The following is a 72,089-nucleotide window of genomic DNA, read 5'->3' as shown; positions in this document are numbered from 1 at the left end:
TAACATTTTGAGAAATGCCACTAAGCCAAAAACTTTCTAAGCTTATAATGACATTTTTGAAAAAAAATAAAAAATGCCAATATATTTTCTAAATTTTTAAAATGCAATAAATGATTAAAAATAAATGAATTAAACTCAATATACACTACAGGAAAAAGCATATTTGGCGACTAAATTTACTGACCAAAAAAATTTAGTCGTTGAAAGTATAGCTTTCAGCGACCAAAACAGTATTAGTTGCCAAAAGTAAAGCTTTTTGGCAACTAAATAATTTTAGTAGCTAAAAGTTTACAATTGGTGACTAAAACTAAGTCTGGTCGCTGATTATATGGGTTTTAGTGACTAAAAAAATTTAGTAGCCAAAAGTCTACAATTGGCAATTGAAAATAAGTTTGGTCGCTGATTATACGGGTTGTACCGACTAAAAAAATTTTAGTAGCCAAAAATAAAGCTTTTTGGTGCCAAAAAAAAATTTTAGTAGCCAAAAGTCTACAATTGGCGACTAAAAGTGGTCATTTTTAGCTCAGGAGAACTAAAATCCTAAGGCGGGAATAAAATTTTTCGGTGACCAAAATTTTGGTAACTGAAAGTGCATCTTCGGCGACCAAATTCGATTTTGGTCGACTAGAGTTAAATTTTTTAGCAACTAAAAAATAATTAGTAGCCAAAAGTATAGAATTTAGTCGTCAAAAGTGATCTTTTTTTTTTATTTTGGTAATAAATAGTTTATTTTATATAAATTATGTTCAATAAAATAATTATGTTTATGCATATACTTTTATATTAATATGAATGTATGTACTATATAAATAATATATGTTGCAAATATAATCATGTGGTGCTATAGAGGTGTAGTGGGAAGAGTGTGGTGTATAAGGTTTATGGTGCGGAAGGTTGGCGGTTCGAGTCTCCGCAAGAGCGGATCAAATTGTTCTACAACGAATTATCGTCATGAATGACACTTAATAGTGTCACAAATAGTGCCTACCATAACATTAAAGTGTCACTGAAAGGTTTTAGTCTTGATGGTGTAATGACACTTATAGTGCCTACCATAACATTAAAGTGTCACTGAAAGGTTTTAGTCTTGATGGTGTAATGACACTTACAAGTATCACTAACTCTTTTTTTAATGGCGCTTGATAGTGCCACAAATAATATCTACCATGACATTAAAATGTCATTGAAAGTTTTCAGCCATGATAGTGCAGTGGCACTTGAAAATGGTTTTATATAGGCATAATTTTGAGCCCATTTTGGGTGGGCCCCCAACGTCTTTTGGGGTGGGTCCGAAGAGGTGACGTGTTCCTTGCCGCGTGGCAAGTCACACGGTGAAGACGGTACGTCAAAATCATTTATGAGTGAATGGGAAGTTGACGTCGTTTTCGGGTTTAACATTAATTTTTTAGATAAAATTCATTTGAATTTTTTCAATAAAAATTATTGTGGGAATTTAATTTAATTCTAAATTCAAATTGTGATTTTTTAAAAAATGATTAAACTATTCAAAATAGTTTAATAATTGTTTTCCATTAGTTTTATATATATATATATATATATTTCTAATTGTTATTAAATTAAGTTCCAAAGCTGTTCGTGCACGCGTTTGACCAAACGGACACTTTTTTAAAATTTTGGTACAAACCGTCAGATTTATTTGAACCTCTTGTGCACCTGTTCTTTAGTTATTTGCATCTGTTCATTTAAATTGGTTGCACCGTTTAGGGACTTTGTTTGCCTATATATACAAACCTTTTTTCAACAGTCCAGGCATCCGAAGAAAATTAGTCTGGATATCTGATTTTACAGTCCGAAAAAATAGTTTGTTATTTTGTCTTATTGTTGTCCTATTTTTCTCTGTTACATTTATTCTTCATATCTAGTTTTAGAATAAATTAAGGAGAGTATAGATCACAGGTTTGGTTTGCCGAACAAATTTATTTGAAGTGCTTCTATAAATTTGTGAAGATCATTGTATCCTGAGAGATAGACGCCACTCAACCGTAAGCACCATAGCGGGGCGAATCTGTTTTAAGGACAGAGTGTCACACACTCGACTTGGTCTTTTAATTTTTGTTTGGTTCAACAAAATATTTTCTGTAAGTTTTATTTTATTTTGTTTGAATTTATTTCAGTTTATTTTATTTACACAGAAGATTGTTCCAACAATCTTAAGACAGATTCGAATTATTCTGTTTACAGAATTTTTCATTTGTTTCCCTTTTTCATTCTTCGTAAATAATTTCGGAAGAAAATTATTTTCTGTGGATTTACAAAATAATATTCTGGTTGGAAAAATAAATAGTGATTATATGCTATTTGACAGATAATAGTAATATACTGTCTCTTTTCTTTGACAACAACTAGTAGTACGATACTGGTGTCATTAACAATTCAGAATATATTTTTGTGGAATTTTGTTAGAAAACTAATTTTGGTTTTTAGAAATTATTTTCTGAGTTTTCTTTAATTAAAATTCTGTTTCAGTATTTTAATTATTGAAGTGTTACAGAAATTTAATTTTCTTGTGTGGAATTAATTTGGTTAAATAAAATTTTATTTTATTTCCAAATTAATTGAAAAATAAAAGTTATAGTTTTTATTTCTTTTATTTTACAGAATTTAATTCTGTGAATTTGGTTTAATTTTCTGTGTGGAATTAATTTGTTTAAATAAAATTTTATTTTATTTTCAAATTAATTGGAAAATAAAAGTTACATTCTTGTTTCTTTTATTTTTACAGAATTTAATTCTGTGAATTTGGTTTAATTTTCTGTGTAGTGTAAATTCTAATTATAATTTTGCTTTATATATTAGAATTGATGGCTACTGAAACAAATGCCCAAACAAGTACTACTGTGGTGGCTGCAATGACGCCAACCCCCTCTCCTGTTGTAACAGTATCGGTAAATCACGGTGAAAAGCCAGAGAAGTACTTAGGAACTGACTTTAAAAGATGGCAACAGAAAATGTCGTTTTATCTTACAACTCTGAACCTGGCTCGTTTTCTCCGTGAAGATACTCCTATCCTGAAAGAGGATGAAACTGACCGGCAAGTGGTTGCTGCGGTTGATGCTTGGAAACATGCCAATTTCCTTTGCCGAAATTATGTCTTGAACGGACTTGACAACACATTATACAACGTCTACAGTCCAATCAAGACAGCAAAGGAACTTTGAGAATTGTTGGAGAAAAAGTACAAAACGGAAGATGCCGGCTCAAAGAAATTTGTAATGGTTGATTCAAAAACTGTGTTCAGCCAAGCTCAAGATTTCCAACTCATCCTGCATGACATTCACGCAGAATGTATGTCTCTCAGTGAATCCTTTGAAGTTACAGCCTTAATTGAAAAATTACCAAAAGGCTGGAAGGAATTCAAGAACTATCTCAAACATAAGCGCAAAGAAATTTCTATGGACGAGTTAATTGTGCGTTTGAGGATTGAGGAGGATAACCACAATTCTGAAAAGCGGGCTGGTAAAGCTTCCTATGGAGTCTAAGGCAAATGTGGTGGAACATGCTTCAAAAACCAAGAAACGAAAGTCTTCTGGAGAAAGTTCATCACAAGGCTCTAAAGGAGGGGAAAATAAAAAGTACAAGTTTAATGGCAAATGTTACATCTGTGATAAAGAGGGACATCGGGCCAAAGATTGTCGTAGCAAAGGGAAAAACAAAAGAAGAACAAGCAAGAAGCCTGCTCAAGCCCACATGACTGAAGTGGACAATATTTTCAATGGTGTCGATGACATCAATCTTTCTGCAGTTGTTTCCGAGGTAAATCTTGTCGGAAATCCTAAAGAATGGTGGGTGGACACTGGTGCTACTCGCCATATCTGTGCCGACAAAAAGATGTTCATATCTTATTCTACAGTGGATAATGGTGAACAACTCTTTATGGGCAACTCCTCAACTTCCAAAGTTGAAGGACAAGGAAAGATTGTACTCAAGATGACATCTGGAAAGGAACTCACTCTCAACAATGTGCTGCATGTACCGGACATTCGCAAGAATCTTGTTTCCGGATCTTTGTTGAGTAAGAAGGGGTTTAGGCTAGTATTTGAGAGTGATAAATTTGTACTTACTAAGAATGTGATGTATGTAGGAAAAGGTTACATGTCTGATGGCCTTTTCAAGTTAAATGTAATGACCGTTGTACCCTCAGTTATTAATAATACTACATCTTCTTCTTACTTGCTTGAGTCTTCAAATTTATGGCATGGTAGACTAGGACATGTTAATTATGGACCTTTGCGTAGATTAATTAATATGAAATGTTTACCTAAATTTAACATTGATTCAAATCATAAATGTGAAATTTGCGTTGAGGCAAAATTATCTAAAACTCCTTTTCATTCAATTGAAAGAAGTACGGAACCACTTGAATTAATTCATAGTGACATTTGTGATTTTAAATCAATTCAAACCAGAGGTGGAAAAAAGTATGTAATCACTTTTATAGATGACTATACTAGATATAGTTATGTCTATTTAATTCGAACCAAGGATGAAGCTTTGGAAACTTTCATTCAATATAAGAATGAAGTTGAAAATCAACTTGGTAAGAAAATCAAGAAACTTAGAAGTGATAGAGGTGGTGAATATGAATCACCTTTTGGTGAATTTTGTAAAGAGCATGGAATAATTCATCAAACCACCGCTCCTTACTCACCTCAGCAAAATGGAATTGCTGAAAGGAAAAATAGGACTTTAAAAGAAATGATGAATGCCATGTTAATAAGTTCTGGATTACCTCAGAACTTGTGGGGGGAAGCAATACTTTCTGCTAATTATATTTTAAATAAAGTATCCCGGAAAAAAGTGAATCAAACACCTTATGAATTGTGGCATGAAAGAGTACCATCATGCAAATACTTAAAAGTGTGGGGGTGTTTGGCTAAAGTGGCTATTCCTAGTCCTAAAAAGACTAAGATAGGTTCTAAGACCATTGATTGCATTTTCATTGGTTATGCCAAGAATAGTAGTGTATATCGGTTTTTGATTCATAAATCAGAACATTCCGAAATGCACGTAAATACTATTATTGAATCTCGGAATGCATCTTTCTTTGAACATGTATTTCCAAATAAGACTGGACAAGAGACTAGTACTAATAAAAGATCTTTTGATACTATTACTAGTCAGGATCAAGAACATGATCAAGAATAAGAGTTAGATCAAAATGAAGAAAAGGAACTTAGGCGTAGTAAACGTACTAGAACCTCAAAATCTTTTGGTCCAGATTTTCTAACATATTTGTTAGAAAATAAGCCTTTAACTTTTAAAGAGGCTATGTCCAGTCCTGAAGCTCCTTTATGGAAAGAAGCTGTCAACAGTGAAGTTGAATCCATCTTGAAAAATCACACTTGGGAATTAGTGGACTTGCCACCAAGTTGTAAACCTCTTGGGTACAAGTGGATTTTCAAAAGAAAATTGAAAGCGGATGGATCAATAGATAAATACAAGGCAAGACTTGTAGTCAAAGGTTTTAGACAGAAAGAAGGTCTAGATTACTTTGACACATAGTCACCGGTTACTAAAATCACATCCATTAGAATGCTAATTGCCATTGCATCTTTATACAATCTAGAAATTCATCAAATGGATGTTAAAACCGCTTTCTTAAATGGTGAGTTAAATGAAGAAATTTACATGGAACAACCAGAAGGGTTTTCTGTTCCAGGAAAAGAAAAGAAAGTGTGTAAATTGGTTAAATCATTATATGGTTTAAAACAAGCGCCAAAGCAATGACATGAGAAATTTGACAAGGCAATGATGTCAAATGGATTTAAAATTAATGAGTGTGACAAATGTGTTTATATTAAAAACACAGATAAAGGTTATGTCATTGTATGTCTTTATGTAGATGATATGCTCATCATAGGTAGTAATAATGATATGATTAAAACTACCAAGAAAATGTTGAATAAACATTTTGACATGAAGGACATGGGCATTGCTGATATAATTCTTGTTATGAAAATTACCAAAACATCAGAAGGATATGCTTTGTCACAATCTCATTACATTGAGAAAATACTTCACAAATTCAGCAAAGATGATGATCATCTTGCTAGAACTCCTGTAGATGTTAATTTGTATCTTTCTAAAAATGTACAGGAAAGTATTTCTCAATTAGAGTATACCCAAATTATTGGAAGCTTAATGTACTTGATGAACTGCACTCGCCCAGATATAGCTTATGCAGTAAGTAAATTAAGTAGATATACGAGTAATCCGGGAGTAGAACACTGGATATCAATGATAAGGGTTCTAAGATATCTTCAATTTACTCGTAACATTGGGTTTAACTATACTAGATATCCAGCAGTACTTGAAGGATACTGTGATGCAAATTGGATATCGGATACTAGAGACTCGAAGTCCACCAGTGGGTATGTCTTTACTCTTGGTGGGGCGGCTGTATCTTGGAAATCTTCCAAATAGACTTGTATTGCTAGGTCTACTATGGAATCTGAATTCATAGCTTTAGACAAAGCTGGGGAAGAGGCAGAATGGCTTCGCCACTTCCTTGAAGATCAATTTGGCCAAAACCGGTGCCTGCTATATGCATACATTGTGATAGTCAATCAGCAATTGGTAGAGCACAGAGTCATATGTATAACGGTAAGTCACGACACATTCGTCGTCGACATAACACCGTACGACAACTACTCTCTAATGGAATTATTTCCATAGAATATGTTAAGTCTAAAGACCACATAGCAGATCCACTAACCAAAGGGTTAGCAAGAAAGTTAGTTGAGAATTCATCGAGGGGAATGGGACTAAAGCCTATTAAATAAGAGTTACCACAACGGCAACCCAACCTAGTTGACTGGAGATCCCAAGATCTAGGTTCAAAGGGACAACCGAGTTGTGATTGACTCAGAAGGATCACTATGGAGTCCAACTCCTACCCATTTCTATGATAAAATAAGTGATGTCTACAGCGTTTGAGGTTAAGTAAAATTTTAATGATTCTTATATCTAGGTAAACCTAGTGGAGTATGGCATGATACTTTTCATAAGAATCACCTATGTGAGTGTGAACTGGGTCGGTTCTATAAGATTTATGAAGGGCTACAAGTCTTTAGAGCACTCATGAAGACCAGGTTGTTCAGGGCCAAAATGAACACAATAGTGAGAACTAAACTGTGTCTGGGGATAATCTGTGTGAGTTCTATTGTCTTGGTTTACACAAACGGCTGAACAGTTCAAGACATCATGTTCACTGGTTAGCTAGTAAATCCGATAGTGTCTCACAAGGGAAGGTTCAAAGCCAAAAGTTACCTATCCTTTGCAGAATATTTTCAATTTCTGTACTCTCTGTAATTAGATCATGTTGTTGCATTTTCTCTCCGTCAAATTCCTTTCATGTGGGGGATTGTTGGAAAATGGTTTTATATAGACATAATTTTGAGCCCATTTTGGGTGGGCCCCAAACGTCTTTTGGGGTGGGTCCGAAGAGGTGACGTGTTCCTTGCCGCGTGGCAAGTCACACGGTGAAGACGGTACGTCAAAACCATTTATGAGTGAATGGGAAGTTGACGTCGTTTTCGGGTTTAACATTAATTTTTTAGATAAAATTCATTTGAATTTTTTCAATAAAAATTATTGTGGGAATTTAATTTAATTCTAAATTCAAATTGTGATTTTTTAAAAAATGATTAAACTATTCAAAATAGTTTAATAATTGTTTTCCATTAGTTTTATATATATATATATATATTTCTAATTGTTATTAAATTAAGTTCCAAAGCTGTTCGTGCACGCGTTTGACCAAACGGACACTTTTTTAAAATTTTGGTACAAACCGTCAGATTTATTTGAACCTCTTGTGCACCTGTTCTTTAGTTATTTGCATCCGTTCATTTAAATTGGTTGCACCGTTTAGGGACTTTGTTTGCCTATATATACAAACCTTTTTTCAGCAGTCCAGGCATCCGAAGGAAATCAGTCTGGATATCTGATTTTACAGTCCGAAAAAATAGTTTGTTATTTTGTCTTATTGTTGTCCTATTTTTCTCTGGTACATTTATTCTTCATATCTGGTTTTAGAATAAATTAAAGAGAGTATAGATCACAGGTTTGGTTCGCCGAACAAATTTATTTGAAGTGCTTCTATAAATTTGTGAAGATCATTGTATCCTGGGAGATAGACGCCACTCAACCGTAAGCACCATAGCAGGGCGAATCTGTCTTAAGGACATAGTGTCACACACTTGACTTGGTCTTTTAATTTTTGTTTGGTTCAACAAAATATTTTCTGTAAGTTTTATTTTATTTTGTTTGAATTTATTTCAGTTTATTTTATTTACACAGAAGATTGTTCCAACATATCTACCATGACATTAAAATGTCATTGAAAGTTTTCAGCCATGATAGTGCAGTGGCACTTGCAAGTATCTACCGTGGCACTCGTATCTACCGTGGCACCGATAGAAGTGGCACTTGTTCAAAATGCCACAAGACCAAAAAATGTCATTAGAAGAATAATTTTGTGACACTTTCAAATGTCACAAAACTAAAAAAATGTTGTAGTGCAAGTGATGCAGATTATTTTAAAGGTCATGAGAATCTTTAAATTTAGGGTCTCAATCATTGTTGCTTATTATTATATGATTTTTCTATTTTTTAATATATTTTTAAATTTTTTTATAAAAATATATTAAATAAATAAATTCCAAACAATTCCTAATTTTAATTATTTTTTTAGATGGGGATTTTTAATTTGATTAGGATTGTTTTTTCTCTTCATATATCTCTATCATAATATAAAATATAACTACGGCTTAAAAAAATATTTATAGAAACATTTTTGTTGATAATATTATTCTTATCCCATTTTGTATATTCATGTATATGTAAGGTCTTTTAGACTCACTCTAAGAATGTAAATTTAAAAATCAAATTATATTTCTTAATCACATGATCCAGGTAGGTACATGGAGAGCAAACTCATTGACTAATTATATATATTTTTATTTTTATTTTATTAGACTAAAAATTTAATTTTTTCTTTTTAGTTCTTTTATGGATTCGTTTGGGAAGTAAGTTGTCTTTTTGACTTTTTAATTTTTTGACTATTTTAGTTTAAAGCTAAAAAGTCTCGTTTGAGAAGGTTTTTTTTAATTGTTTTGACTTTTTGTGAGAAAAAGAATATAATAATTATAGGTTAGATGTGATATTTTATCTTATTGAATTAAAAAATTTATTTTATCATTTTATGATTAAAATAATCCTAACCTAACCCAACCTTTCTTTCCAAAGGAAGCATGAATGAATGGGTGGGTAGGTTGGCAAAGAATTATACATTTTTGACTAATGTGTAGACTTCAACCTTCATTCTCCCGCACTAGTTTTGTGTATAAGAGCATGAATGGTATCCGATATTTTCCTCATTATAGCTCATGTTTGTCGGATATAATCACTAAAGTTGCAAAGAGGAATGGTACCTAATCACAATTCAATGAGAAGTTGCTTACAAATAAAGCATTTTTTATTGCTTTGTTCTTGGAATTCATGTAAATAGTGGGATTAGATATGTTAAAAAAGGGGGAAAAAAATTAACCTAGGAACAAAGTATTGGATTAATGCAAATAGTGAACTCCATAAATTTACAATTACAAACATGAAATCTTAAAATTTTAATAATTGTTAACATGGGATGGGACCACCATTAATTGTAAATCAAACATTCTTTGTTGAATTTCATATGATACCTACCACTTCACTCAAATGATGAAGATTTTCATTTCATTATAAAAAATCGTAAAAATTTACATCAATAAATTTTGTTTAAATCTAAAATCAGTTAAGGAAAGATAAATTTTATGATCATTCTCAATTCATTTCTCCAACTCATTGCAGCATCACATATTTTTTGTTTAAAAATACTAATTTACAAACATAATTTTCACATATTAAAAACTCATTTCGAACGATGTAACAATAATATTTTTATAATTAAGAGTCTCAATTATCAAGTTTTGAATTAAAATGACAAGTCAAAGAAACATAACATTATTCTATACAAATTTTTTGTACAAAAATTAATTTTATATAACATTATTTATTTATTTATATTTTTAAAGATAAATTACATCGGTAGTCTCTCTATTTTAGTCATTGTGTCATTTTGGTCTATGTAATTTAAATTAGTTTCATTTTAACTTTAAATTTATAATTTTGTTTCAATTTGGTACAATAAATTACAGTTGTTACACTACAACATTTTCTTAGTTTAATGACATTTGAAAGTGCCACAAAACTATTCTTCTAATGACATTTTTTGGTCTTGTGGCATTTTGAACAAGTGCCACTTCTATCGGTGCCACGGTAGATACTTGCAAGTGCCACTGCACCATCATGGCTGAAAACTTTCAATGACATTTTAATGTCATGGTAGATATTATTTGTGGCACTATCAAGCGCCATTAAAAAAAGAGTTAGTGACACTTGTAAGTGTTATTACACCATCAAGACTAAAACCTTTCAGTGACACTTTAATGTCATGGTAGGCACTATTCGCGACGCTATCAGGTGCCATTCATGACGATAATTCATTGTAGAACAATTTGATCCGCTCTTGCGGAGACTCGAACCGCTAACCTTCCGCACCATAACCTTATACACCACACTCTTCCCACTACACCTCTATACCACCACATAATTATATATGCAATATATATTATTTATATAGTACATACATCCATATTAATATAAAAATATATGTATAAACATAATTATTTTATTGAACATAATTTATGTAAAATAAACTATTTACTACCAAAATAAAAAAAAGACCACTTGTGGCGACTAAAAAATAACTAAAATTGTTTTTTAGTTGCTAAAAAACTTAACTTTTGTTGACCAAAATCGGATTTGGTCGCCGAAAATGCACTTTCAGCTACCAAAATTTTGGTCACCCAAAAATTTTATTCCCGCCTTAGGATTTTAGTTCTCCCGCGCTAAAAATGACAACTTTTGGCGACTAAACTTATTTTTTAGTCGCCAATTGTAGACTTTTGGCTACTAAAATTTTTTTTGGCACCAAAAAGCTTTACTTTTGGCTACTAAAATTCTTTTAGTCGGTAAAACCCATATAATCAGCGACCAAACTTATTTTTAGTCGCCAATTGTAGACTTTTGGCTACTAAATTTTTTTAGTCACCAAAAAGTTTTACTTTGGGCTACTAAAAATTTTTTAGTCACTAAAACCCATATAATCAGCGACCAAACTTAGTTTTAGTCGCCAATTGTAGACTTTTGGCTACTAAAATTGTTTAGTCGCCAAAAAGCTTTACTTTTGGCAACTAATGCTGTTTTGGTCGCTGAAAGCTATACTTTCAGCGACCAAATTTTTTTGGTCAGGAAATTTAGTCGCCGAATATGCTTTTTCCTGTAGTGTATATTGAGTTTAATTCATTTATTTTTAATCATTTACTGCATTTTAAAAATTTAGAAAATATATTGGCATTTTTTGTTTTTTCAAAAATGTCATTATAAGCTTGGAAAGTTTTTGGCTTAGTGGCATTTCTCAAAATGCTATAAAATATTTGTTTATGACACTTTTTACCTAAGTGCCATAAAAAGTAATTTGCACCTACCTAGTGTCTTGACATTTTTTAAAAAATGCCATTGCAACTAAAGTTTAGTGGCATCTGTTGGTAAATGTCACGAACATAATTTTTTGTGTCATTATTTTATAAAATGTCATAAAATTGATGTGACATTTCTTTATTAAAATGTCACTAGAGCCTTATATGTTTTGTGGTTCTATGGCATTTTTCTAAAACATTTAATGCCAATTTTTATTTTTGTGGCATTTTCTAAAAACATGCTACTAGTGTAGTGTCACTAAAGTGTAAATTTGTTGTAGTGACATTTTTGTTGTAGTGAAGTGACACTTTTTTTAATTGAAATGCCACTAGAGCCTTGTATGTTTGTGGCTCTATGACATTTTTCTAAAAAATGCCACCAAATATTCTTTTTGTGACATTTTTTAAGAACATGCCACTAGTATGGTGTCACTAAAATATGTTTTTGTTGTAGTGTTGTGACACTTGTTCATTGAAATGTCACTAAAGCCTTTTATGTTTGTCGTTTTGTGGCATTTTTCAAAAACGTGCCACTAAATATCATTTTTGTGGCATTTTCTAAAAATATGCCACTAGTGTAGTGTCACTAAAGTATGTTTTTGTTGTAATTTTGTGACACTTATTCATTAAAATGTCACTAGAGCCTTTTATGTTTGTTGTTTTGTGGCATTTTTCAAAAACGTGCCACTAAATATCATTTTTTGTGACATTTTCTAAAAATATGCCACTAGTGCAGTGCCACTAAAGTATGTTTTTATTGTAATGTTAGTTTTTTTTTTTTTTATAGAAACTACGCATATAAGTAGTATGTGTTATATTTTTATAAGTAAAATTTTAAATTTATTCAATTCAATAAAATAAAATAATTTCAGTTAATTCAATGATTATTTTTATTCAAAAACACTAATTGACGTTAGCTAATTAAAATTATAAATATTAAAATGACGCAATTGAAAAAATAATAATAAAAATACAAAGATTATTTATCCTGTTTTTAATACATTCAACCAATGCCACCCATTGATTGGACTTTTTAATGTCGTTCATCCTTTGCTATGATTGGACGACCATGAAGCCACCAAGTTTGAAAAAGCAGCAAGAGACGACCCACCACCACCACCACCAACCATCCAAGCCTCAGATGCGATCACTCTCATCTCTTCACTCCTTTTCCTCACCTCTTCTCCCTTTCTAGACCCCATCAATTCTCTCAAACACCTCTCAATCTCATCTCCTCTCACCCAACCATCATCATCTATGGCTATGGCAATACCCACTTTCATTTCCTCTACCAAAACCACACTATTCAAGCGTTGCTCGGCATACAATGGCCAAGCCACCATTGGCACACCAGCACTCACCGCCTCCACCACCGAATTCCACCCGCAGTGCGTCACGAACCCGCCTACTGACTGATGTCTCAGAACCGCCGCTTGCGGTGCCCATGACTTCACCACCAAACCCATCTCTTTTGTTCTTTCCAAGAACCCATTTGGTAGTAGTAACTCCAAATTAGGCTCCTCCAAAGTATTTGGAGGCGGGTTCTTCACAACCCACAAGAATCTTTGATTACTTCTCTCTAACCCAATAGCGATTTCTCTCAACTGTGATGTTGAGTGTGCTCCTTTGCTTCCAAAGCACAAGAACACTACGCTTTTACTGGGTTGAGTGTTCAGCCATGTCAAACAATCTAATGAATTAGATGAATTACCAATTCTATCCTCAGCATCGGCTATCACTGGTCCAACGCAGTAAATTGGCGGGGTTAGAATTGGACTAGTACAATCACCATCGGTGATAGCTTTGATTGCTCTAGGCTCGAGGGATTCAAAGGTATTAACTATGATCCCATTTGATTTGGGTAAGCAAGCGCCAAAGTTAAGGAAGTCATGGTAGGCCTGGTGGTCCCTATCAAGAATGGGTTCGGGCAAATGAGAGGCGGTGATGGGTGGCAAACCAGGGATGTGGAAGATAGTGGAGGGAAGGTCTTTGAAGCTTTTGGTTGTTTGGGTGTGGAGAATAGGTAAGTAGAGAAAAGTAGCAAGAGTTGAAGCACAAGAGGTGAAATAGTAGTAAGTTGGGATGTTGGGATCATATGAGTCTTGGACTGATGAGGTGATGAGAGATGGTATTGTGGAGGTGAGAGAGATGGTTTTGAGGGCATGGAGGACATTGGGGATGTTGCTGCGCATGAATTCAAATGCGTTGCCTACTCGGGTTTGGGTCTTGGAGTTGGGAGAAATTGAGAGATTGGGAGTGGGGAGGTGGTGGAAGTGGAAGGAGAGTGAAAGTTTGATCTTGTTGATGTACGAGGAAATGGTGGTTCCATCTTCCCAAGGTGTGGTAGGGATGAGGATTGTGATGGAGTAGTGAGAATGATGTTGGAGGATTAGCTTTCCAAGTTCTACCATAGACACCAGGTGGCCAAGTGCGGGAGCTGGGTATAATACTATGGTTTCTTTCATTGTTTGTGAGAAGAGAGGAAAGGAGAGTTACAAGAAAAGGGAAAGTCTTCTTGATGACTCTCAGTTAACAGGTTTTATAAATTTTCAAGAACACATTGAGAGAAACTTAAGGTTGGGTGCGGTAGAAGTTTAGAATTATGATTTGAGAATAGAGTTGTATTTTGAATTTATAAGTTTTAGAATTATAATTTGAGTGTAAAAACTTTGTTTGATTATGAGTTTTAAAAAAAGTTTTGAATTGAGGGATGTAACATATGTTATTTGATTTAAAAATTTATAACTCATAACCAAATACACAATCTAAAATTCTATTCAAATCTCACAAATTTTTTTTAAAAAGTTCTCAAAATATTTTTTATTTAAAATATAAAAATAACAAGTGTCAAAAAAAAAAAAAACACAAATACTGTTCCGGTCAACCGGCCGAACGCCTGGAAGACGTCTGAGAGAATAACCGAGTAGACCTGTTTTGAAAAATGAGCGAGGAGTCAATTTTTAAAAATTAAAAACAAACAGAGCACTCAAATCATATTGTGAAATCATATATTTCACTAAACATGGTCTTAATTTTTATAATATAATCATTGGGTATATGTTAAAAAAATGAGCTTACATGTATTCAGAAAATAATTGAGACAAAATTTTAACCCGTCAACTCTGCATATGCCGGATGCAACTGTTAACATTAAAATAAACAAGTAATTATCTTGTTTTTTAATAAATTTATTTTAATAGTGTGTTCAATTAATAATAAAAGGATTAAATGAATTTATAGTCTTAACAACAAAGAAATGATAAATAATTTATAACATATCATTGACTGAAAGTCTTTTTGATTTACTAACTAATTTTTGATATTGAAATATTCCTAATACCTGTTGAAAATATATGCATTTATCTAATATGGGTTTTATTATAAAAATAAAATAAGCTGATAATGTTATCATGAAACATTAGTGGTTGGTTTAGGTCAGCCGGTGGGACTTAATGAGATAAAGACAACCCTAACCCCACAAAGTATAAAGTCCACCAAAACTCGAGTATGTAGTGATGTGAATCTCCAACTAGGCAGCTCCGTAGTGGGCCAAGCCCAGCCCATTGGAGGTTTATATGTCTAAGCATAAATTATAAATACATCCTGAGATTGGTTTAAAATATAATTTATTTTTTATAATTTTAAAAATTATATTTTGTCTCTTAAAGTTTTAATTATATAAAAAATTGTTCATTTTATTAATAAAACAGTAAGTTAATTAATAATTTTTAATGATATTAGAAATTTATTTTAATTAATAATTTAAATAATTTTATCATTGTATAGATAACAGTTAAATTTTTTATTTTTTTGATTAATTTTATTAAATAAAAAATTATGATAATGGGATATTTATAATTTTTTAAATCATATAGGTAAATAATTTGTATTTTAAGCAAATCTTAAAAGGTGTGTTTATAATTTACCTTATCTCTAATTCAGATCATAATATACTCTTTTTTGATCAAAAAACACCAATCACATAGAATTGAAAAGCCTTTCAACAAGTGCCATAGAGGGAGAAGAAACCCAATCCAACAACAAAACCTCATCTAAGCAAGCTTAGGCAGTCCAATGAAGGCCCTATTAGTTACTCTAGGGCATTAATTAAAGGACACTCTATCTCGATTGGTAAGTGAGCGAATGTCCTTAGATCATAATGTAGTCTTTGTAATATAATTTGAAGTGTTTGAATGACAATAGATCATGTTAAAAAATATATATATACATATATATATATATATATATATAATTGAATTATGTGCAGTGCACTCTATGTAATACAATCTATATTGTATCTTAAGTAACAACGCATCAAGTTAAAAAATAATAAATAAATATATAATTAAAAAAAAAAAAAGAATTCATTCCACACAGCTCAACATAACTTCTCTCATCAAGCCATGATTGACTTCTAAGTTTTGGTCATGTCACTACAACAAAAATCACCTTTGGCGACTAAATTTTTAGTCGCCAAAAGTCCCTCTTTAGTCGCCAAAAGTGGATTTTTCAGATTCAGCGACTAAATTTTTTAGTCGCCCATTTTGTCGCCAGTACTTAGTCGGCAGAGGTATTGGCGATTAAACAAGTTTTAGTTAGCAAAAACAGGTGTTTCAGCGACGAAAGTGATGGTCGCCAATAGTGAATTACACTTTCGGAAATTATACATTCAGCGACTAATATTTTAGTCGCTGATAGCCATCAATCGCCGACCAAAGTGATTAGTCGCCCAAAGCAACACTTTTGGCGACGACTAATTTTAGTCGCCAAAGGTATTCCGTGAAAAAAAAAAAAAAACCTTATTTCTTTGCATTTTCTGAGTTTCGAACCACCGACCCTTTCACATTCTAAACCTTTAACCAAACACTCCCTCCACTATGCCACTATAACATCACATGAATGTATATGCAATATATATTATTTATATAGTATATTAATTGGTATTAATACAAAACTAATTATATAAATATAATTATTTTTATTCAATATAAATTATGTAAAAAATAAATTATTTATTAAAAAAAATTTAGGCCACTTTTGGCGACTAAAACCATTATTTAGTCGCCAATTCTATTATTTTGGGCTACTAATGATTTTTTTGTCGCTAAAAAAATTAGTTCCAATTAAAAATATGCAGTTTTGGCGACTAAACCTGTTTTTAGTCGCCAAAAATGTCACCTTTTGGCTACTAAACTGAATTTTAGTCGCCAATACTCAGTTTTTAGCTACTAATTTTTTTTTGGTAGCCAAAAAGCTTCACTTTCAGCGACCAATATGTTTTTAGTCGGCAAAACACCTACAATCGGCGACCAATCTGTTTTTTAGTCGCCAAAACCATCACTTTTGGCGACTAAATTATTTTAGTAGCCAAAAACTGTCACATTCGGCGACTAAACTACCTTTAGTCGCTAAAACCCCATATTCGGCGACTAAAGTGCCTTTTAGTCGCTAAAAACCTTGTATTCGGCGACTAAACTGTTTTAGTCGGCAAAAGTGACCAATTTTGGCGACTAATTCCATTTTAGTCGCCAATTCTACTACTTTCAGAGACGAAAAAAGAAACTTTAGTCGCCAATTCTACTATTTGTTGTAGTGTGCATAGATAATATAAGAACAAACTAGTCACTAATAACGAAACTTTTTTCTTTTTTTTTAATTTTAAATTCTATTAAATATCAGAGTTCACTTGGGGAATTATTCTTGAAATCTTAGAAAGCACCAGGAGGGATATTCCCACATGGTGGTGGAGCTAGAGGCACAATTTTTCTATCCTCACATATTTGAAATCAAAATTTAGGAGATTGTTAAGGTTCAGTTTGGATGAATGGATTTAGAGTGAATTTTATAAAACACATGAGATTAAGTTATATAGGTAAAATGAGAAATTGAAAAGAAAACAAATTAAAAATATAATATAAATATTTTATCAGGATACTTGTAAACTATAATACTTAGCATAAATAACTCCTTCCTTTAAAAATAAATAAATAAATAACTCCTAAATTTACCTCTACAAGGTGAAGCGTTGAATTGTTAGATTTATTTTTCTAGTGTGGCCCAATAGCCTACATATTTTCTACATGTTTTTAATTTATTTGAACTCCACAAATAGATAAAGCTAATATTTGAGATCAAGTTCAGTAATTAGAATTTTAATATAATCACTCTTCTAAGATAAGAAGGAAACCTTGATGGATTAGAAATTCTTCTGATAGAGTTTATCTGGACCTCTTCTCTCCTCTTTATAAGGATGGGTGACTCCCCTTCTTTTGATATTATTCCATCACTCTAAGTTTTATAGTCATCCTAATAAAGTGAGAGACATAGAGAAGAAGGTGAGCCAAGAATTAAAGGTTCAACTATTAGGGGTATTTTCTCAACTTCTCTAATTCAATGGCTGACAAAGGTATGTTCGTTTTATTCTTGAGTTGTATTGAATTCAAGATCCTGTAAAGTTTAATTCCGCATTATTATTATGGTTACATGTATTATTAAATCTTACATGTGGTATCAGAGCTTTAGTTTGTGAATCAATACACCTTGGAATAATAATATATTTATGAATATTGTTATTATAGTTATAATTATTCATAGCAACATATTTTTTGTTCATAAGGTTTGAACTCTCGGCATGTGTTGGTTATCTTGAATATACGCTGTATGTTCAACCTTGTAAGCTGCATGCCATATTTATTAGGCAGTGTCTGAATGATACATCTAATCTCTTTCATATTCATTATGCATCAAAGAAACTCTTTTTGTGTTGTTAAAAGTCAAAAGTTGTGTAAAAGAAGATTTCATTCTTGATTTCTAAATCGTAACTAAGTATGCACATCATGGACTCTCTCACTCACTTTGTTTTGTGATATGTTAGGTGCAAACTTTTATGTAATTCTATATGCTGTTCATATGCATGTTTTGATTTATTATCAATTTTAGTGATAATAATTTTTATAATTATCATAATATGTTATTGAATTGAGTGTATTGCTTGCCGTTATGATAAAGTGCATAGATTAAAAGCAATTTTAGAATTTTGCTGAATTGTTCGGACTATTAAATAAATATATTTATTTGATTGTATCACATTAGAGGATTATGTTTTTGCTTTGTTTAAATATGCACACTTATTGTCTATTATTGTTAAATATTTATATATTTTCATGATTTAAAATTGATATCATGATATAATTTTATGACATTGAATATTAAATATTAAAGTGGTTAATTCATATTAGGTGTAATTCTTATTAACCATTATTTTAGATATTCATGATTGTTATAATGCATATATAAATATTTCTGTTCATCCAGAGTTATTATTATTATATTGGTAATAGCAATCACATAAAAGAAATTTTAGAAATCATAAAAATAGTGATCTCATTAAAATTGTGATTGAATTAATGATAATTAAATAACTCAAAATTAATGAATAGAGAATATTGTTGGTTAGTTCCGTATTCATAGGGTTTACTAATTTAGTAGCTGCCAAAGTGGCCTAGATTTGTGAAACCTATGAATATAAAACTACATAAAAGAATTGTTAAAAAGGGTAACATTAAGGTCGATAATATTCTCAATTGCAGTTATAATTAGGAGATTGAGACTAGCCCAAAGGAGAGTCACTTTCAAATAATTATAAACTGGGTAGGATAATATAACTTATGTAATTTGACAGATTAGAATTGAATACTCAAAGGTAACATGACTAGCTGAAAAATTGCATAAATTACTTTAGACCTACATAAGTGATTTTTGACGAGTGGACAATAGATATCCCTAAGTTTTTCCCAAAGGAAAGACTTATGTGATATCAATAGTTCATCGTAATTCTCAAAGCTTTAATATGTATATTGTTTATGCCTTTTTCCATGTTACTTATGAGATCTTGTGTTAATACCTCTTAAGATCTGTCAAAAAGATAGCTTGCTATCTAAGGTGGTTGGACTTAGAAGGGAGGCTATATTGACTCCTCCGACCTTCCTGGGATCTTACTTGGTTATTGACCAAAGGACTCTTTAGTGACGTTATTCTAACGCTTAAAGTAAAATTTGGTTAAAGGCTGTTGAAGATCGATAAGCCACTTGCTAGCACTATTATGGCTGAATTAACAACAATGAAATACAATGGCCACCGAGGAGTTTAGGATCACATCCTCAATATGGCGACAAAGCTGCAAAGCTTAAAACTTTAGGAATGCAAGTTGATGAAACTTTCCTCGTGCAGTTTATTCTCAACTCACTTCTATCACAATACAACGCATTCAAAATTCACTATAACACCAATAAAGATAAGTGGAATTTGAATGAGCTGACTAATATGTGTGTTCAGAAGGAAGTGAGGTTGAGGGAGGAAGGACGTCAAACTGCATTGGCTGTAACTCATGGAGCTATAAAGAAAAAGAAGGGTAAGTTTGTAAAATCAAAGAAAAATCCACCAAAGAAAAAGAATGAACCTGGGGAAGAAAATCAGGCTAAGAATGGTTTCACTGTCAAGTGCTACTTTTGTGGCAAGAAGGGACATGTGAAGAAAGACTGCAGCAAGCGAAAGGCTTGGTTCGAAAAGAAAGGTAAGAAATTTTCTTTTATTTGTTATGAATCAAATCTTGCTGAAGTACCTTTTAATACGTGGTGGATTGACTCTGGGGCCACAACCCACATTACAAATGACATGCAGGGATACCTCTCAACCAGGAAACCGAAGGAAAGTGAAAGATTTGTCTATATGGGGAACCGTCTCAAAGCTGAAGTCGTAGCTGTAGGAACCTATCGACTGATCTTAGAGACGGGTCATCAGATGGATCTAGAAGACACTTTTTATGTTCTTTCAATTTCTAGGAATTTAGTTTCGTTATCCAAATTGGATCGTGTTGGATATTCAGTTTTATTTAACTGTGAAAAACTCAATTTAATGTTTAATTCAAAAGTGATTGGTTCTGGTAATTTATGTGATGGTTTATATAAAATTACCTTAAATCATGAGTTTGCACAATCATTAGTAACTCTGCATTCGAATATTGGTTTAAAACGTGGTCTAATTAATGAAAAATCATCGATCTTGTGGCATAGACGGTTGGGGCATATCTCCAGAAATAGAATTGAAAAATTGGTGAAGAATGGGATTTTGGAAAACCTAGACTTCACTGATTTTCAGATATGTGTGGATTGCATTAAAGGAAAGCAAACCAAACACACCAAGAAAGGTGCCACAAGAAGTAATGAGCTTCTTGAAATAATTCATATAGATATTTGCGGGCCACTCAGCATCCCATGTCTTAGTGGTGAAAAATATTTTATCACATTTATAGATGAATTCTCACGTTATGGATATGTGTATCTAATTCATGAAAAGTCTCAGGCTGTTGACATCCTTGAGGTGTACATAACTGAAGTCGAGAGACAATTAGATAGAAAGGTTAAAATAGTGAGATCAGACAGGGGTGGTGAATATTATGGTAAATATGATGAGTCAGGCCAAAATCCTGGCCCATTTGCCAAATTCTTAGAAAAGAAAGGCATTTGTGCTCAATATACAATGCCTGGTACACCACAGCAGAATGGAGTTGCTGAAAGGCGTAATCGTACACTTAAAGATATGGTTAGGAGTATGTTAAGTTACTCAATTGTACCTATTTCAATGTGGGGTGAAGCTTTAAAAAACTGCAATGTATATCTTAAATAGGGTTCCTAGTAAGGCGGTCCCAACAACTCCTTTTGAGTTGTGGACTGGTAGGAAACCTAGTTTGAGACACTTACATATTTGGGGTTGTCCAGCAGAGGCAAGAATCTTCAACCCACAAGAGAAAAAGTTGGACTCAAGAACAATATCTGGATATTTCATTGGTTATCCAGACAAGTCTAAAGGGTACAAATTTTATTGTCCTAATCACAGTACGAGGATAGTGGAGACTGGTAATGCTAGATTCCTAGAGAATGGTGAAATCAGTGGGAGTGAGAAAACACGAGTGGTGAATTTCGAGAAAATTAGGGTAGATGTGCCAACATTTGACCCTTATCGAAAAGTTGTTGTTCCTCAGACTATTCCACAGGCTGAGGAAAACGAACAACATGATGAAAATCCTTCACCACCTCATGTTTCACCACTTTATGAAGATACCACCATTGAAAATATTGTGGAACCACCACAACCGGCAGTTCTGAGAAGATCTCAGAGGGAAAGAAAGCCTGCCATTCCAGATGATTACATGGTGTATCTACAGGAATCTGATTTTGATATTGGGATTAATGAAGATCCAGTCTCATTTTCACAAGCCACAAATAGTGATGATTCTTCTAAATGGGTCAATGCTATAAATGAAGAGTTAAAATCCATGGAACAGAATAGTGTTTGGGATCTCGTCGAATTGCCTAATAACTGCAAAAAGGTCGGGTGTAAATGGGTCTTCAAGACCAAGCGTGACGCAAAAGGCAATATCGAACGATTTAAAGCCAGACTTGTTGCTAAAGGTTTTACTCAAAAAGAAGGCATAGACTATACAGAGACCTTCTCTCCAGTATCTAAGAAGGACTCGCTTAGAATCATCCTAGCATTGGTAGCTCATTATGACTTAGAGTTGCATCAAATGGATGTGAAAACTGTTTTTCTAAATGGGAATTTGGATGAAGAAATTTATATGGAGCAGCCAGAAGGATTTGCAAAGAAAGGTAAAGAACATTTAGCTTGCAAATTAAAGAAATCCATATACGGCCTTAAACAAGCTTCCAAGCAATGGTATTTAAGGTTTAATGATACCATTATCTCTTTCGGATTAAAGGAAAATGCAGTTGATCAGTGTATATATCTGAAGGTTAGTGGGAGCAAGTTCATTATTTTGGTGCTATATGTGGATGATATTTTGTTAGCTAGTAATGACCTTGGCTTATTACATGAAACCAAGGAATATCTCTCAAAAAAAAAACAAAAAAAAAACTTTAAAATGGTCGATATGGGTGAGGCAAACTATGTTTTTGGCATAGAGATCTTTAGGGATCGATCTCGAGGATTGCTAGGACTATCACAGAAAGGATATATTGATCGTGTTTTGGAGAGATTCAATATGCAGTTTTGTTCAGCCGGTGATGCACCCATGATGAAGGGTGATAAATTACGTGAAAAACAGTGTCCAAGGAATGACTTGAAAAGAAAACAAATGAAGGACATTCCATATGCTTTGAGGCTACAAATCATGCTTTATGGTTGCGAAATTCCATCTCAAGACTTGGTGTTGTTGACTCAATTGCCAGGCCGCTGAAGATATATTGTGACAATACAGCAACAGTTTTCTTCTCTAAGTATGGAAAGTATTCTAGTGGTTCTAAACACATGGAAGTAAAGTACTTGGTTGTTAGAGAAAGAGTCCAGAAACAACAAGTGTTAATTGAAAACTTAAGAACATCTCTTATGATTGTTGATTCATTCACAAAGGGATTGCCACCAAAGACATACAAAGAGCATGTTATCAGGATGGGTCTTTTAAGCAACCCTTGATGTGTATGGTTAATCGTGAGTGCTTATTTTCATTTGACACTATTTGCGCAATAATAATTTTGTTTCTGTTTTTCCTGTTCTAAAAGTGTGTGTACACATTAAATTGAATATTGATAAACAGGGAATGTCTTAACAAGACAAATTACAGGGGCCTTTCAGGAAAATAATTATATATCCTGATAATGGACTGGGTTGGTGAAGGTTATCGATGGTGTAGTACATAGAAGGAAATATGACATAAATGTTATATAACCGCTATGACTCACATTGGTGATCTGAAGTAATCACAGTATTATAGTTTCTGATATATCTGAACTTATTGGCTATTTTTAAAAAATTCGTGATCACGTGTCAAAGTTTTTAGTGTGGAATCCAATGAGTCAAAATTTTTTAAGTTGCATATTTTTGAAAAAACTCATAATTGCATCATAATTGGCTTAATGGGCCAAGTGGGAGAATGTTGGATTTATTTTTCTAGTGTGGCCCAATAGCCTACATATTTTCTACGTGTTTTTAATTTATTTGGATTCCACAAATAGATAAAGCCAATATTTGAGATCAAGTTCAGTAATTAGTATTTTAATATAATCACTCTTCTAAGATAAGAAGGAAACCTTGATGGATTAGAAATTCTTCTGATAGAGTTTATCTGGCCCTCTTCTCTCCTCTATATAAGGATGGGTGACTCCCCTTCTTTTGATATTATTCCATCACTCTAAATTTTATAGTCATCCTAATAAAGTGAGAGACAGAGAGAAGAAGGTGAGCCAAGAATTAAAGGTTCAATTATTAGGGGTATTTTCTCAACTTCTCTAATTCAATGGCTGACAAAGTTATGTTCGTTTTATTTTTGAGTTGTATTGAATTCAAGATCCTGTAAAATTTAATTTCGCATTATTATTATGGTTACATGTATTATTAAATCTTACATGAATGTCAAATTTTAATTTGTTCAATCAATTAAAATTTAATCCCTACCAATCATTATGAATATATTTAAAAATAATATTTAAAAAATCTATCATATTATTTTACTTTTACTAATAAATTATTTTAAAATTGCCAAAATATCACCCTTAAAATTACCCTCAATAACATCCGCGGTTGCTATAAGTTGAACCAACTAAGATGCAACCTAAAAAAATATATTTTTTATTTATACATCACAATGATTGTTAATATTCAACTATTTAACATTGCTCTTTAAATAAAAACAAAACACTCCTCGCAAAAAAAAAACAAAAACAAAAAACAAAAAACAAAAAGAAACAAACACACAACAACAACAATAATAGGACACACAGCAACAAATTCAATGAGAGCAACTTTTGATCCATCTCCAAAGTAAAAAATAAGAAAGTAAACAAAATGAATGTGAAAAATACAATGAAGTAAACACATGGGTAGTTGACAGGGCTTTTTTGGGTGGTTGACATGAGTAGATGAATGTGAAAAATACACTGAAGCAATGTTCTTTTTCTTGAGACAAAAGCTTTCCAATTGACAGGGCTTCTTGAGAAATTTCCATTATTTGTCATCTCAGCTCCTGTTATGCAGAATTATATATCCTCAAAAATAACATACACTACCTAACATTGCAGTTTAGGTCTTTTTCCAAATAATGCTATGCACAAAATCATTTTTTTAACTGAGTTCTTTCAGTGAAACAAGAACAGATTTCAAAAATAGTCCTTTTGCCTCCTCCTTTGAAGATGCTGTAATTGGACCAATCTCTTCCTGGGCTTCTATAAACTGTAGGCCCATTTTTTGGAGAGCTTCTGTATACACACACCTAATCCCCTCTTTGCACATCCTTCTCATTACACACACCAAAAAAATTAATTTCTAATCAGTTTACTCACTACACACACCAAAAAAATTAATTTCTAATCAGTTTACTCACTACACACGGTGAGTTCCAAATCTACCCTCATACACATACACACACACACACCCCGACCCCAAACCCAGCTCTCCCAACAGTGCAAATACACACACCTATTGAAACTGAAGCTACATCTTCAACCTTGAGGATTTAAGCTTACCGTGTGCGGATACATTGAAGCATTCCATCACATAGAAGCTTACCGTGAGCAACCCAGGTGTGCAAATACATTGAAGCATTTTCATCCACGAAGCTACATCCCATTGAAGCATTCCATCAGATTTTCAATCCTCATTAGGTGAGTTTACTTTTGAATCATCATTCCTATTCAATCCTCATTTTCAATCCTCATTGTAGAGTTTTTCATCTGTAATGTAGAGTTTTTCGCTTGGAATGTAGAGTTTTTGATTTGAAACCGTCGTTCGGAACTGGTTAACCGAAATATAACAATGTGTTCAGACGTAGCAATCCGAAAATAATCAATAATTTCATCAGTAGATTTCCGAAAATGTTACATTGTTTCGATAGTCAACTTCCGAAAAAATTGAATTTGGACAACACTCAACTTCCGAAATTATGTTTTTGTTTCGGATTTCAACTTCCGAATAGAATATGTATTTTCGGTTGTGAACTTCCGAACAGGTTTTTTTTTTTTCCCCCTTCTGTTGTATATTAAAACACTTATTATAATTTACACACACTTATTATAATTTTGTTAAACACTTATTAGTAATTTCACTTGACTAAGCACTTATTACAATTTCCCCACCATGGGCATGTATATTGTTGCTTGCATGGACATTCTTTATTTATACACACTTATTATAATTTTACACACACTGTCATTACACACACTTATTATAATTTTACACACACTCTCATTAATTTTACACACACTCTCTTTATTTACACACACTCATTACACACACTTATTATTTTTTGCAGATAATATGGATTCTGAATATCAACAACGTGTCCCACCTATTGCTTCAAATAGACGACGTCGTGAATTTGATGTAGACCATGAACGGGGACGAGGGCGTGGGCGAGGACGAGGTCAAGGTCGTGGTCGAGGTCGTGATCCAGTTTCGGTAGAATATGATATTCCCAATGCCAGTCAAAGTCGGAGTCGAAGCCAAAGACGAGTTGAAGGTTATGATATGCCTGACATTACTGTGGAGGATACCTCTTTACCTGATTCTCCTCCTGTCCAGGAAGAGGACCGTACTCATGCTTTTCCAGGTGGACCGACTGATCTATCAATACTGCGGACCTGTGAGCCCTCATATCAAAAGGACAACCACACTTCTTCGTACCGGTTATTCTTGATGTATTGTTGCCATCATGCTTTAACTTCTTTGTTGCTCTATATTGGTCACTCCTCTCACAAGCAAGATACATCCTGGGTCTTTTTTTCCCTCCACCATAGTCTGATGTTTTGATTACAATGACCAAACCATTTCTCTTTTCAACTTCATGTACCTAGTTGAGCAATTCATCATTACTTTTGAATACCTACAAAGTTAAATAAATATTATCAAACATTTACATTTAGTGAGCAATTCGAAACATAATCATTATAATTTCGTAGAGTGAACCTGTTCAGTTGTGAATTGAGTGGTGTAATTCAACACAAAATCCGCGCAAACCTGACTTCCTTGAGTTGACACATATTCCTGCATGTTTTGTATAACATTACAAATTTTTAATGGCATTATAAAGATTAATTTGCAATTCGAAACTGTAAATTTGGTATACAGTTTGCAAATTTTTTTTTTTTACTTCATTCGGAAGTAGTTGTCCGAATTTATTTTCAACTTTTGGAAGTTGAATGTTGTAAAAGTTAACTTTGTTTGGACAATAACTTCCGAAATTAAACAATTTGTTCGGACAACAACTTCCGAAATTTATTACTTTGTTCGGACAACAATTTCCGAAAATAAATAATTATTTCGGTAGTAGATCTTCGAACCAAATAACACAATTCAGCTCTGGTTATCCAAACGACACTGAAAAAAAAAAAGAAACTCACATTTCCTTCGCTATGTTTCTCATAAACACTTATTTGCTGATTTTCAGAAGACAAATCCTCCTTAACAATGATGAATGAGGAAGAAGCTACGAATGAGAAAGGTTGAGAAGCTATGAACTTGGACCTTAATGGAAGAAGCTAAACTTTGAGCATGAAGAATGAGTGCTTTCACTTCTAGCTCAATGGAAGAAGTTGAACTTGGAGCTTAATGAATGAGTGCATTCACTTCTACCTCAATGGAAGAAGCCGAACCTGGAGAAGCTTCAGCTTTAACGTGAAGTCTGGATGTGTGCATTGAGACTTTTGAATTTGGTAGATGTCTAAAATAGTAATTTCACTTAGGGATAAAATTATAATAAAATTAAATATCATTTAGTGTGCGTATTGAGGGGATTAGGTGTGCGTATATTGAAGCTCCCCATTTTTTGGTTTCAATGACGGAAATACCCTTCCATTTGGTATAATTTCACGGTTTCAAGCCACTTGGTCAATAATCTTTCTAGATACTCACAGTAAAAGCGTAGTCACCTTCACACTCAATCCTCACCCCACTCTCTCTCTCTCTCTAACTTCTGCATCCGCAGCCTCCATAGACACTGCCTTGTTTCTCTCCTCCTCCTCAAGACCCAAAACCCACCTTAAACCCTGATTCTCCAAAGGATGAAACTCTTGTTCTTCCCCAGAATATCTCCAATCTCACCTCATCCATGAAGCTCCCACCTTTTCTTCTCAGACCAATCTCTCAATTCTCTTCCACCACATCAAAGCTCCCTCCACTCGCCACTGCCTACGAAATAACCACTCACGAGGAAGTCCTCAGTATCATCAATTCATCGACCCCCATGGAACCTGAACTCGAAAAGGTAGTCCCTTTTCTCTTGCCTGACATTGTCAATTCTGTATTTCAAGAACAGCTAAATCCCGAACTGGGTTTTCGATTTTTCGTCTGGGCATCGAAGAGAAGGAAATTTCGTTGTTGGGTTTCGTTTGATTTTATTATTGATATGCTTGTTAAGGATAATGGGTTTGAATTGTATTGGAAAACTCTCGAAGAGCTTAAGAGTTGTGGGGTTCCTATTTCGTCTGATGCTTTCACTGTATTGATTTCTGGGTATTGGAAGTTGCGAATGGCTGAAAAGGCCGTGGAAGCTTTTGGTAGAATGAAAGACTTTGATTGTAAACCTGATTTGCATACGTATAATATGATTTTGCATGTTATGGTTGAAAAAGAGGTGATTTTGTTAGCTTTAGCTGTGTATAATGTGATGTTGAAGTCGAATTGTGCTCCAAATTGCGCCACTTATAGCATTTTGATCGATGGGTTGTGTAAAAGTGGCAAGACTCAAGATGCTCTTAAGCTGTTTGATGAAATGACTCAAAGAGGTATACCGCCTAATAGAATAACTTTTACTGTTATTATTTCAGGTTTGTGCAAATCAAAGAGAGCTGATGAAGCACATAGATTGTTTAATACAATGAAAAGAAGTGGGTGTTCTCCTGATACGATTACATATAATGCTTTGCTCAATGGGTTTTGTAAGTTGGGGAAAGTGGATGAAGCGTTTATGCTTTGTAGCTCTTTTAAGAAGGAAGGGTATGCCCTTGGGATAAATGGGTACAGTTGTTTGATTGATGGTCTGTTTAGAGCCCGGAGATATAACGAGGCACATGATTTGTTTCAAAAAATGTCTGAAGAGAACATCATACCCGACCTTGTTTTGTACACTATTATGATTCGGGGTTTAGCTGAAGCTGGCAAGGTCAAGGATGCATTGAAATTGTTGAGGGTGATGACGGAGAAAGGTGTGGCACCAGATACTCACGGTTACAATACTCTGATCAAAGGGTTTTGTGATATGGGTCTCTTGGACCAGGCTCGGTCTCTTAAACTTGAAATTTCAAAACAAGACCTCTTCCCAGACACTTGCACCTACACCATTCTTATTTGTGGTATGTGTAGGAATGGTCTAGTGGGAGAGGCACGAGAAATATTTAATGAGATGGAGAAGGTTGGATGCTTCCCTTCTGTTGTGACCTTCAATGCTCTTATTGATGGGCTTTGTAAGGATGGTGACCTTGACGAAGCTCACCTTCTGTTCTACAAAATGGAGATCGGAAGAAATCCATCATTATTCCTTCGGCTTTCCCAAGGCACAGATCGGGTTCTTGATAGTGCAAGCCTCCAAACAATGGTGGCGAAATTGTGTGACTCAGGATTGATTCTCAAAGCTTACAAGCTTCTCATGCAGCTTGCTGATAGTGGGGTTCTTCCAAACATCACAACTTACAACATTCTGATCAATGGCTTCAGCAAAGCAAGAAACATTAATGGTGCTTTCAAGCTCTTCAAGGAGCTCCAACTTAAGGGGCATTCCCCTGATTCAGTTACATATGGCACACTCATTGATGGGCTCCAAAGGGTTGACAGAGAAGAGGATGCCTTTGGGGTCTTTGATCAAATGAAGAAGAATGGATGTATGCCTAGTTCAGCAGTTTACAAGTCGCTTATGACTTGGTCTTGTCGAAAGAAGAAAATCTCTGTTGCTTTTAGTATTTGGTTGAAGTATTTGAGGAGCCTTCCTGGTCGGGATGAGGAAGCAATTAAAGTAGCAGAGGAGCATTTTGAGAAAGGAGAACTGGAAAAGGCAGTTCGAGGCTTACTTGAACTGGACTTCAAAGTGAAGGATTTTGATTCAGCACCTTATACCATTTGGATCATTGGGTTGTGCCAGGCACAAAAGTTGGATGAAGCATTAAAGCTGTTTTCCATTCTCGCGGAGTGGGGGATCAATGTATCTCCCCCTAGTTGTGCCAGATTAATCCATAGTCTCTGCAAAGAAGAGAATTTAGACGAGGCAATAAACATTTTCTGTTATACTATGGAGAAAGGTTACATGTTGATGCCACGAATTTGCAACCAGCTGCTCAAGTGTATACTTTCTAAAGGAAAATCAAACTATGCTCTTGATCTTCTGAACAGAATGAATTCTATGGGATACGATTTGGATGCCTATCTTTATTCTTCGACCAAGTTCCGTTTACATGGTCATTGGAACACACGGGAAATGGAAAATGTATCACCTGGATAAATCTGGTACTGGAGCGGCTGTCTGGTGTCCAGTTGCCATCAGGACAATTGTTGTAAAACTCAAATTATGTTTTATCCCTAATACAATTTATTTAAAATACAAATAAATTATAAGGCCTATCTTCTATTTTCTGCACATGTGTAGATAAATATACATGTTGCATCAGGTTCGGAGACTGGATGGTTGGGTTCGTCAAGGGAGAGGTGATGCAAGCTTGGCCCTGTCAGGATAAAGTCTTGATTCCACCCCTGATTGTATCTAAGTTTTCGGTAACCATCTTGCTGCAAAACTTACTTTCTTCCTTTCTTTTTATGCTTATATATCTTTTGTAGTTCAGTTTCATTTTTAATTTGTAATGCATGAATCTACCACTTATTATTTACATGACCTCTTCACAAGACAGAAAATGACTTTGTACAACTTCCAAGTTGTGGTCTTGAATCAAAAATCTTTTTCTCTTATCATATTTTCCAAAATCCTCTATCAAACTGTTTTCAGATAACTTTTTTTTAACTTTGGTCATGGAGACTCTTTACAAGCTGCTCCCACTTATGCTCATCAGTTTCCTTCTTTTTTATACAGGTCTTATTGCATATCTGTGATCCTGTATGTTGTTAAGTGCGGGTCATTACTGGAGTTGTCAAAACTTGGAAATAGGCTTACCTAAATGCATTAGCTGGTATTGTAAAACCGCGAGCATGACACAAGCATGAATAGGGCCCACTTCTTTCGGCATACAACAGATAGAGAGCATCTGCTGAATTGGTTAGGCAGATGTAGCGAAGGGAGAGGGGGTGGAGGTGATGCAAGCTTGGCCGCTGTCAGGATAAAATCCTGATTCCACTCTGATTGCATCTAAGTTTTCTGTAACCATCTAGCTGCAAAACTTCACATTCTTCCTTTCTTTCTTGGCTTATATATCTTTTGTAGTTCAGTTTCATTTTAAATTTGTAATGCATGAATCTACCACTTATTATTTACATGACCTCTTCACAAGACAGAAAATGAATTTGTACAACTTCGAAGTTGTGCTCTTGAATCAAAAATCTTTTTCTCTTATCATATTTTTCAAAAATCCTCTATCAAACTGTTTTCAGATTACTTTTTTGACTTTGGTCGTGGAGACTCTTTAGAAGCTGCTCTCATTTATGCTCATCAGGTTCCTTCTTTTTTATACAGGTCTTAGTGCATATCTGTGATCCTGTAAGTACAGGTGATTACCGGGAGTTGATAGGACTTGGGAATAGGCTTACCTAAATGCATTAGCTGGTGTTGTGAAACCCCGAGGCATGACACAAGCATGAATAGGGGGCCCACTTCTTTCAGCATGCAACAGGTAGAGAGTGTTTGCTGAATTGGTAAGGCAGATGTAATGAAGTTGATCACTAGCAACGTATGAGAGGCAACTAAAGACTATCACCTCCTATGCTGTTACAGCTTTGTTGGCTATACTTATGCTTACCATGATGATTCAGTTGACGATCGTGATCTTTTCGTGGTTAATGTCAGATGAAACAAAGCTTAGGGTGTGGTGAGATGTGCCTTCTTCTATGAGAATTCTCTTTGGAATTTGGAGTTGAGTGAGGATGAAAGTACCATCTGAATTCTGGACAGTGATTCTGTGATCTTTATCTTCTGCACCTTCTCCTTCTTCGTCTTCTCCTTTTCTTTGGTCTGGCTCTTAATGCATAAAAAAGAGGAGAACAAAAAAAAGAATGAACAATGGTCATCTTCTGTCTGTAAGCGGAGATATCGAAACCTGGGTTTTGCCCAGTATTTTTCTTCCGCAGAACTGGTGTATGGAACTCACAATTTCTCCAATGTAAGAGTATTTTTCAAGGTGAGATTTTACTTATATGATTTACATGTACAATGGGGTTCATACACGTTGAAGCAACATTGTTTTTTGGATTCACCTCTGCATTGCTTTATATCTTGGTGGATCATGGTGTGCTCACCCAAACCACAAGGCCTTTGGCAAGACAAGGTATTGAGGTTATGAAATTTGAAGCCTTATCACCAAATCTTCCAAATGAAGTGCCTATTCAATTCATGACTATATAACAACAATTTCACACGGTGGTTCAAAGGTTTCTTTATTGTCGAGGTTTTCTAATTATCGGTTATCCTAATAAAGCCCAGGATGCAGTGTCTGAGAATGGACTTCTATTGCTTGTTTCATCTTGCTTTCGCTCCTCCTGGTAGTCATGCTATATACTCTTATGTTCTACTTCAGCAGGCATGCATTTCTAGCATTAAGTCATGTCCTACAGAAGCCGAGGCTGGAAGCATTTATGGATTTATGAAGAAGCGTGGAGCTGTTATGTTTGTCCTTGTCAATAATCTCCTTTGCGTATACAGTTATGGTATGTGTTGAGGTTATAGTTGTAGATGATCTTGGTCTCCTAGATCGGTCTATTTGGTAGCTGGCATTTAGCTAAGAAAGGGGATTAATACTCTGTTATTTAATAGTGGTGACATACGTTAACCTCCAGTCCATGTTGTAGTGTATTCTGTTGATTTCAATACAATTTTTATGAAATAGAATGGTTTTTGATTGATTGATTATCGTTGTTGTAAGCTATAAATCATGTCTTTCAGTTCTACTGCAGCAAGTGCATTGTGATGGATTCTTTTTCTTTTCCTTTCTTGGGCCACCTTAGAAAAAGTCTAAAATGTAAAATTTGATCACAGAATCGGACATAAATTAAAAAAAGAAACTTATCACATAAAAAAGAAACTTATCACATATATATATATATATATTTGTATCTTTTGATGCTTGGTATGACGATTGTTGTGATCAACCAAAAGTAATCTTATTTGCATAGAAAATGTTTCAATTTTGAAAGATGAAAAATAAATTTCAAATTAAAATTTTACTAATCCCACTCTACCCTGTCACCACCACATCATCACCTACTTCACTCCCTCCACCACCACCTTGCCATCGCCACTAATACAAGCATGAACACAATAGTTTTAAAATCACAATCAAACATAAAAAGCATTTTTTTAAAAAGCTAAAAAAAAAAAATTAATATGTTTTCTATCAAAACACACAATTCATGTGAAAGGAAAGTAAATGCATTAGAAGAGGAACCCAGATTAACCACTCCACCATATCAAAATAAAGCAGAGTATCCATCTAACAAAAGGCAGACACTATTTTTCAACTCAACTTGTTTATTTACAAGTTTCCTATATAAAACATACTTGACACAAGTCATCTTTAAAGTACAAAAACCTTCTCATACACTATGGCATTATTCTGGTATACAATTCTCTGAAACATCAACTAAAGATAAACCTAAAAATAAAAATAAAAAAATTTGTTATACTCCTATTATACAGCTCGCTCTCTGTTTTCCTTATCCAAAACCCATACAGTACAAGTATGCAACCGTATATATAATCTCCTCATCCTCAAGATAGTCCAAGATGTTGATATAATTCCTCCTGCACAGCGCAAATGCATAACTTGATTTTCCCGAGTTAAAGAAAAATCTGCTTTCCCACTGCATTCAGTTAAATGTAGAACGGATTGTTATTCCTCCTGCTGGAAAAAGGTATAATCTGAACTGGTCTCTGTCTTTGTCACCTGCAAGAAAATTTGAACAATTTCATTAGGTATCAGATCATCGAGGGACCTGCCAAAAATATCATCAACGATAATCAAATTAAGAAGAGATTTATTTCCCTTGAAATCAGCCATATGAACACTTTGTAGAGAAATTTTTAACTTAATGGTTAAGTCAATTATTGCCTCCGCTCTCAGGCCCGAGCTTTTACCATCGCACGAAGAATTATTTGCTTCTAATAACAATTGAAGGAAGTCAAAACAAGTAAACCACAAAAAAAAAAAAAAAAAAAAAAAAAAAAATACTGCAGTTACACTAAAAGATTTGCGATCATCATCTCCTTAAAAAATGAATTTTATGAAAGCAAAATCCAAAAAGGTTTCATTCAACAAATTTCCTCATGAAAACAACTTCACACATTTGCCACGAAATATCAGAAATTCAAGAACACATAGCGTGCCTCATATTGTCAAGATTTTGATTAGTACAGGACATAACTTCTTGATATCCGACTAGTAAACATGCCTGAACTTTTATTCTCATCATTCTAATATTTTACGAATTCTTAAACCAACACACACTTCAATAATAGATATACCAACCTCAGCAGCACGAGGAAGTCCAGGAGGAAGAACAGGAACGAGTGTTGTCCAAAGAACGGGATCTGATAAGGGATCGATAGTGTTGTAGTTGGTCAGAAGCGGTGCAGACAAAAAAGGAGCCAATGGGTACATATTTCTCTGAAGAGGCAGTCCCCCTCCACCAGCTCCCAGTGCAACTCCAAGTCCCTCACTTCTTCCATCATGACTTGATTTCTCAACAGCCTTGCCATAGTCCATTTTGCTGATTGTACATTTGTTTTCATTCTCGTCATTGTCGGTTTTATTTTCTTGCTTCTTTGATGCTTTCTCTTGCAAGCTCTTATAGGCAGCGGATCGTGACAAGATGCTCATGGCAGACAACGAGCCTTTTTTTTTTCCTTCATGGAACATGCCCAAACGGGGCATCTGGTAGGGCTCAGTTGGCTGGATTGCCCATTCCAATGTTTTAAGTTCACTGCCAATATCATCAGAATGTCCATGTTTTGTTTCCTCTGAAGATTTTGAGAGAGAATCTGATTGACGGCTTTTGCTGGGTCCCCACCACTTGATGTAAGGTGTCAGATCAATCTTTCTCTCAATACAAAAACCACCAGAATATTCACCTTCATCTTCACCTGTACCTTTAGCATGATGAAACTATTACTTGGTAGCTAATACAAGAGATAATTTATGAGAAAGAACATAAAAAATTCAAAAGCTTGAATTTTATTAACTACGAAAAGATGGAGTATATAGTTTCTTCATATTACCATAATTTATGCTGTTGAAGTAATCAGGCCCAGCCATACGACCAAGTGATGGGTCCCATCGACTACATAATGATAGCACATAACATGGAAAAGAAAGCAGAGGATGTTATAATTAATTAAATGTACTGATGTAATATAAAATTTATGTACCTATTGAGGAGGTTCAACCCTACTTAAAACGAAGGTGTGACTTCCTCAATGACTGGAATGGACCACTAGAATGAATTTAAGTTTTTTTTTTTTTTTTGATAAGTAAAAAAAAAATATATTTAACAGGCCACTAGAGTGAATTTAGTTTATGGCTAAGCTTTGGCACTGGACACAGTATGTAACAACTTAATTGGAAACAATGTCATTTACACAGTTAATAACACGATATACTTCCAAGAAGAAAAAAAATTAGAAAGGATAATGTTATAACTATGATTGAGTGCATTGCAGATGTCACTAATTTGCCCAATTGGGGATTAATAACTGCAAAAACCTTCATCATACTACAAATATCAACTAGAATCAAATGCCTTTTAGGTTTCTTCAACACTTATGTGATCATGACACAAGCTGATGCAATAAAATATGAGCCGCATGCTCAAAAGCTTTCAACTTGTGAGCACTTGTGAAAAGGCATAGGTTGTGCTTGGTTGGATTTTTGAAATATCTTTTTTGTTCTTAGAGTTACAGAAAACGAAAAGCTGATAATTTGATTGGCTCATTGTTGTTGTAAATTGAATTTAAAAGAACAAGTTTATCATAAAACACCAGAATGTTGAAATCTGCTATCACCGACCACTAGAAGGACCCAAATAAACAATTTTCACAGCATTTGAAAAGCGATTCAGAGAACCGATATTTTTGAAAACTATGCAAAACAGTCCCTATGATATCTGAGCCAACAAAGAAAAATGAACCATGATAATGAGGACCAACTATAGTATGTATCAGGTATTATGTGTTTTCATTGTGTTTTACAATTATACCTGGAAAGTGCACGATATTTGGAGATTCCTCTTGAGAAACCGCTACTCTTTCTGCAATAAACATGTATTATTATAAGCAACAGTACAGTTCTATAAAGCTACATATATGGCAAGTTTCGACACACCTTCGTAGAGATGCAAGGTAATCCTCTCTTGAGACATTCTGCATCTCTTCTAGATCTCTTGTATAATCTGTGACCTACACCAAACATTGTGCATCAACATACGTCAAAAAAATTCACCAGGACCCATTGCTACACTATTTCAAATCTTTGGCAGGGCAAAAGCAAATAATCCGATTCTTTCTACACTATTTCATTGATTAACAAAATCTAAAATAAATAAATGAATGAAACAAGTGAATTGTTTCTCAATTTTCTTATATTTAAAGAAAGAATATTTTCAATCTTAAAAAGGAGTTGCAAAGATATAACGCCAGTGTTTTTGTTAACAAAAATCTCATCAAAAAGCTTAAACTTTTGGGATAACTGGTTAGTTAATATGGCATTAGAGTTTTGATTTCAGGAGGTCTTGACTTCAAGTCTCATTGCATATATTTGCTCCCTCATGTTTGTTATTGTGCATCTTGTTCAATTCCGTTCATGTGTTAATTTGTTTCTCCACATGCGAGAAGGTGTCATACCTCACACGTGAGGGATGGAGTTGGAATTTCCTAATAACTTAAACTTGTGGGAATACTGGTGATCTAATAGCTTCTATTTGTCTTGTAAATCTAAAAGCTTCAAGAATGTGATATCTCACGGGAAAATTGATGAGCGTCCCTGGGCCCCAGTATTTCAAGGCTGCAAGATCATATGCTCTGGCTGCAGCCTCCTCGTCGTCATATGCACCTGTAATTGCATTCTCCGAAAGTCAAAACTAATGAAATAAAAGAGGCAATAACAAGTCCAAAAAATGTACAAATATCTACTCACCCAAGTAAACTGCAGAAATAGGTTGTTCACCAGTCAATTTGACATTTCCATGCAATGTGAAAGAAGCGGAAGATGTTAGATTTGAAAAAAAAAAACACAAGTACCATGCCACTTTCATAAGCATGTGCAAAAATAAATATGTGCATGTGATATGTGTATATGTAGAGAGAATGACCTTGCTTTCCCTTCTTGTTTTGATTTTGGTTCCAAGTACTTTTATCCCAAAGGTGAGCTTCATAACGACCAGTCCATCTATGCCTGTTATTTCATCAAACAAAAAACATGAGTCACGATTTTTAAAAGAAGTGGAATAAATATATATCTTTAAAGGTGAACACCTCAAAAGTATTTAACAAAACACAACATAGTAAAAAGCAGGGGGGGAAAAAAAAAGGTGAAATCAAAGGAATACCACCATTTCTCATGGTTTTTAGTCGCACCTACCTATGCATATCCCTACTCAGGTGAAGAGTGACCCTATCTCTGGGTATTTACAAAGAAGCAGGACAGCCCTTTGAAGTTGAAATTAAAAAAACACCTTCGGTACTGTCACATGTAAACATCACAACTCTTATAGAGTATATCTTTATAATCTCCTCAACCATAATACAAGTATGCACAATAATACAACATATGGTTGTTTAATGTGCTGACCATTACAACATCTATAGATAAAGGTGAAAGGAGAAAAAGGCCAATATCAACATAATCACCACCTCCATCACATGGCAATGTTATGGAGGAGCAATTGGCGCTCACCTAGGAGGTCAATTCACCAATATTACTATCTAGTTTATGTGGTTTTCGTAAACAACTATAACAGTTGATGAATGGACAATAGATTATGTAAACCTAAAATGGCACTCAAATTACACGACACAATTCAAAATTGTTGTTCAATCAAGATTGCATCATTGATCTTGAAAAACCACAACAAATTCCAATTTAGGACATCAACGATATGAGACAAGAATTCTTTTTAATGTATTTTCATCATCCACTACCAATAACTCCATGTAAAATACTTGAAAATCCTCAATCAAGAATGTGTCCAATGTACAATTGGACTTTGTCACAACAAAAAATCCTTCACAAAATACTAATATGATTGGATAATGAACAACAAAAAAAATTAACCATTGGCAATCAACAAAAGTCAACTTCTTTCAATATGTGGTGAAATTAATATCTAGATGTGTAAACAAAAAGTGTTGATCATTTCTTAAAATTCAATGCATCTTCAAGAGAAAGAAGGAGAATTCTGGATCAATTGCTACTAGCAAATGCCAAAAAATAAACCACTACCATTACTCAAAAGTGTTCATTGAATTTCTATAAATCTAACAACAAAAACTCAATCCTTCCTAGATTTCTCATAATTTCACAAAACTAATATGTGTACTTCTAAGGCTCCGTATATCTATAGTTGTATGTATAGTATGTGTATGTATGTATATATACCTGGTGACACCTCGGTAAATGGAGCTGCGTTTGCCGGCGGCGCAAGGGGGCATCTTACTGATTCGTTCTTTGGCCGTACATCCCCTCTCTTTTCTAGCTTTCTTCAGTCCTCTGTACAGCAACAGCTGATCGTTCGCTATCACGGCCGCTTCTGAAGTTTCTCCGCCGCTACCACCACTTCCACCACCGCCTCCGCCTCCAGTTTCGGCTTTCAGAGCAGGTTCAGACGAAGACGAAGCCATACTTGAAGTGAAGAAACCCTAAGAGAGAGAAAACAATCAGGGGAGAGTAGAGAGAGAGTAGAATTTTGAGGAGAGAGAGAAGGAAGTCGTTTGATTTCACCGAAGAGGAAAACAACAGTTGGAGAGAGAGTGCGGCGGAGAGTGAAATTACGAAAGACTCCGATGATGATTTGGTTGAAAAGTGGGGACACAGAGATCAGATTAGATTGTAACGGCTATGATGGGGACAAGGGTATTTCTGTAATTTTAATATTTATTTGAAACTGTTTTGACATACCACGTGGAGCTCTACTATATCTGTCCCCCACCTACACACCCTAGTAACGACACGACGGCGTATTATTACCGAAAACGGTCAATTTTAAAATTTTCCTCGCCCTAAATCATTTCATTTCTTTATTTTTTATTTATATATTGTTTTTTATAAAAAAATTAAAATAATATTAAAAAGATTATTTTTGTACTGTATTGTGAATACTGAAATAATTATAATAGATTTTACCATTCATATCTATTGTCTAATGCAGTGTTTATTGTCGATTTCCTAATACAATAAGAATAGTAAAATGAGTGACAGCTTGAAATTACTGTGGCCCGAATTGCTCGACAGCCCAAAATGACTCTGTCTTTTTTTTCTTTATTTCTTTCCTTTTCATTCTTTCCCCTTCATTCTTTCGAACACAGAGACAGAGAGGGAAGAGGAGAGGAGGGAGAGGGAGAGAGAGAGAGCGAAGAGAAGAGGAAGAGAGAAGAGAAGGAAGATCGGTGATGGCGCGGTGATGGCGATTGGTGATCTGAAGCTATTGAAGATGATGATGATGTTGAAGATGATGAAGATGATGATGATGTTCAAAATCTGAAACTGTTCAAAAAAAAATTTGATCTGGATGATGGCGGTGCAAAAAATTCTGTTCTGTATATTTATTTATTTTTTACTTGTTCTGGATCTGAAAAAAAATAAATAAAAAAAAGTTGTTGATGATGATGAATCCGAAAAAAAGTTATTCTGTTCTGTATATTTTTTTTGTTGAACCAACAAGAAGAAAATTTTTTATTTATTTGCGGAACCAAATTTTTGTTGTTGGTCTGCAGAACCAGATTTTTTTTTTTTTTTTTGGTGTTGATCTGGATGTTGATAAACACAACTCTAGACGGAGGAGCTGAACCAGACATCCACGTCTAGAGATGTTGATCTGGATGTTGATCTTCAGATGTGGATGTGGATGTTGATCTAGATGTTGATCTTCAAATCAAAGACCAAATTGTTCATCTTCTTCTTCTCTTTTATTTATTTCTTCATTGATGTTGATCTAGATGTTCATCTTCTTCTCTAGACGAAATTATGCAGATCAACATCTAGAAATAATTTATTTCATCTTCAGAAAAAACACGAAAAAAAAAAGACACCAAAACGACATCATTTTAGTGTCGAGCCAAATTCGAGCCTCCGAATTTCAAACTACGAATCGGAACTGATAAGAATATAATCATAATAGTTTTATTGCAAAATCAAAAATAAAAGTCACACCAAATATTCAATTTCTATCAAATTTGTTACAAACAAGAATGGCTAGGCATATACGTACACGCCAAAAAAAAGGAAAGATCAAATTGTGTTGTGTTGTATCTGCTAATCAGATCAATTATCAAAGGTCAACAGACTGAGTAATTATTTGGACCAACATAAAAAAGTAAGATTCATCCTTAACAAACACACATACACCCCAAAAAAAAAAAAAAAAATGTCCCGCCGGTTCACCTAAATAAAGAAGTGGATGTTATGAACTTGAATAGACAAAATTTCATTAGATTAATTAATGTGTCATTAGCACTGAAAATGAAAATGCTATCAATGAAATGAAAAATAGATAAAAAAACTCAAAGTTATCATCCAAACACTATAAGCAGAGGGGTTACCCTGTGGTTCCAGTGGTTTACAAGACTAGAAACATAAACAACATACGTTGGAATCATAATTGAAAATCATCTACAAATATATTTTAGTGTACAATGTTCAGCCTTCTAGCATTGTATTGCACCAATCACCCAACTATAATAGCTTGGCAAGAACTGAAGGCTTTTTTGCTCCTCGAATGACCCCAAAGATATCAAACATATTTGCGCTTCCGCTCAATGTCCCATTCTTTGGTTCTTGCACGCTTTCCCAAAAAACATGATATCATGTTAACTCTTCCACACCTATACTTCAATATTTCTGTTGTTTCCTTCCCACTTTTTTGTGCTCAGCCGATTTGGTAACTCCAAATTTTTTGCTTACTTTTGTTTGTTTCGCCTGTGTGTTTCTGCTCTCTGTTTGACGCCTTTTAAAATTCCTCGTTTTGTTTCTTGCACTTCCCTGTGATTGACCCTTTCTATCGTGATAAGAATTGCCATCTTCTTTCACAGGTCTCATTCGCCCATTTTTGCTGGGTATGAAGCCTTTGTGTTTCTTCTCCCACATTCTCTCTCTAGGTTCCATTTTACCACCATCTTCGGATGGAGTGCTGAATTCACTGTGTTTCCTCTTCCGTTGCCTCCTAAATAAAATGTGCAAGTTAAACAGCAATGAGAAATGTGAATCAAAACTTAGAATTTGGATAACATCAAAAGCCATCATTTTTTTGTATAACAAACCCCCTGGAAGATGACTCCGAAACTTTCGGTTCTTGATCAGTAGTGCTGGTTTCCTTGGAACTTGTTTTGCCATGGCGATTCTGCAACAAAACAAGCATGTTGCAAATTACGCCACATTACATACAGGGGATTCTTGACAAGCATAAACAGAAAGAACTCATCACCCCCACAAAAAATAAAAAAAAAGGATTAAAGAACCTTCTCTTTTTCTTCTGCTAAAAAGAAGATTTTTGTCCACATGTTCAAAATCCATTTAGCTGTAAAAAGCATTACAGCATAATAAAGTTTAGGCTATGAGGGAAGAAATTCAAGTCGGCTGCAAAAAAGCATTACAGCCCTAACAGAGCTGGCTGGACAAGGAATTCAGCTCCTTAAACAAGCTTTCGCTCCACAAATCAGCATTCTCAATTTTAAAAGAATAATGCTATATACACCAATTAGTGCACTAACTAGTGTACCAATTGATGATGTGGCATAATTTAAGAGGTTTTTGGTATTTATAATGTGATTAATGAGTGAGATTAATAATAATGCCATAACTAACATTGATACGCTAGTTAGTACACTAATTGGTGCATGTAGCACCACCGATTTTAAAACCTACCCACACTGGAGAAAAATTTATTGGCCCACTAAGTGCTACTTTTCTTGCATAAAACCAGAATGCATTTGAAACACGCCTCACTGACTTCAGACAGTAGGTTAAGAAAAAAATCTCATCAATTGCACATGATACCATATTAAGTTTCAACAATACTAAATATTCCGTTAAACATATGTTGATCTCAGCTGTATTGACATCAATGTCAACGATAAACTTCAAGGCATTTACTTGTAAGGGATAAAAGTAAGCTCATATTGGCACTTGACCCAGAATTCAGGTGATTTCGTTTCCAAATTGTCATAATATATATATATATATATATATAGAGAGAGAGAGAGAGAGAGAGAAAGAGAGCATACCGCCATGACGCTCTTGACAAAATTCTTATGTTTTTCAGGTGCAAGCGACTCAACTGTTGCAACGCCACACTTACGCATCATGATCTCCAGAATAATTGTGACCTGTACTATGATGAAACAAGCATATTACAGAACTAATAACTAATAAAAAGAATGTACAAAATAAAAGCAAACTTCAACAAGTATAAACACAAAAATATTTGCATTTTTAAATCCAAAATTAGACATGCCTTTTCTCTGAAGTGATGGCGGGAGATGGATGACCATGAGAGAACTCCATTGATAATATCAGGTAGAAAATTCTGTAGGTCGTTTGCTTGATGGCTTGATACTAGTACTTTCACGAAGCCCAAAACCGCCTGTTCAATTTGTAACGATACACTCATAAGCATTTAAGAGTAAGAAAGGATTAAGAATATGGATTAGGAGTTGGGACACTCACTTTAATAACTTCCACAGCTTTAGTTTGTAGTAAAGCTAGAACAGTTGGGACCAGATCAGGTATCAAAAGACAGATTTCTGGATTGTTATGTACCAGTACAGATAGTGCAGACACAGCTCCACTCTTTATGTGAGGAGAGGAACCAGAAAGATAGCCCATTATCTGAATATTTGCATTGAGAAAATATATTAAAATAAAAAAATTCGCTACAAACATTGACAGAAATTGGAAGCTGCAGCCAAGAAACTGACTTAATACCATTAAAAATACACAAGAAATCCACACGTGAAGACAAGTTTTTTTATTATTTAAAGACAGTGGATACCCTTCCTTTCAGAAATTCAGGCCCCTCACTGAAGGATAAATTTATCTTTTATGAGATTCTATTTTGGAGCTTTGATCCAAAAAAATCATAGACATGGTTGTAAGTATCCAAATGCATGCCGACATCAATGTGTATCTACAACCGTTTCAGTGTCAAAACATGATCAAGGCTTGGTTTAGCCATGTCTCCCAAATCATAAAATAGAACTCCATTTTGTTGCTAAAACAAGGAAAAAAAAGAAAGAGAGAAAAAAGAAAAGACTATCAATGTTTTTAATGAAAACATTAATCTGTCTTCTTCACATTCAGTTCAATTTTTAGCCTTAAACCTAAGTACCCTGTCATCCGGATATAGTTTTTAGAATCCCAAAGCAAGATGCTGATAAATAAATAAAAGAAAAAGATTAAATATAGCAAGATGAAGCACATGAATCACAAAATAAATAACTACAGTACACAATGAAGCTAAATAAAAACATCCTACATCAAAGTAGGGACACTGATGCACCTACCATGTTGATGAGTTTTTGATAGGGTTCATCAGAAGTAGCAGATGATAATCTCTGCAAGCTGGAATGTATGCCAATCAGAAAATCATAAGCTGCTTTTCTAGCTTCTTCAGTAGACTGGAATTGAAAAGAAAAACACATCATTTTAACATATGTTTGTAATGTTAACATCATAAAAAAATTAAGATAATATAAAGATGGCTTTTAGATTTTTATACACAATAGGATCCAAATGTAATGTTTATTTTAAAAAGATAACAGCAAATAACAGTTAAATCCTGGTTGCAATGTGTAAGAACAGGACCTAGTATGGCAAATCAAAAATAGAAAATGATTTTGATTTCAAGCACCAACCAGGTGTTCCAATATACTTACTTCAACATCCGAACAAGAGTTAAAAAGACTAAAAAACAAAATACATATTAATACTGTGCAAACAAGAACTTCACCTAGGTTGTAACTGTCAAAGCTTCTTGGCAGGCGCATGTGGTCTTTTCAGACCAAAGGAATCATTTGTATGAATGGATATTGGATTACGTTATGGAGCAAGGTCTCATTTTAGAATCCCAAATGAATGGACATGCTAGGGATGACTTCCAACTGGCGAATTCATGAAGCTGGAGCCCTTATACAACTCAAAAACATCCTCGCCCAGCTACTAATATATTTCAAAACTTTGTCATCTTTGGACATTGATTTACACTTATCCCCACCAGCCTTACCAATAGAAGCAACAAATTTAACATCCAAATACTCCTTGAACTGTCTCTTAAACTCATCCATGAAAACAAAATAAGCGCTGACATGATTCCTTCTTCAAAAAAGGGATTGCTCTCACCCTTCAAAAGAGACAGCCAATCTACAACTCTCCTCAAAACAACTAGCCCTATCCTTCTTCAAACTACACACAACTAAAGGCATTAAACTAGGTGGGTGTTAAAATCCACCTACTCTCCACCTACTTCACCCACTTAAACCTACTCCACTAAACATAACCCACTACACCACTACCACCTCACCTACTCCACTAAACCTAACCCACTACACCACTACCACCTCCACTTCACCTACTCCTTACCTACTACACACTCACCCTCTTCTATATATAGGAATCATGAATCATTGTAATAGATATCAATATATCAATCAATAATAATACATACAATTTATTCTCTCTCTTTCTCTATACATTATTTCTTACATGGTATCAGAGCTGGTTTAAAACCTAGTATTTTCGCTTCCCCGGCGGGCGGCAACCTCACCTTAGCCGCCCGCCGGACCTCAACCTATTCCGCTGATAAAATCAACAAAGATTTGTGCAACTGTAGTCATGTGTGAGGCTGATGGAGAAGAATTCTTCACCTCATATGACGAGACAGTCTGGAACTAGAAACACTGCAACATTCTGCTCTGGAATTCTGCAGCAGCTAGATTATAGCTTGGTTGAGTGCCAAGCTTTGGTTCTTCCACCCACTCTTGAACTTGCCCAGCAAAGTGTGAAGGTTCATGCTTGTGTTGGAGGGACTAGTGTGCGCGAAGATCAGCGCATTCTCTCCAGTGGGGTTCATGTTGTTGTTGGTACTCCTGGTCGTGTGTTTGACATGTTGCGGAGACAATCACTTCGCCCTGTTTACATCAAAATGTTTGTCTTGGATGAAGCTGATGAAATGCTGTCACGAGGTTTTTAAAAATCAGATCTATGATATTTTCCAGTTGCTGCCACCCAAAATCCAGGTTGGGGTGTTCTCAGTTGCTGCCACCCAAAATCCAGGTTGGGGTGTTCTCTGCCACAATGCCACCAGAGGCTCTTGAAATCACCAGGAAATTCATGAATAAGCCTGGAAAGAGAAAAAGCTCATGCTAGGATTTGCGAAGTGATTCGCTGCAGGAATTTTGGCTTTGGATGAAACCCTTACCATACTCCACTCATTCTCTCCAACTGTTCTAACTTTTTATTTTTATTATTATTATTATTATTATATCAAATAATCAATGCACTCATGTTCCCCACTAACAGTGTCCACTTTTGACCCAAACCATTTTCAATCCATCATTTCTCCTTCACCTTTTGCACCTCACTCACCGACTCTCTCTCCACTTTATCACATGGGTTTGTCCCTCTCTCTCCTCCATTTGATTTCAAAAATCACTTATTTTTATTTATTTTTTCCAAGTCACTTTTCCTCTTTTTTAAATACCCCACTTTATTTTGAAACAATCGCACTGATGTTTTTCATATAATCCATCTATAAATATTTTTTATCTATTTTCTTTCTCCCTTGTTTTCTTTCATTTTATTTTTATTTTTTCAACAAAACACTCCCAAAACAAAAAAAAAAAAAAAAACAACATTTTACAAACTTGTCATTTCTTCATGCCGGGGATCAACCCCGATCAGCATTTTACACCATAAAAAAAAATAAAATAAAAAAAAATAAAAATAAAAAAACACAAAACAAAACAAAACACAACCAACACAAATCGGAACAGTGGGATTTTTCTTCTCGCCTATTCCGCCGGTCTTTTCTTCTTGCCACCGTCTTGGGCGGCCCTTGCCGGTGTTGCCTCCGTGTTTCCCACTCCACTGGGCATGATCACTACTCCCTGCTCCTCCACTGCAGCATATGGCGGCCCTCCAAATCGGAACATAAAACTAGCCTTCCGCTTCAGCTCCTTGTTTTCCGCCTTTAGCACACTTATCTCTGCTCGCGCATCCTTATACATGCGTTGGAGCAGAGCCAGTTGGGCGTTTAACTGCTGCACCTCATTTGTCCTACTCTGCAGCCGGTAGGGGTGAAATCGGTGCGGTGCGGTCCGGTTTTGAGGTATTTTTGCGCCGAACCGCACCCTTCGGTTTTCCATTGATCTACACCGAACAGACCGAATTATTGGTAAGAACCGCACCAAGCGGTTTTACGTTGGGGCGGTGCGGTTCGGTCGGTACACGTCAATTCTTCGATCTTCAACAAAATCTTTTCTTGAAGGTGAAAGACCATTGGTGAACACATGAAGAAGATGAAGATAGAAGATGGAAGATGGAAGAAGATGAGAGAGTTTTGACAGAGAGAGAGAGAGATCCAACCTTCACATGAAGAAGATGAAGATGGAAGACCCACAAAATATTTCGTAGGAAGAAGATGAAGCATATAAACCTTCATCTCAGAACTCTCTACAACACACAAACATATAGAGAGGAAGAGAGGAGAGATAGAGCATTTGTTTTGTAGAGAGTTGCAATTACTCTCAGAAACATCCAACCCAAGACCATGATATTCATTATCGAGCAGTGTAATAATTAGATAGAGAGAGAAAGGGTTTTTTTATTTTTTTATTTTGAGCAATGTGAAACATTGGGCAGTGCGAAAGCTATTTGAATATTGGAATTGAATACACAGATGACCTGCACGAAAATAATAATAAAAAATAGCTGGACAATACATAATAGTAATAAAAAAAGAGAGTATATATCGGTGCGGTTCGGTGTGTATGGTTTTCAAATTATAATTACCGAAAACCGAACCGAATTTCGGTTTTTTGTTTTAACATAACCGAACAGACCGAAACAAGAAAAAAAACAGACCAAAACCGGCCGGTTCAGTTCGGTCCGGTCGGTCCAATCGGTTTACCGGTTTTTCCTTTCACCCCTAGCAGCCGGTTCGACAAATTTGTAACCGCAGTCATGGTTTCCACACATGACTTCAAGGTATACTGATTGGCCTCCACATCCGACTGCACCGCCATTTTTTGCTCCACCGACCGCATCGGAAAGTTCAACGGAGCAAAACCAGAGGTGTTTGGTTGAGGTTCACTGGCCACCGCACCAGTTATTTCTCTTGTGGACTCGTTCAGTTCTGGAAAGAGCGTGAGCAGACCACGGGAAGAGGAGGCCATGTTCTGGGTAGCTGGACGGGAAGAAGAGGCCATGTTGCTGAGTGTTTCAGAGACGGGTTGGTTACAGAGTATTACAGAGTTTCTTTCTCAGCAAAGGAAGAATTGTTTTCAGAGGATTTTCAGAAGTTTTTTTGTCTGCCTCAGCCTCAGCATCAACCTTGGTTAAATAGCGAGGCAGCCACGCGTATCGCGCGCCACTTGACGCCAGACGACAAACGGGCGCGCCAGTCAAGGCTCTCACGTGCCTCGCCATCATGTCCGGCACATCTTTTTATGACTTGGGCTCGCCTTTTGATGGCACGTCTTTTTATGGATTGGGCACGCCTTTTGATGGCATGCCTTTTTATGGATTGGGCACGCCTTTTGAAAGATTGGGCACACCTTTTGAGGGTGCGACTTTTTAGGGGTCCGACAAGACTCTGTAAACTGTCCCGACATTTGATTCCGGTTAGCTTTTCCAAGGGTCCGACAAGACTCTGTAAACTGTCCCGACATTGATTCCGGTTAGCTCCTTCATGGGTCCGACAAGACTCTGTAAACTGTCCCGACATTGATTTCGGTTAGTTTCTACAAGGGTCCAGCAAGACCCCGTAAACTGTCCTGCTACAACGGTCCGACATGACCCCATAAACTGTCTTCTACAACGGTCTGACACGACCACACAGTGTCTGCTACAACGGTCCGACATGACCCCGTAAACTGTCTGCTACAACGGTCCGACATGACCCCATAAACTGTCTTCTACATTGGTCTGACACCGCCATCCAGTGTCCTCTACACCGTTATGACACCACCATACAGTGTCCTCTACATGGTTATGACACCCCCATACAGTGTCCTCTACAACGTTATGACACCACCATCCAGTGTCTTCACCAATGGTCTGACACGACCATACAGTGTCTCTTATCCTCTTTTATTTTTATGTACTTTCTTGTTTTGTTACTCTCTCCAAACTCAAGTTGGTTAGTTCCTATCCCCCTTGAGTTTGCGGGGGACTGTTAAAATCCACCTACTCTCCACCTACTTCACCCACTTAAACCTACTCCACTAAACATAACCCACTACACCACTACCACCTCACCTACTCCACTAAACCTAACCCACTACACCACTACCACCTCACCTACTCCACTACACCACTACCACCTCCACTTCACCTACTCCTTACCTACTACACACTCACCCTCTTCTATATATAGGAATCATGAATCATTGTAATAGATATCAATATATCAATCAATAATAATACATACAATTTATTCTCTCTCTTTCTCTATACATTATTTCTTACAGTGGGCATAAACACGTCAAATGCATAAGGAACAATCTTCATGTGAATGCACACAATTCCAATCATTATTCATGCTTAAGGCACAACCTCACAATTTTGAAACAAATTTACACACCATTAAATGAAAATTTGAGAGATGCTATAAATTCCATTAAGTAGCTCTTACATCTTTTATTGTGAGTATAATCTCATTGAGAACAAGAAAAGCCTTTGAGTTTTCCTCATCCAAACTTCCCTGCAAAAAGCATATAGGAAGGTTAAAGTAGACATCCAAATCAAATGTCACGACTTGATGGTCACTTTAAACTTCAATGTACTTGTTATAAGACAAACACAACACGATAACTAATCTAAACTTCTCATCTTAATAAGCTTTGAGCACCTCTGAAGCATATATTTCTTATGCTTATACACTGCATCGTCACTTATGTTTGAAATTATTAGAGGTGTTAGTGGTTGCAATTATCATTAACAGTTCTACTTTAGTAGAAAAATTGTGCATGTCAAAAATCCCTTTTCAGAATGTATTTAGTTTTTCAATAATTTTACGATACAGAAAAGCTTTGAACCTCTATTGTGTGAACCAATAATATCTGTAAGCAAGCAAAACGACTTCTAACTGTTGTGATGACAACAGGAGACTTCAAACCAATTAGAAAATCCATCAGCTCATTGATATGTGAAGAACAAAACCAGGAATGCTCCTGCACCATAATACATCACAGACAATAATGAGTTTTACTTTAGATATGATTCATGCTTAAAAGTAGCAAACATGAGTACAAACCTCTAAAATTCTGCTCAAAGTATGGTATGCTTCAGTCTGACCAACCTCATCACTTTCCTAAATACCAAAAGTCAGACAAGATCACATTACCATGGAATTACTAACTCTACCAAACACCATAGTCGTTACTAATATGAGACTAAATCATGTAGAGCCTAAGTCATCAACATACCTGCAAAGTGTGTTTAATTAAGCCAAAGATTAAAGCAATCATATCCTCACTAGCTCCTTCAACAAGAGAAGATGCTAGTTCCACTGTCAGGCACCTGTATCAAATTAGATTTAACAAAAGTGATTCAACCTTCATACACTAGGAGTATACAAAGTTCAAATGAAAACCACCAAGAAGTTCTTTAGTAACAATATATAAGAAAAAGGAGATATTAGAACCTGCCAATAGCCTAGGAAGAAACAAAGATATCATCATGGTCATCTAGGCATAGAGTTTTCAATGACATTGAAAGCTCAATACAAAGATTCTTAAATTTTTAATACATGAATATATGTTCAAAAATACTAAGATCATATAATATAGAGCTCAAAAAATCAGTATAAAAAACTAAGTAGGTGTTTGGCATCCCCTAAAATAGCCAAAAAGCCAAAAAGTCACTGAAAAAACAAAAAAGTCAACACTATTCACATGTTTTGGCGGGAAAAAAATACTAAGGCCAAGTTTGGCAAGTTGAAAAAAAGTCAAAAAGTTACTCAAAAAGTTAAAAAGTTATCACTATTCACCAAAAGTCAAAAAGTATGGCTGCACAACTCCCAATCATAATTTTTCCCTACACACTAATTTATACAATTTTTTAATACACATTTTTCCATAAAAAATTAAAAAATTAACCAAACAACCATATTTTTTTCCTCAACTTTTTAGTCCAAAAGTACACTTATTTAGGACATCCCAAACAACCCCTAAGTAGACAAAGAGTAAAAAGTCAAAAATGCCCTTGGTTTGCTAGTTCCAACAGTGTACTTTTTGGTGAAGAAAAAAAAAAAAGTGCAGCACAGTGATGGAATGTGCACTGGCGGCACAGTGCGGATGGTCACTGACATTTACAGAAAGATGTCAGGGGTCAAAGGGTAAGAAGGTAATTTTGCTAGTTGATACAATATTTTAATACACATTTTTTCATAAAAAATCAAAAAGTTATCCCCCAAACATACATATATTTTTCTTTACTTTTTTAGCCAAAAAGTCAAAGAGTGCACTTATATAGTTCATCCCAAACAACCCCTAAGAAGGGTCATGTTCATGACACACAATACCAAAATATGTATACCCCAATACACTTTTTATACATATCCTAAGACACATTTTACACATCTTCCAACATCAAAGACAGCCCTATGGACGGTCGTTGGCATTTTCCTTAAGGTCACTATTTTGTTATTGAAACAGAAAAAAAGAAAGAAAAAAAAGATACTAACTTAATACCTCTTTGTGCCTTTTTCGCTAGGAGTAATGTTGCCCTGTTCTTGATCAGCTGAAGCACTGATATGACTCCCCTGCTTTCCAAATTCACCTAAATCATTTATGAGCTGAAATCTTTCCAGTGATGATATGAAAATACTTTTGGTCACTGAAGAATCAGTGATAGACGCTAAGCATCCGATGGCATCCTGATATTAATGTACATGCAAAATAAATTAGAGGAGTAAACTGGAACAACATTTTTTGTTAATACAGTGATGGCTAATAACAATAGATTTTGGCCTTGAAAATTCCCAAAGCCACAAGCAAATCAGTATTATCACAGTCAATCTAACAGATATGAGATGTCAGGATTTTTAAATAATATACATATAAGCACATTTGGAGATAGTTCTGCCAATTATATATACAATCAACGAAGATGTGACAGCTCAGGAGTAACCATGTAATAAGGATTGCAGCATATGGAAAATCATGTTCTTTAACTTTGGTTCACTGTTTAATGAATCTAAAGTTCTTTCCCAAAATAGAAATGTCATACTCCGAGTCTATACAAAAAGAATAAGTTCTAACTTATATGAGAAAAACTAACAACCATGAACAACTTTCGAAAATAACAAGGCTTGCATTATCTTATGCTGTTAAAAAAAAATGACCAATAATGAACGACGGAGGTGTATATGAAAAGCCTAAGGAAGAAACATAGGTTACTGAAGAAAGCTATATAATAATAAGGAAATTAAGCCAAAACCCCTCCATTGGACCCTTATTTGGTGAAAAGGACATCCCAATTTATTTGGCTTCATAAACCCCCTAAGGAGGAGGCGCATAATTAAGTAACGACAAAGTAAAATGTATATTTTTTTTTGGATAATATTGTCAGAGTAATATGTTACTGTCAAATAGAGTAACATGTCACTGTTTATATCAATTTCGACTGTAATAATTTTTTTTTTTTTTTTTAAGAATTTCATAGTCAACGTGGATCTTATTTGATAGATCTTGATGAGAGGGTTCTAAAAATACTAATTTTATTAAAAATCGACATCTAGATCAAAAGTCATATTATCTTAAAGTTCAATATTTTGGTAATGTGTTGGACTTTTCGAGGAAATTTTTTTGTACTTATCCTTAATGCATTAAAGTTTTATTATGAGATGGCTTTGACCAAATCCCCCTATATAATACACAGAGGACACGGATCAGCACATATTCAGAAACAAAAAAAACAGACCCCTAAATGATATGAGAACTCAATAATCAAAAAAACTTAGCACTCAATCATAAAAAAGGGCAAGCAAGAACATTATGTATTAACCATTTCAAAGCATATAATAAGATATTAAACCTTCAAATATGCACGCTTCTCTGGAGGTGAATCAAAAAAGACATCTACCAAAGCCTGAACCAACTCCCTAGCGCATGATGCCAAAGCCCTGATGTTTCTGCTTGCAATTTTCTTTGAATAAGGGGGTTTACTTTTGAACACTACAGAAGAACCATTTATTTCAGAGGTCTTTGGAAGTGTTGCAAACTCACCAGTACCCTCATTAGATCTTACTACAGTTTTGTTTTGATTCACAAGTTCCTATGAAGAAAGAAATGAGATATATAAGATCAAATATTACAGAACTGAGCAAAAGAACAGACATTAGCCCAAAAACAAAAGAAAAAATTAAGAAGAAGAAAAATTAAGAAAAGTAATACAATCATTGAGGTAAGTTATTCAACGCAAACCTGCAAAGCAATGGCTATGTTTTCGAGCATAAATGAGTCCTTTGTGATGAAGGTAACTAAAAGTTTCACTAAAGATCCAAAATTTTGGTGAGTGTCAGTTGGATGGCGACAGAAGGCAGGTAATAATCCCCAACAGCCACGGGCATAGGCCTGCAGCTCTTCTTGAATCATTGACTTTTTAACTGACAAAAAGCATAAATTTCAATTCCAAAAAGGGAAACTCAGAGAATTGCAGCTCTTAAATTATGTACCATCACAGAAGCTAGAGGAACAGAAATCAGTGAAAAGTTCAAAATAAAATTTAAAAAAAGAAAAGAATAGAAAAAAGAATAATAAGAAGAAGATAATTGAAATAGATTGACTCCCTTATCCCCCATGATAAATAGAATTTCACATGACGGTCCAAAGTTGTCGTAAAATGCCCATTAGTGATTACATAGTGGAGCAGTTCTGATATTTTTCAAGTAATAGGATATATGTTCTTTACAACATTCCAGTGTAGGCAATGTGTCCCAGTGAACAACTAGGCAATTGGGCCACCCTAAGAGACCCATGGCCTAGAAACAAGCCTCGCCATACAAACTTACTAGAAAATTCAGCCTCCATAAAACTATACACATCCATGAGGTAACTGATACAAGTAGACTGAACGCAAGAGAAGAACAAACAGAATAGTGCATCTTGTCTTCCACACAAGCCTCATGAATTGTATATACCTGTAGCTTTGGACTTGATAAATTATGTTATTTGTGATTTTTTGTGTAGAGTGGATGATGTTGGATCCGATGATTGAGTTTTATGATAGCTAGGTTTATAAATGTGAGTAAGATAAGGCAGATCATGAGTATTTAATGTGTTGTGTTTGGGGAGGAAGGAACTAGCATACTTTTGAGGATGTATAGATGAAGATAGATAGGCTGAGCTTATCTTTGCTTCAACCTATTCATTTTTGCCTTATAGAGAAATTTTGGCTCTGTTTGGAAGAGCTTTGGAATTGTAATTCCACCTTTTGGTTTACACATGGTGTTTGGTTGTAGTTTTAAAAAATTAATTCTACACCACTTTTGAAAACTCCTTTCCAAGCGGGAAAATTTGGCTAACCCGGTCATCCCCCCGGACGTCCACCCGGTCGACTGGAATAGTGTACGGTTTGTTTTTTTTTTTTTGTTTTTTTTTTTTTTTTTGTACCTGTTATTTTTATATTTTAAATAAAAAATATTTTCAGAATTTTTTTAAAATTTTTTGTGAGTTTTAAATAGGATTTTGAGTTGTGTTTGGTTGAGTTGTAAGTTTTTGAATTAAATATTATATATCACATCATTCATTTCAAACTCAATTCAAAACTCTTTCCAAAACTATTTTCAAAACTCATAACCAAACAAATTTTCCATATTCAAATCATAATTCCAAAACTCACAAACTCAAAATACAACTCCTATTCTCAAATCATATTTAGAAAACTCTACCAAACGCTACCTTTGTAAATCTTCTTTTTCTCTAATAAATTTTTTGGGCAAACTTAAATTTAGGGGAGAATATAGATTTATTTGTGTTATTTTTTTTTGCTTCATGTATATCTCTAGTTCACATAAGCACTGTCCCTTTGGTGGCTTTCTGATTCAAACTATATGTTACTTATCCCCCCAAAAAAAACGGGCGAAAGAAACAAAAAAAACCACCCTTTGGAACAAAAAGCAAAACATGGAAGATGCTTGTACACATGTGGGTGCATGTGTGGTTAACGAGAGAAAAATGAGCAAATGGCCATGGTACGACTTGTAACAACTTGAAGGAAAATAACCAAAATAACTTTTAAAAGAGTTAACAACTATACAAAATGATTTCCTCAAGAAAGAGATAAGTCTATTTTTGCAAAATCAAAATGATAAATGTTCTACACCGTGACCCATTTCACAACAACTTAACACCCAGAGAATTCAATTCCAAATGAAATTGATATTCCAGAACCTTCTTGATCAAATGAACAGAACCTCAAAAGATAATGAGAGCAACAAATTTGAGCATTATGCGGAAAGTGATAATATATTGAACCTGACCTCAACCAAATTCAAGAGAAGTCTTTTTTTTTTTTTAATACTGTAGTTTGAGTTGGTACCTTTAGCACAAACCCGCTGAAATGATTCTGCAAGAGGCACAACATGCTCCATAAAGAATCCTAAGGATGATCCAACTGCATAATTCCTTAAAATAGGTATCAACCACACATTTGAACAAGAGGGATCTTCAGCATTAGGGTTGATGGGTAAAAGTGCAAGTATCTTCTCTGGCCCTATCGCAATAACAGCAGACCCAATACATTCCTGAAGCTGCAAGTTACATGAAATTATGTCTCAATGTCAGAAAATTAGCAGGGGACATATGAGATGCTCAAACTAAAGATATTTCACTCCCTTCACATTCTTTTTAAACAGGCAATAGGAGCGAAGATATTAGAAGCACAAACCACATATTTGGTGTCACTCAAAGGTTGATTAATTATGATGTATTGATTTCAATTTAGCAGATATAGTTATAAAAATAAAGAATTTCATGTCGTAGTCAACACAGAAATGAAATAAAACTTGAGTTGGCACTTGAGAAGCTTTTAAGTTTATCGGAATAGCCACAAATTAGAGTCTTTTACAACACTCACATGTTTTGTGTCAGACTTATTCCGACAAGCAAGGGTCATTATGTCAGCAAGTTTAATTATTGTACCCTTCATATAGAAGTGCGAGATCTCACCTACAACAACAAACACAAAATAATAAGATAAACTTATAATACAATAATAAAGCATATGACTGAAGGCACAAAAAGCAGCAATGAAACAATAGATGACGCAGACAAGTGAGAAAACAAAAAATCAGTAATAATAGTATGCAATCCTAAGAAGCGATGACTGGATAAATGAGATTTCTGTGTGAAAAACTTGAGGCCATTAGCATGGCAGTAAGTGTCTTAAGCACAAAAAAGTAAGAAAGGGAACCAAAAATGAATAAAGATGGGCATGTGTTCCTTATGCAACAATCTATTTCAATATGCACATCTAAGCAATGAAAAGTTCACATAAACAGCATCCTTCAATTACATGCAATTGCTAGTACCTTATAACTTAATTTATTAGACATCTTACATTATGTGAAGAAAATCCCAGTCCAATATTTGGACAATTAGTTGAGTACTTTATCTGCTCCTAAATACCAATAATGAAGTGCAAAACTTACAGAAAAAATTGTACATTTAAAATGTTAGGCATCTGCTCCTTAGTTGCACAAAGCGAGGGCACATAGAAATTTCTAAGGTTAGGAGCACCCTATGGGAGCATGTATGTTTTAACACATATATGATATGTAATACAAACTACCAAAAATAATTTTTTCAGGTCACCAATAATTGGATCACTCCTAAGCCAGTTCCAACAATGGGTTGTGAAAACCAATGCAGTACATTCACCAGTTTGATAAAAAGGCCAAAGCAGTACATTCCACCAGAAAGAGTCAGTGATTTTATGTTGTGTTTCTATGCAAACAACTAAAAGAGAGACTTAGACAACAACACAGTAACAGGCAATCACGATGCAAAAGAAACAATTTCCTGTGGCATGAGGATAAGTTTGGTATATGCTGTAATCTCTAAAGAAATCACATACCAAGTTTGCAGAACAAAGCAGATATGACTGCCAAACTTTGCTCATTCGGAACTCCACCACAGCTGCTGAGCACATTTTCAAAGATAGCACACGTGGATTTTACAGCACTTGATTCCATGCTATGCTTAACTTCATCATCAACTGACTCATTATCGATAGTCAAACAATTGCTTCTGATATGGAAGTTAATCAACTCTTTTAAAGTATTTGAAGCCTGTGAAGCAGTACTAGCCTCAGAAGTTAAAAGACCTAAGAATACATAAACAACATAAGAATTGGCAAGCTGTACCGTATGAAATTGTGAAAATGGCAAGTGGAAGCTAATGACTGTTCACATAGGTTTATGGGATGATAACATAAAATTAGCAAAATACAGAACTGCATCCAAATTTGTAAAAGAAACCATAACCATAATATATTCAATGTCAACAATCATCAATCAGAATATTGTTTACGACAACATAAGCAAATTTTTAGTACCTTAACATCCATTAAGTTTGAATGTCAGGTTACGTGAGAAAGGTTTTCAGATAGAGAGAGTGAAAGATGGAATCGAGTTGAGCTCATCCTAACTCAAGCTAAGCTTGTTTGATAAACGACCATTATTTTAGGATCGATCTTGACTTTAATACATAATCAAACAAGTCGTGCTCCAGCAGTTCATGAACAGCTGCGGTTTGTTTGATGCCCTGTAATTGTGCCACATTATCACCTAAAGCAAAGGCTTTTATGAAAATTGAAGAAATTTATCCCCAAAAAAAGTTCGGCAGATTTACCCAATCCAATGCCAGGTGAGACTCCCAAAAGGTATAGCGATCTGGGTTTTGGACCCGATCTCCATAGTATTCCAGTCTTGGGTTACGCGGTTAATAATGTATTTGTGTTCCGTTTTTCTCCTTTAACTCTTGAATCGGAGCTTTTGATTGTGTTAGGTGTGTTTGGGGTAGGACGGTTGTTGAGTGGTCCAAATATTTCCTTCCCAGATTTTGGCTTCTTCGCTCGAGCGAGGCTTCCTGCACTCGAGCGAGCTCCGTGAAGTCTGCTTCTTCGCTCGAGCGAGATTTCCTTCACTCGAGCGAGTTTTGTGGGTCTTCAGGTTTCTTTCTCAGACAGAGTTTCCGCTCGAGCGAGCCTTTTGGCGCTCGAGCGAGGCTTGTGTGTTCGTTCCTTCGCTCGAGCGAGAACTCTTGCGCTCGAGCGTGCGTCTGCTTCTGAGGCAGACCTGAAGCTTGGAATTGTGCGCTTGAGCGAAACTTCTTAAGCTCGAGCAAGGCCACTAGTTGCTCCTGGTCGCTCAAGCGACAATTCCTTCGCTTGAGCGAGGATCGCGATCTCAGCTTTTTAAACATAGCGATTTTAGATCATTCGGACACAACACTTTTCTAATCTCCATTCCTTTTCTCTCCCACTTTGAAACCCTAACTTTCTACCATCAAATACCTCACATCCACTTGTGATTCACCCAAAAATCGTTTGCTAGGGGCAGAGAGCACTTGAAGAGGGTCATTCTCAACCAATTTGATTGTGGGTTTGTGGTAGATTCGTGAAGGGGCTTGGACATTTGGCTTTATAGTTGAGGTAGGGATACTTTTATCCTTGTATGTCTTCATTTTTTAAGAGAGTTATGGTATTTAATGTGATTTGTGAACTAATTGAAGGTTTGGTAATATTGAACCCATATTCCTCATTGAAAAATGATGCAGACCACTAATTAGTGGTTGCTCTAATGATGTGGCAGTGGGTGGGACCCACTGCCACATGTATTTTGTGTCCTAGTTTTGTTTTGTTTTTTTTTTTTTTTTTTGCTTTCCACATCATTAGTGATGGTGTTAGTGGTAGGAATTTAGTGGTCTGTAGCATTGTTGATTCCTCATTTTATTCTCTCATTCATCAATGGTTAGAAATCTTTCATCCCTTCTTTTCAAAAATGACTAGAAATGTGATTAAGAAATTAGATTGGTGATAAAGCATGAGAAATCCCAAATTTGGTAAAACCCGAAGTTTCTAATTTAATAAGAATTACTTAGTGTAATGAAATTTTCCTCTTGAATGTTAGACATGGACAAATAATGGAGAAATGCAATGTGGGCTTTGATGTGATTAGAGAGATGGTGACTTGAATGCTATGATTCTTTGAATTTATGTGTTGCTTATCTATGATTATGTTTGATATTCATATGTGGGATTGAGATGTGATTTAAATTGTTGACATACATGAGTCCTTATGTGTGTGTCGATGAAGAGTGGAGATGGTGTTGTGTTGGTACCCACGCGGAGAAATTTAAAAAGGTGCCCAATTGCCCTGTCTAGGCTTATCGCTGGACGAATGTGGGAAAAATATTTTTGGGTGTCCACACAGTCCCGTCGTATAGTAGCTGGTTAAAGTGAAAAAACGGATGATTTTCTAAGGGTGTCCACCTCCCACCGTACAGTAGCCGGCGAATGTGGGGGATTGTCTTTACAAAGCAAATGTTGCTCTTGGTGGGGTTCATGTAGACGAAAGTGTGGTCTATTTTTTTTTAATATTTGTGGATATTTGATTGTAGTACATGATTGATGTGAGTTGCAATTATCATATTATTTTAAAATACCTTCTTATGAATTTGTTGACCGTTTTTCATGAAAATAAATCTTACTAGAACACTCTATCTCTTGGATGCCATTATCTCATTCGAAGGATTAGATACATGGATAAATGTATTTCTACTGGGCTTTTAGCTCAACCCTAATCTAATTTTTCAGGAATTGACGAAGGATAGGTTCATTGAAAGAATTGGTTCAAGCACTAGCTCTATCAACTTTTGGGAACTAATTGAAGTCAAGGACTCTAATTGCCATATGTTCTTTCTGGTGTTTTTGTAACAAAATTACTTCTTATGTTTTGTAATGTTAGATGCCCATGGGGCCTTATTTTGTAAGTTATCTAATTCACTGGACAGAGGGAGAATATTCTGAACTTCATGGGAATGTACAGTATGTAATGTAGACGTTAAACTCTTTGTTCAATGAGAAAGATGACTTCTGTGTGTGTTCATGAATATGGTAATCGGTGTATTTTATGGTGTGTATTTTGAGGGCGTTACAAAAGGTCTTACAATTTTTCGTCTCATTTTGTTTGTTTAACAACTAACATTGTCAATCTAATCTCCATCCTCTTCTTGTTCTTCCCCATTACCAAACATTTAGAACAATATATGAGGTATGTACCAAAAAATAAAAACAAGATGGGGTGTGACAACTGAAACCATGCTTAAAAGTAGTTTAATAGCGAAATGCATTGATGTTGACACTACCAAGTACCAACATAGTAGTAAATATTAATTATGCCAAGATCTTTATTAACACGAGCATACCCGCTATAGAGTCAAATACCAAGGGAAGATTGTTGATCCATTTGCTTACTTCACCAGTTTGAAGTTTGTCAAGAGCACTTTTTAACAAGGTTGCTGCAGACAAAAGAGTGTCATTGGGGTTCTTCACCCCCATATTTACATAAGATGTGAGGGATTTTATAATGTTCTCTGCCTGCAGAATTACAACTTCAGCTTTTGATGTTTCAAAAATTGCTTCAATAACACTGAAAATGTGCCTCGTCAATGCTGTGAAGTGGGAATTCATGAGTTTATGCAGTTGTTGAAGCACTTTCAAACTGACTTTGACAGAGAGATATGGAACAATATGTTTCAGTAAAGTAAGCATGTGAATGACCTCTAGGTGCTCAGGTTTTGATATCTCATCTTTAGATCCATCTATAACTGCTGAAGCATTTATCTCAACTGCTAAAGGCATGTAACCTTTGAGAGAAGAGAGTACCAATTTACTTGCCTCTATAACAGTGGATGATTCAAATGACTTAAAGACCTTGACAACACAATCTTGAGCGCATTTCCGGACCTGCAAAGATAGAATTACACAAACTCTTAAATCTTCAATATGAGTTCTAATGGCTGCAATGAACCAAGCATTATTATGTGAATTGTGTTGTTGGGCAAAATGAAAATTGAAGTATTCTGATTGCTTGGAATCGCCAAATCCTTACTCAAACCTGGACTCAAATTTAAAATTGAGTTAAAAAAACACTCAGAACCCCTCTTCACTCCCTGACCCAAACTCATTAAATAGAATTTTATCCATTTCTTTACCCAAATGAAGGGTGACTCAAATCTTGACTCAGATATCCAACATATATACTTACTTCGTTTATGTAACAAAAACTGACAGTCTTTGAGATATGATGAGAATTTTCAAAAATAATAAGTAAAAATTAGTACTTGCCATAGAAGCGCTTTGTATGAATGAATTTGTTATTCAAATTTTAACTCAAGTCATAATAGCAGATGGTCTGACGACCCTAATAGTTGATTTCCCTTATGGGAAATGCTAACCCAGTGGTGGATAATCTATCTATCTATCTATCTATACAAACAAAATGCTAACAAGATGATCATATGTGCACACATCACGGGCACCACAGCTTCTAGAGTTGGTGTTTATTTACCCAATTGCAGTTATGCCCTACATTCAGGGTTTTTTTTTTTTTTTTTTTTCAAATGTCTCAATTGTTGGTCTTTTTAAATTTATAAAATGTTTTAGTTTTCAAATTTTGAATTCAATCATACATTTCACAATCTTATTTCTCTGTTTATTCTCACCAAATGTACTGAAATATATGAAAAATGCATGCAAGTATATTCAAAAAATGCATGAAAATATGTTAAATGTGCATATTTTTGTCATGAGTAAGTATCAATACCTTTGGACGCCTATCAATTGAGAATTTAAGAAGTGTCCCAAATCCCACTTTAACCGAATCCCAATCCTCCAAATCACAAAACCCTAACAAAACCCCTAAACATTTAACCAAAGACCTAGCACTCGCAGTCGCCAATTCCTCGCCAGGCCGATCCACCAGCTCAACGAGAACACCAACAGCATCCCCAGCTTTCGACGCCACGATCGAGTCCTTCGGAAGGAGCGGGAGCACAATGGCGAGGAAAGAAGAGAGGGCGGAGACAGCATTGGAGTCGAGCGAAGTAGTGTCGGAGGCGGCGACGGTGGAGATGGCGGCGGCGAAGTAGGAGAGGGGAGTGAGGGGGAGTGACTCAGACTCGATGATGGAGCGGGTGGCGGAGGCAGTGGCGCAAAGGTAGCGATGTTGAGGGGCGGAGGACTTGCCGTAGCGGTCTAGGAGTTGTTGGCATAGGTCTGAGGCATCTGTGAAGCCTGTGTCTGTAGGTTCTTGGTGGTCTTGGTGGTTGCTGCGGCGCCGGCGTTCGTGGTGGTGGTGGCGGCGGCGGTCGTGGTGGTGGTGTATGGAGTCTTGTGTGGTGGTTTTGTGTGGTTTATTCATGGTGGAAATGTGTTCCGAAGAAGAAAGAAAGGGTTTTTGGCAAACTGAGAGGGTTTTAGATTTTAGGTTGAATTGCAACGCGACGGTACGGGGCGGGGCGGGCGGTTTTTTTAAAGTAATTTCGGGTTGTGTCCCGAGTTAAAATTTTAAGGATAAAATTACAAATATATATTTTGTTTAAAATATATGAATCGTGCGATTTAAAATTTTACAACAAATTTTATTAATAAATTATTAATTAAATTAATATTTTTAAATAATGGTATAAATATATTTTAATTAGTAATTTAGGTAATTGTATTATTATATAGGCTAACAATTAAGAATTTTATTTTTTTAGCTAATTATGTTAAATAAAAAAATTTTAAAAAATAAGATATTTGTAATTTTCTAAATCATACAGAACAATATGTATTTTAAGTAAATCTCAATTGACGTATTTGTAATTTATTCAAATTTTAATAAATATTTTTTTGGATTGTAATAATTATAAAGAGTGCACCTATCAATTATTTTGGACCCTCCATTTTTTTACTTTTTTTTATTATAATAATAATCTCAAATGGAATTACTAAAAAATATATCAATAATTTTGGGACACCCCATTTCACAATTAAGCCCACACATCATGAGTTAGAAATTATGAGAGTACCCACCCCCATTACCATCCATCCATCTTTCCCAAATTTCACCTCCAAAACCTACCTACCCTCAAAATCTTTTGGCGGCAATGTTCCGGCAGTAACGGTGACAATCATTTAATTACCTACACTTCTTCGCAATGACAATGAGTGAATTTTTTTGACATTCACAACTTCATAAGACAAGAGAAGTTAAATAATAAAAACTCATAAAAGGTTCATAATTTTGATAGTATTTTTAACCCAGAGGATATTGGTTCTATAAGGATAAGTTTCTTAAAAATAATTACAAAAATAATAAAAATTATTTATCATTTTTTTGAGAATAAACTCCCAAACATTTGATAACACAAGCCTGAACATTGTTCATTTGTTTGGGAATAGGTAATCAAACATTTATTATTTGTACGGGAACAGGTAACCAAAACTCGTGGAGATTGCAGAATTTACAAAAAAAAGAATTTTGAATCAACAACAAAATACCTTATATTTATTTTCTCAGGTCATGAACAAATATGTGGAAATGAAGTAATAATTACATGGGATTAAATATATGATAGGGTTGCTCGATATTGTAATAATTGTTGATCAGCACGAAGAATTTACGACTGTTCGAGAATATATTATTTTGGGAATTCCAACTATTTGTTTAGTAATTACCATTGTGAGTTTTATTAGGGTTTTTGGGAGAGAGGTTTTTTGGGGTGTGGGGATGTGCATTCAATTGAATGAGTGAAATATTTTCACAAGGATAATTTTAGTATTATTTTGGAAATAATTTTTTTTTAAAGAATTTTAGAATTTATAAATGAGAATTCAAAAAAATAAGGGGTCAAAAATAATTGATAGGGTAATAACAACACTCCTTATAAATTGTATTTTTTTTTCACAATCATTAGATATTTGATTACAAATATCTTATTTATTACATATTTTTTTATACATATATATCAATATTAATCTCAAAATTTATTTTATTTTTCCCATCTAAAAAAATCAATTTTTTTAGGTATTTTAATTATAATGAAGCAAAAATATTTTTTAAATCTCATTTGGTAAATTAATTGTTTTAGCCTAAAAGTTAAAAAATTATTAAAAAAATAAAAAAGCCTATAACTTATAAAAAAAGTCAAAGATTTTATTTTCTCTTTACTTTTTGCACATCTTTTCGTAAAAAGCTAGAAAATCACCCAAAACATACTATTTTTTTACCTCATATTTTAGTTAAAAAATCAAAAAATTACTAAAATATCCTATTCCCAAACGAGGCCTTGCATTAATGTTAGTCACTGCTTTTTCTTTCATGTATATTAATAAAAATTATCTAATAAGTCCTATGAGAAAAATTTATCATTAAAAAAGTCACTAATTATAAGTTTTAGCGACAATTTAAAAAAGATCCTGATAAAAAAAATCATTAATTGTCAATTTTTAACGACGTATGTAAAAAATTGTCGTAAAAAAATTATTTTTAACGACAATTTTATCAAGACTTATTTCCAATAAAATTTGATGAGAATTAAATCAAACTATTAGAACCTATTAATGGTCTACTCTTGATTTGTTTAATTTCTCATGCTATTATATCATATCATTTTTAATTGGCATTCGTATATAAAATAATGCTTATTGTCAAGAAATTATATCTACAAAATGTAAATATTTTTTAAAAAATTAAATATCATTCAAACAAATTTTTCTTACGTACCTTTTTTTTTTTAAATATTAAATATTAGTCAAACAAAATTTTCTTGCATAACTTTTTTAACAAATTGATGTGACAATGAATTGTTGGAATATTTTAATTTCAATAGATTTCACAGACCCAAAGTTTATTTTATTTTATTTTATTTTTTGTACACCATACTATTAGATCATTGATCATTTTAATCAAATTAAGTGGCAACTAATTTTTTTAGTTAAAAAATTAAAAATATCACATCATTTTACATTTTTTTTTTTTAAAGAAAAACAATGGCAAACACCAATTTTGTGCAAAAATAATTTTTAAAAATTCAGAAAACTCCCCTAAAAAATTTCTTCCATTTTCTAAGGGAAAAAAACAAAAATGACACGAAACACACAAAATTTGGTTTCCAAATATTTTTATAGCACATAAATAGAATGAAAACCCCCCTCTTGTATAAAGAAGAAATTAAGCAAAATAGAGGAAAAGTACACGCCGCAACACAAATAACCTCAATAATCATTTGTTTGCAAGATGCACACTGAACCAGACTCAAGATGAACTGTGAACCCCATAGACCTTCACTACAATGTGCACCTTCCACAATCGTATAAGCATGACCCTATTTATGATGACAAAAGAAGCCAACACCATTGCACATAAGATCGATCCTGAAAGATGGCAAACCGGATGATAACCCTCCTTCTGAACCAACCAACTGTAATGTGAGATAATGTCAACTCCTCATAAATGCAACCTGAACTAGACCCTGCAAAACTGTGGCAACAAATAAACCCTCCAGACAATGGATGTGTGGTTGTGCAGTCACTCAACGACAACATCAAGCAACCCCCGTTGTGTCAAAATTGGACAAACCAAATTTCATTCTTATGGTCAGCAAAAATCTGCAGCAAAGTAAAACAAAGTGTCATATATAACCTCAACAACATAATAGCATAACATAGTTAACCTAATACTTGCTACAATCCGTAAAAAATTCCTAAGGGGATGACTCAAATTCAGTCTAAATAAAATTTTGGTAAAATAGCTAATGTATATCCATGGCTATATTTCATTTGTTCAATAAGTTTTGCAGAAAGTAACATAAAATGCCATGTACTGTATTTGAAACTTTTACATCAATGGGTCACGTAACTAACAGTAAAAGGTCAGCAAGCTAAGCTCAACTTCCAATCAAGCAAAATGGCACCAAGTATAAGGGTAATAACGCTCTTGGAATTAGAACACAAAAGCCTGTAATGGAACTGAGCAGGCATGATCAGACATTTTCTCATTTATTTCATCCCAAATAGTGCCAATAATACCCTCAAAGCAATTATCCAAGGAAAGAAAAGCTGAAGGAAAAGGAAAAGCAAGCCAACCTCACTGAGGATGGAGGAGTCCAGACCTCCCTATCAACCTAACTTGCAGTTCCGTGTTTTCTTCCTTTTGCCAATGAGTAGTTATAGGACTCCCCAAACTTCTCATGGATTTGAATTGCAAAACATGCTCGTTTGACTGAACAATAACTACATCAAATGTATACTTTTGTTATGTGATTTATTAAATGAACTCAGTTTGGGCTACCAAGCAAGCAAAAAATGGCTGCATGAACCACAAGGGGCTGCATAAGAATCAACTGGTTCATGAACGACTCGAACTCAGTTCATTTTTGGCTTGTTCAAACTCATTTACTTAGTAAATAAACCAAGCTTGAGCCTAATTTTAAAGTTCATTTAGGCTTGTTTCATAAATAGTCCAGGCCTGAGTCAGGCTCAATTTGGTAGTTCCCAAATCTCAATGTGCCAGAGGACCGCACACAGCACAGCACAATAAGGAAACAAAAATGCTTGGGAGCTCTAATTAGAGCCACCACTAATGATGTGGCAGTGGGTCCCACCCACTGCCACAGTGTATGTTGTGCCTTGTTTTTTTTTTTTTTTTTTTCAATTTCCACCTCACTAGTGGTGGATTTAGAGCTCCTTATTTAGAGCTCTACATCATTGCTGATAAGGAAAGAAGGAGAAGAGCAAGGATGGGAAGAAATCGAGGAGTGATCCCCAATCAATATCCCAATTAATCAATCCTCAAATCATAGTGCAAAACATAACTATTCATAGGCATCCTAATAAAACCATAACGAAAGTTACGGAAATAACCCATTACAATAGGTAAATCCTAACATAATAATTAGAAGGGGAAATTACAAATACCAACTAAGGTTTGCCTAAAATAACATATTCCCTTCATGGTTTAGAAAATTACAGATACTCCTGTCAGAGTTTGTCGTTTAGTAGACTCAACAAAAACAAAGAACTACCTAATTTCTTTAAATAGTAAAACAAAATTACCGTACTAGCCCATCCCTTCCTCCGTCATCCTAACCCTTCTTACCTGGGGAAGGGTTGGGGGAGGTCATTGATGATCATTGATCTATTTGGGTGGCTGAATGGATAGAGTATGTTCTCTTTCTCTCTCTCTCTCTCTCTCTCTCTCTCTATGTGTGTGTGTGTGATGATTAGTGATTTTGTGCTTAATTTGGCTTTATTTTGTGGTGAAAGTGGGTAGTGGAAGACGGTGGAGGTAGTGGTACGGTGGTGGATGGGTGTTGCAAGGGTTGTGGGCATGGAAATATGGAAGTTGTTTGCCAAAGTAAGCATAGTATGAAAGACTACTCATTTATGAAATATACAGGAAACACATACCTCTAGATAGCTTATTTCTCAAACTATTGAGAGATTATATGAGCTGCATAGCTGAAGCAAGGCAGTTTGATTTGCAGGGTCAACATTTTCACTGATGATTTGGGGGTACTTCCCAGGGGAACGAGCAGAAAGATTTGCCAATGAAGCCACCAAAAATTGTTTGGGGTCCTTAATATCCCTCAAAGGATCCTCCTCTTTCTTCCCAGCATTGTATAACTGTACAAAGGTGGCACCATAACCCACATTGTCTCCAAAATCTGGAACTTCAGGTTCCTCCTCAATTCTATCCTGCTGTGGCCGTGAAAGAAGGGTAACAATGCTGTCCACCATTTTCCCCCAAAGCCTACTAGCTGCAGGATCCAACAAGGCTGGAGATTCACAGATAAGTCTTGTTGAAGCAATTGATGTTAACTTAATCTCAATGGTACCTATGATCAGCTTGAGATTAGGTATCCAAAATTGTTCCAAGATCACAAGAAATGTATTGGGCTGAATAACAGCATTCACTGAATCAAAAAGGTTCTGGGAACCATTTTTTACCAGAAAAAGAGACATGAATATCAAAAGAGACTTCACAAACTTCATTGTTCTGCTATTTTGGAGCCGTGTAAATAGGGAAGCCCATATGTGGCCCACATAAGGTGCCATCACATCATATCCAAGGTTCTCAATAATTGTATTAAGCACATAAAATCCCTGTTCGTCTGTGCGAGGAGATGAAACAAGCTTATTGAATATACCCAGCACCTGCGTCAACCTCCCCTCCTGGTTAAGCTCATGGGGTGCCTTCTGAAGGAAAGCCTGAAGCAAGCGCACAAGGGCTGGGACATTTCCTGATTTTTTCCATGAATCAGGCAACAATAGAATCTCAAAGATCTGCATGTAGTGTTGTGGTATCGGGGGTCTATTTAATTCAACAAGCTGAGCCAGCAACTGGAATGCATAGGGGAAGAATTCAGTTACATCTCTGGCTAAAATCAATTGGAGGCTGGGAAAAAGGCTTCCTTCAAAGGCTGACACAAGAGAAGGGTCCTTCTCACAGGACCGCCTGACGAGAATAGCCACTGCCTCAAACAGATAGTGATTAAAGATAGGATTTTTCGGGTTCTCACACACTTTGTTGAGAATAGAAGTCAGGCCACTGATGCAGGGTGAAGCAACCTCACGAGAAATGTCTGCAGCTCCAAGAACCCTCATGATACACTTCATTACATATGGATTCTCCTCGGATTCTGGCCTCCCCAAGGCACTGAAAAGGTTGGTCATCAACACAGGTAAAAACGGGCTGATGTCTGATGATGTATATCTTGCTCTTCCCCCATCATCCTTGACCAACAAGAGTTTCTCAATACAAGTTGCAGCATAAGAATGAACCACATTAGACTCTGAGCCAAGGAAGCGAACAACCTCCGGAATCAATGCCATTGCAATGGGTTTTGAGATCTGATTCCTAAACATAGTGAAGAACTTCAAAGCACCAGCCTTCAGCATCGGAAACCCATCCACATCTTGATTTTGTAACTCCGGCACAATAACTGATCTGAAAAAACTCTCAACATCTACCAGATCAGTTGAGACTGAGGTACCACCCGCCTTTTTTGTTGCAAGAGAGACAACCAAATAAATAGCACAATCCTTATGCTTCCAAGTCACAGCTGGATTTTGAGCAAACAATGCCAAACTACTCTGTATCTGACTGGAAACTTTTTCAGTCACCTTTTCTTTGTAATTTGTTGCAATTCCCTTCAGAAGTTCACAAGCAATCCTCCTCCTTGTATCGAGATCACTCCCTTCCATGTCCCGTCTAATGAACTCAACAAAATTCATTTCAAACAACTCCTCATCCTCCTCCCTTAACATCACATTCGGGATGACAATACTCTCACAAATCTGCTGTAAAATTTCATCCCTCGCAAACAAAGTGTGGTGAACGCTCACACTGACCGTGGTTAAGAACTTGATTGCAGTCACAGTTAACCTATCCCGATTAGAAGATGGAGAAGTGGCCACAAGGAGATTCCAAACAGCTTCCACAAACCCACCCAAGTACCCCTGAAACTCTTCCTCATTCTTTTCCATGTAAAGGCTTAAATTCTCACAAACAGCCGCTCGCAGCCCATCAACGAGCGCAAGTCCATCCCCACCACCATCTTCAAGTGCAGGGTACTTCACAATAAGATATTTTTGAAACTCACTCATCCATTCCCCCATATGATCCTCAAAAAACTCGGGTAATTCTTGAAAATTCAAAGAATAAAAAATTCTACAACACAACCTCTGCGACTCAACGAGAGGCCGCAAGGTCACAGCTTGCCCACCCGAACTCGCGACATTATCGATTAAAGTGGCGGTTCGCTTCAAGATTTTCAATAGTGGTTCGGCGAAATTATCGAGACAGTACTTCAAATCAAGTAACAAATCGTTGGTTTTGTACTGGTATCTGAATTTCTTAAAAATTGAATTCAAAGTGCTGAGAATTCCATTAACAGTCGAATAATCAGAGGTCTCACCTGCTTTATCAAGACTCGATTTGAGCTCCGGAAGCAGAGCGGGCCACGATTTCGGAAAATCGTGCTTGCCAATCACAGCTAGGGCTTCACTGAGCTGGGATTGGATTTTCGGAGCAGAAGAGAGCATGAGAGGGACAATCAGGGCCTTGATTTGATCCTTCTCGGAGTCTGGAATCGGAGATAGCGTTGGCGAATCGGAGGACCACCGTGAACGGAGGTGGTTCTTGAAGTTGACGGCGGCGGAGTGGCGGATTGGGTCGTCGACGGAGGGTTCGGCGAGGAGGCGGAGGACGGCGAGGGCGTAGTTGGGGCGGTCGGAGGCGGAGGAGAGGGTGGACTCGGCGCGGCGGCGGGGTTCCGGGAGAGGAGAGAGAGTGTCGAGGAAGGTTTGAGAGAGAAAGTGGACGATTTCTGGGTTCCAATCCATTTTTAGTTGGTTGTTTGTGTTGCAGAAAAAATGGAGGTATATGGCTTTGAAGAAGTTTGAAATTTGAATTTCTAGGGTTTTGTTTGAAGATGTAGATGGTATGAATATTTTTTTTTTTCAAAAGATATGAATATAATAATCGAAAATGGTTTGCACACCGAGGCTCCGTTTGTTTTGATTGTCGATTTGTTTTGAGAGATGAAAGTGAGATTAAAATAAATGTGAGATTTATTATATGTTGTGTTTATTTTAAAAGATGAAGAAAGAATTCATAATTTTATGAGATTATGATGGACTTTGGTGTTAGAATTGAGATTGAGGAGGTAGATATAATATTAAAAAAATTAGTCCTATGAGATTAGGTTTTATTTATTTGTTTTTATTTTTTATTTTTTTATTTGCATATTGGTTTTTTTTTTAAATATTAATGTTGAATGTTTTTATATTTTTTGTTAAGTAAAAATCAAAGTTTTATTTGTTTAATATTTTATATTTCTTTTGTAGGGTAATAATTTAACAATTCTCACATTAACAATTACTATCAAAACAAACATAATTTTATTTAATCCCCTCACTATTAATCCTCTCACTATCAATCTCCTTCATTTTACTTGTAACAACTCAAGTTTTTAATTATTTTATAGAATTTATACTAATATTATTTAATCTCAGTTCGGAAAATATATAATTTATTATATATTATTATGCATAATTTTGTAAAATAATATAATTATTAAAAGTTTAAGGGTCAAAATATAAATAATAATAAAATAGATAATATAAATAATAATAATAATAATGGACATAATAATAAAATAAATAAATAATTTTCTGTTAATATGTGATAACGTATAATTTAATTAAGAATTAATTTATTTATATAATTATATTAAAATATCGAGTCAAAACGTAATTATTTAAATATTTATTTAGGATATGATTGAATCTATATATATTTCAAAAACAACAATGATTCATCCCTCCTTTTCTCCCCACCCCCTTTGATCCCCTCTCTCTCTCATTGGTTACATTTTCTTTTTCTTTTTCTTTTTTTTCCTGCTTCTCCAATCACCACCTGCCACGTAGCAAAGGGGGTGAGGGGTGACCCCCAAAAGGGGGTCCCAAGCATTATTCTTTCAAAAATGCTTCCTACCTCACTGGGGGTCGACCCCCAGTGAGGTGTCACTCTGGGATTGGCCCAAAAAAAATGATTTTTTTTTTTTTTTTTTTTTTGTGTTTTCAGCGAATAGGAGGTCGCCACCTCACGGGATTGACCCCCCATTGAGTGTATGAATCACAACCGTATATATTTATGACGAATCTGGAGGGAGAGAGATGCTCGGCCACGTGTTGGCCGAGGAGTGGCGTCACCTCCCTATAAGTAGGGAGAGTGATCAATCTGGAAGAGGGAAAGAAAAGAAAAGGAAAGAAAGAAGAAAAGAAAAGACGAAAGGAAAGGAAATGAAAGAAAGGAAAAAAACATAGTGGAATGTGAAAGGGTTTTTGATAGTAGAGAGAAAGAGTAAGGTATTAAAGTTAAAATGAGTTATATTATACCTTGAGTTACTAAAATGTATTTTACTTATGTTTTGACTTACCAAAATCTATTTTATATAAGTTATGTTTTATTAGTATATTTATAAAAGTTATGTTTTATAAAGGTTTCAGTTATGTGGATTATTTTATGAACCCTATTTGCTTAAAAGGAAATCTATGGATATATTTATTTTACTTTTAAAGAATATTTGGCTATGACCTTATATGAAAATATATTTTGTGAGTACCACCACGGGAGTCCCATACTTTGGGAGACTTAAATAACCATTGGCTAGTGAGTCTCATGTCTTGGGGGACTTAAATAACCATTGGCTTAGTGATTGACCACTTTGTGGTCCAGTGTTTGTCATGGATCTATTGACCAATGTAGTGCTTGACACTTAGTGATGCACTGTGGTTATGGTTGTATAGTGATTTCCGTATTATATGTTAAATGATCTCCGTATTAAATGATCTGAAGTATATGTCAAATGTTTTCCGTATTATGTATGTTAGTATAATATTTCTCACTCTGCCATGAGCTTATAGTTTTTTTTACCACTTTCTGGTGACATGTCGGGACCAGCGTGTGTGGTAGGCACAAAGCACTTTTATTGATGTATTTTTTTTTATGTAAATATCGGCCTTTTTAGTCAATATATTTTGTAATAAAAATAGAAACTCTAATGATTATTTTAGTACCCTTATTTAAATATTTCTTCTGCTTGCGTTTATTAATTTGTTTAAAGATTTGGTCGGAGATAACCTCGGTTACTGGCCATCACGATGCTTAACCCTTGGGTACGGGGAGCGGGTCATGACATTACCTCTCAAAACAAACGGGGCCCGAGTAAGTTATTAGACAATCGTAGCTAGAGAGAGAAACTAAAAAGAAAATGGAGTGTTATGGAGTGTTTTGAAA

At 35.0% G+C, this 72,089-nt stretch overlaps 5 protein-coding genes across 10 annotated transcripts; 1 reads left to right on the top strand and 4 right to left on the bottom strand.

Annotated features, from left to right (window-relative positions):
* Positions 1-12,466: 12,466 nt before the first annotated feature.
* Positions 12,467-14,591, bottom strand: LOC114312075 (anthocyanidin 5,3-O-glucosyltransferase). Its single transcript, XM_028258253.2, has one exon. The coding sequence runs from the start codon at positions 14,063-14,065 to the stop codon at positions 12,644-12,646; it is 1,422 nt and encodes a 473-aa protein (XP_028114054.2). The 5' UTR covers positions 14,066-14,591; the 3' UTR covers positions 12,467-12,643.
* Positions 14,592-27,523: 12,932 nt separating this feature from the next.
* LOC114312096 (Pentatricopeptide repeat (PPR) superfamily protein) lies at positions 27,524-32,664 on the top strand. 2 transcript variants are annotated; one of them, XM_082890838.1, is made up of 3 exons: positions 27,530-30,365; positions 30,679-30,962; positions 31,276-32,664. In XM_082890838.1, exon 1 carries the CDS (start codon positions 27,715-27,717, stop codon positions 30,094-30,096), a length of 2,382 nt encoding a protein of 793 aa, XP_082746964.1. In that variant the 5' UTR covers positions 27,530-27,714; the 3' UTR covers positions 30,097-30,365; positions 30,679-30,962; positions 31,276-32,664. The 2 variants fall into 2 exon arrangements, with proteins under 2 accessions (XP_082746963.1, XP_082746964.1); XM_082890837.1 differs by having other exon boundaries at positions 27,524-30,365; positions 30,679-32,664.
* A 581-nt stretch (positions 32,665-33,245) lies between these two features.
* On the bottom strand, positions 33,246-38,819 carry LOC114312097 (Integrase-type DNA-binding superfamily protein). 5 transcript variants are annotated; one of them, XM_082890834.1, is made up of 9 exons: positions 38,744-38,819; positions 38,402-38,661; positions 36,941-37,198; positions 36,768-36,856; positions 36,131-36,204; positions 36,006-36,056; positions 35,029-35,090; positions 34,280-34,899; positions 33,246-33,697 (listed from the first exon to the last, which is right to left on the bottom strand). In XM_082890834.1, the coding sequence occupies exons 3-9, from the start codon at positions 37,176-37,178 to the stop codon at positions 33,644-33,646; spliced, it is 1,188 nt and encodes a 395-aa protein (XP_082746960.1). In that variant the 5' UTR covers positions 37,179-37,198; positions 38,402-38,661; positions 38,744-38,819; the 3' UTR covers positions 33,246-33,643. The 5 variants fall into 5 exon arrangements, with proteins under 5 accessions (XP_082746960.1, XP_028114076.1, XP_082746959.1 ...); XM_028258275.2 differs by having other exon boundaries at positions 36,941-36,949; positions 37,116-37,198; positions 38,402-38,778; XM_082890833.1 differs by lacking the exon at positions 38,744-38,819 and having other exon boundaries at positions 33,246-33,912; positions 34,280-34,893; positions 38,402-38,722.
* A 1,668-nt stretch (positions 38,820-40,487) lies between these two features.
* Positions 40,488-61,744, bottom strand: LOC114312098 (ARM repeat superfamily protein). Its single transcript, XM_082890845.1, has 18 exons — positions 61,065-61,744; positions 59,665-60,205; positions 56,312-56,560; positions 55,313-55,404; positions 54,776-54,986; positions 52,660-52,841; positions 52,271-52,510; positions 50,926-51,110; positions 49,660-49,753; positions 49,488-49,544; positions 49,270-49,404; positions 48,867-48,935; positions 43,519-43,632; positions 42,683-42,844; positions 42,471-42,599; positions 42,241-42,342; positions 41,278-41,357; positions 40,488-41,180 (listed from the first exon to the last, which is right to left on the bottom strand). Exons 1-18 carry the CDS (start codon positions 61,659-61,661, stop codon positions 40,850-40,852), a joined length of 3,570 nt encoding a protein of 1,189 aa, XP_082746971.1. The 5' UTR covers positions 61,662-61,744; the 3' UTR covers positions 40,488-40,849.
* A 2,646-nt stretch (positions 61,745-64,390) lies between these two features.
* LOC114312099 (exportin-2) lies at positions 64,391-69,969 on the bottom strand. The gene is made up of 2 exons (XM_028258280.2): positions 66,695-69,969; positions 64,391-64,894 (listed from the first exon to the last, which is right to left on the bottom strand). Exon 1 carries the CDS (start codon positions 69,629-69,631, stop codon positions 66,713-66,715), a length of 2,919 nt encoding a protein of 972 aa, XP_028114081.2. The 5' UTR covers positions 69,632-69,969; the 3' UTR covers positions 64,391-64,894; positions 66,695-66,712.
* Positions 69,970-72,089: the final 2,120 nt, after the last annotated feature.

Source organism: Camellia sinensis, chromosome 10 (assembly GCF_055761805.1).
Source record: "Camellia sinensis isolate YWXY chromosome 10, ASM5576180v1, whole genome shotgun sequence".
Classification (NCBI taxonomy): domain Eukaryota; kingdom Viridiplantae; phylum Streptophyta; class Magnoliopsida; order Ericales; family Theaceae; genus Camellia; species Camellia sinensis.
Note: the sequence above shows the minus strand (reverse complement) of the source record. Positions and strands in the feature narration are given on the sequence as shown.

What these genes read in the sequence shown, in the direction of transcription:
- LOC114312098 (XM_082890845.1), bottom strand. Translation starts at nt 61,661, where the DNA reads ATGAATAAACCACACAAAACCACCACACAAGACTCCATACACCACCAC. An exon ending in AGAAGCGTGCATATTTGAAG is followed by an intron (nt 51,111 to 52,270) that starts GTTTAATATCTT and finishes CATTAATATCAG; the next exon opens with GATGCCATCGGATGCTTAGC. An exon ending in TTGTCAAGAGCGTCATGGCG is followed by an intron (nt 41,358 to 42,240) that starts GTATGCTCTCTT and finishes GTTTTGTTGCAG; the next exon opens with AATCGCCATGGCAAAACAAG.
- LOC114312096 (XM_082890837.1), top strand. Translation starts at nt 27,715, where the DNA reads ATGAAGCTCCCACCTTTTCTTCTCAGACCAATCTCTCAATTCTCTTCC.
- LOC114312075 (XM_028258253.2), bottom strand. Translation starts at nt 14,065, where the DNA reads ATGAAAGAAACCATAGTATTATACCCAGCTCCCGCACTTGGCCACCTG.
- LOC114312099 (XM_028258280.2), bottom strand. Translation starts at nt 69,631, where the DNA reads ATGGATTGGAACCCAGAAATCGTCCACTTTCTCTCTCAAACCTTCCTC.
- LOC114312097 (XM_028258275.2), bottom strand. Translation starts at nt 38,643, where the DNA reads ATGGCTTCGTCTTCGTCTGAACCTGCTCTGAAAGCCGAAACTGGAGGC. An exon ending in ATTTACCGAGGTGTCACCAG is followed by an intron (nt 37,199 to 38,401) that starts GTATATATACAT and finishes ATGAAATAACAG; the next exon opens with GCATAGATGGACTGGTCGTT. An exon ending in TACCTTGCATCTCTACGAAG is followed by an intron (nt 36,057 to 36,130) that starts GTGTGTCGAAAC and finishes TGTTTATTGCAG; the next exon opens with AAAGAGTAGCGGTTTCTCAA.